The sequence below is a fragment of the Poromitra crassiceps genome, assembly GCF_964638095.1.
Source record: "Poromitra crassiceps genome assembly, chromosome: 3".
NCBI lineage: Eukaryota > Metazoa > Chordata > Actinopteri > Beryciformes > Melamphaidae > Poromitra > Poromitra crassiceps.
In genome coordinates, this window is record NC_139625.1 from 34,986,495 (window position 1) to 35,058,583 (window position 72,089).

General features: G+C 43.7%; 1 protein-coding gene across 1 annotated transcript; it reads left to right on the forward strand.

Annotated features, from left to right (window-relative positions):
* Positions 1-6,210: 6,210 nt before the first annotated feature.
* On the forward strand, positions 6,211-47,059 carry kiz (kizuna centrosomal protein). Its single transcript, XM_083633645.1, has 15 exons — positions 6,211-6,319; positions 6,761-6,823; positions 7,278-7,440; positions 8,899-8,973; positions 10,488-11,049; positions 11,824-12,118; positions 22,056-22,175; positions 23,185-23,349; positions 24,413-24,563; positions 32,085-32,307; positions 32,939-33,001; positions 34,311-34,403; positions 35,267-35,336; positions 46,055-46,101; positions 46,803-47,059. The coding sequence occupies exons 1-15, from the start codon at positions 6,246-6,248 to the stop codon at positions 46,904-46,906; spliced, it is 2,268 nt and encodes a 755-aa protein (XP_083489771.1). The 5' UTR covers positions 6,211-6,245; the 3' UTR covers positions 46,907-47,059.
* The last annotated feature ends 25,030 nt before the right edge of the window (positions 47,060-72,089 follow it).

Consider the following 72,089-nt stretch of genomic DNA (forward strand, 5'->3'; position numbering starts at 1 on the left):
CGCGATGACATCCAGTGGCGGTGTCAACCGCGTGTGACCCTGGCAAGAGATAGGAGAGGATGCCCCTCACGCAAACAAATAAAACACTCCCTAATGCCCTAATGCGGATGTGACAGGTGCCCTGCGGGCCTCTCCTGGAGGAGGGGGTCAAATGGGCCATCCAGGGCTGGATTGGCTCTTTGAATGTGGGGAGAGGTGCTCATATAATGAGCTGTCAGACTGTCTATGTCATCTCTCACAGCCAGTGATAGGCTGCTTGGTTCCTGCAGTGATGACACAAAGTTGCAGATATTTTTAGCGTTTGGGCGCGTGGGTAGTATAGACGTAAAAGCACTCTTTGACGGCACGGTGGCTCAGTGGTTAGCGCTGTTGCCTCACAGCAAAAAGGGCCCGGGTTTGATCCTGCACATGAATCGGAGGAAGCATGTGCTAGTCTACGGCTCTCCCCAGATCACCATAGGGGTTGGAGCAACGACCAGAACAGCATGGGACAATTGGCCAAGTACAATTGGGGAGAAAAACCGGAAAAACTTGATCAAAAAAGAAGATATTTGTAGCATACTTACTATATACTCACTGTGATATAATCACTACATTTCTGTATTGTTATTGCACTTTTACGATGCATGCAGTGTTTTTCCAATGATCTTGTAAGCCGGTGGCTCCCAACCTTCGGGTTGTGACCCCAAGTGGGGTCGCCTGGAATTTTACCTGGAGTTTAAGTCAGGATTCTGAGAATAAAGTCAGAATTCAGAGAAAAAAGTCAACATATTTTTACATGTGACATCACTGATTATGTCACTGATGATATTACCGATGTTGTACCGGAATTTGAATGTCTGGGGTCCCTAGATTTTTGTGACGTCAAAGTGGGGTCACGTGTGTGTGTGTGTGTGTGAGTGTGAGTGTGTGTGAGAGAGAGAGAGAGGTGTAATATTGCTACAACACAAACTCTGAGCATTTTCTCAGTTGATACATCAATTCAACACACAAGCTATTGATGCACAGTGAGACAGGACCAAAACAACAGCAGCTCCTAGTTCAGCCTCAGTAATGGCTTCACGTCAATGCGGTGATGCGCTGCATGACAGCCAGTTCACTAGCCCAGAGCCAGAGGGGGTAAACACAGAGGAACGTGTCTTAACAAGGTTAGGGAACCGTCTAGCCGAGGAAGCCCGCCGAGTGACTGGACATCATGCCCTGGTTGTCACACGCCTGACCCCCACAGCCCTGCCAGTGTGCCTCTCATCTCCCCACAACCACACACACTGCCCGTATCTGCTGCTAGGCGCCACACCGACCCTGCTTTCAGCTGCCGGTCAAACTCCAAGGCTCGCAGAGTCTTGTCAAACTGAGAGATGATCCCCTGCTTCCTGCCTCTCTCACCCAAACACAGGGCTCGTCACATACAGGGCTCGTCACATACAGGGCTCGTCACACACAGGGCTTGTCACATACAGGGCTCGTCACACACAGGGCTTGTCACATACAGGGCTCGTCACGCACAGGGCTCGTCACATACAGGGCTCGTCATACAGGGCTCGTCATGCACAGGGCTCGTCACACACAGGGCTCGTCACGCACAGGGCTCGTCACATACAGGGCTCGTCACACACAGGGCTTGTCACATACAGGGCTCGTCACACACAGGGCTCGTCACGCACAGGGCTCGTCACACACAGGGCTCGTCACGCACAGGGCTCGTCACACACAGGGCTCGTCACGCACAGGGCTCGTCACATACAGGGCTCGTCACACACAGGGCTCGTCACATACAGGGCTCGTCACGCACAGGGCTCGTCACATACAGGGCTCGTCATACAGGGCTCGTCATGCACAGGGCTCGTCACACACAGGGCTCGTCACATACAGGGCTCGTCACACACAGGGCTCGTCACATACAGGGCTCGTCACGCACAGGGCTCGTCACGCACAGGGCTCGTCATACAGGGCTCGTCACGCACAGGGCTCGTCACACACAGGGCTCGTCACACACAGGGCTCGTCACATACAGGGCTTGTCACATACAGGGCTCGTCACATACAGGGCTCGTCACATACAGGGCTCGTCACATACAGGGCTTGTCACATACAGGGCTTGTCACATACAGGGCTCGTCACACACAGGGCTCGTCACACACAGGGCTCGTCACACACAGGGCTCGTCACATACAGGGCTTGTCACATACAGGGCTTGTCACATACAGGGCTTGTCACATACAGGGCTCGTCACACACAGGGCTCATCACACACAGGGCTCGTCACATACAGGGCTTGTCACATACAAGGCTCGTCACATACAGGGATCGTCACACACAGGGCTAACAACGGGCCGACCTGGGAGTCTTTGTTTTAAATCACACTGAAGCATTGTCGCCTCAGACAGCACTCGAGACTGGCCTGATGTTTATTCAAATAACCAGCAAGTGCAGCAACATGGTGAATCTGCTTCCCTCACACATCCATACTGACGGACCACAAAACAACAGTGTATAAGTCAGATCTTTTCTTACAAGCAATTCTGCATTAATGCAATTTTTCATTTTACATAACATGTCTTTATATATTGCATGGTGAGAACATACAGTATGATATAATCTTTTGGGGTTTTCTGGGGAGGTTTAAACAATAACTATCAGAATATTTGAGGGGAACTGCTTTAGATCCCACAGAGCTTGCGGCTTCAGAGCGTGAAACATCCACCATAATTATTTACGATGAGATGCCATACCTACATAAAGCTCAATTTTCAGATTAGCTTAAGGTCACACATCAATTTATACTGCATAGTATTGTTACTCTATGGCAATTATTGTTGCTAGGAGCAATGACACAGCTTCTTCTTGACATCTTTTTTAAACTTTCTGTGTTAAATTTCTTCTTGATCTTCAGCCAAAAAGACAAGCATTGGAAACGTGTTTTCTCCATTCCACTTAATTTCGTCCGCTTTCTTTTCCATGAAATTATAAAGGGGATTTGTTGCACCTTTTTATCCACTTGACAGCACTTAACTAATTGCTGTCCTTTCATAGACAAAAATGTACTGACAAAATGTGCACACATAAGCACAGACACACACATGAACTGTATGCAGGCATGATGTGCACACATAAGCACAGACACACGCATGAACTGTATGCAGGCATGATGTGCACACATAAGCACAGACACACACATGAACTGTATGCAGGCATGATGTGCACACATAAGCACAGACACACACATGAACTGTATGCAGGCATGATGTGCACACATAAGCACAGACACACATGAACTGTATGCAGGCATGCGTGTGCGCACACAGACTATATGCAGTTTCTGTGACATTTTGTATCCTTTTGAAAATGTAATCAGTCGTGGTTTTTCAGATACTACTAATATCATGATCTGGACTAATTTAATATTTTTAATATAACTTTGTGAAAATCAAACTATAGCCGTGCCAACTACAAGTGGCTAGTTTTTGAAACGATTATAAGAGGCCGGTCAAATCTCTTCGGCTGGTGGCATCAGCCAATTACAGAAACAAGTGACCATTGAATTAACACATGGAACTTGAAAGCTTTTACACTCTGATGTTGAATGCACTCTGGGAAAATATGTCATACCTTCATTTACAATTTCAGCGGGCCACACCTGAGCTGGACAAACAATGAATAGGCTTCCACTCAGTGGAACTGCAGCAACATTGTTAATGTTAAAATGTATATTGATAAATGTCCCTATTTTCTGCTCATTTTTGGGGGGTAAATGCTCAACATATGAATGGATAATAAATGCTCAATCATACAGTCTAAGTTCCTTTCAAAATGTGCCACAATAGGCAACCCCCGCCGCCATCTTTCTTTTACTCTGAATCGATGAGAACAGAGGATTTGAATTAACCCCAAACACTGCTTCAGTATCCAAGTGATAGTGAAAGGAGTCAAGGGAGAGCCATGAAAACCAGAGGAATGGAAGAATAGTCACAAAAGAGAGAGGCGAGCCAACTGTTCCAAGTCCCACACAAGGGGGTGGGGGGAGGTTCAGGGTAGATAATTTGGCATTTGTATAAGCTGTTTATCAAATTATTAACTGCACAGATGTTTCTGACTGGCTAGCGGCTGAACATGGGCTCTGCCAGGCAGGGGGAACAAAGGTCTGAAGGATTCAATGGAGATGTGCGCTGAATATCAATTTAATTTACTAGCTGTTAATTCTCATGCAAATTGTGACCTCTGTTAGGGCATATCAATGACCATATATATTGTTATGTCTTCAGAGGAGCAGCAGGGAGGGGGACACAGTGCACTAACACTGTATAAAACCAGAAATAAGGGAAAATAATAATTTGTTCCCATGTGATTTGAAAAATGTATCACGTTTATGCATTATGCATTTACTGATAAATCAGAACTGGCAAAGGCTACTGTAGCTACTTTATCACTACAATAAACCAAACCATTTGTATTTTTCATCATTCAGGTTTAGGCTATTTATTCTAACTAATTAAAAAATATAGAGGAATTTGTTGAATTAGTATCATTGACTTATCTGAAAAAGATGAGAGACTCAACAGCACACGCTGCAGGAGGTAGGAACAAATTGTAGCACTTAACAGTAGTTCAGTTGTTTTTTTCATGTCATGGACCCCTAAACTGACACAAATTAGACCACATTTGATACAATTTTGTCCCAGGGTACCCCATCTGATAAGATTTTTGCTTTTTATGTTTTGTTACAGAACGTGTATGAAAATCATGGCCAAAATATACATTCTGTCATTTTGTTAGTTATAGTGAAATTAGAATTACTGGGGACCCCCTGGAACCCTCTCAAGGACCCCTGGACTTTGAGAACCACTGCTCTAGTTGTCCAATGTGTCTATGTTGAGTGATTGTACTCATACTCACTTAAGACACAAGTTGACTCCAGACTTTGTCCCCTCAAGTGAAGTTTCTTGATTTTTACCTGGATCACACTAGCCGTCCTCAGGCATGCCGCCACTGCATCTTGATGGTGCTCTCTGTCCACGCAGCTAGGAGGAAGTAAAGCAAGCCTTCAGGTCTTCAGGCAGGTTAGTCACGCAAACAGGCATCATAAGCCAACCTATTACACAACGGTTGAGTATGTTGTCCATAATGCCAGCCATCATCTACTGAACATAATCATGAGAACAGAGTACGACATCCAACAAGGTTGCTGATTGGCACCAACCTCATCATAAGCTCAGCCAGAACAGCGCCCATTTTCTTCATCACCTCCAAAGTAGCGCCTTTCAGCTCTCCACCCAGCACAAACAAAACGGCCTGCAACAATATCAATTATACATGCAGGAGGCAAACAAGGGGATTTATTTCACAACAAATAGCCTCACCAAGAGATGCTGAATGGGGGAGATTAGCATGAGAAAGGGACAACAAAACTCCCCAGTTCAACAGCTAAAGAGCAATGATGGGACTGGAATTGGGGAAATTACTTGATCAGGGTCTGCATTTGGAGCAATTTGGAGGGGCTGTCAATTACAGAACTGAGGAAAGGACATGGTGTAGCTTTGACAAAATGCTGCTGCAGTCAAAGCATGCCATTATGAGAACTGTCACTGGTGAACTTTGAAAATGCATAACAAGATAAGGGGGTGATACAGTGGCCATCAGAGTAAATGAATGAGACGTGAACATATCTGATAGAGAGGGAGAAGCTTATCAGCTAAAGACAAAGCAAGCCTTCTGATGGCTGGCATTTAGCCCAAACAGTCAGGTTGTAGACACACAGTAAGAGATTTCTGCCAGCAAATGCTATCATTTTGTACAAACCCACTTTGTGTCGAGTCTGCTTCATCATCTTGGAAACATTATTTCGCCTTCTTTTCCTCAGAGGATTTCTATTTGGTTATATAGACTACTAAGGCTAATGTAAAATAAACAAATATACATTTTCTTACTTATTTACGCTAGAGACGTCACATGCTATTTGAGTATGTTGGCCCTAGGTAGGATGTGCAGCTGTGTGCCCCGCATTTATTGACACAGTTATAGTTCTTACCTTATCTTGTTTTATTTGATAGTAGGCCTAAAATACCGCACTGTTGGGAAAAGCATGTGCGTCTGAGGTCTGAGAGCTGGACTGAGGTGCGCCACGTGGTCGGCGTGTTTACAGCAGGGGTTTCTGGGAAGCGGTGCTCATGGTAACCACAGTAAACACACTTCACCCCGCCTCCTCTTCTCTGGCAGCACAGATAGAGCAGCAGCACCAAGCGAGTGATGGATGGCAAGCATGACTCTCAGCGACGACAAATATTATGAAAAAATAGGATCGATTCAACAGCGCATGCATGAAATGTGAGGTTTTAGAGAACTCGGGGAACACGGCACGGGCTTGAGGTGTCTCTTCTGTCTGGTGGTAGCCTCCTGCTAATGCAAGAAGAAAACAGGCTAACTAGCGAGCTAAGTTAGCTCAGACAGAGCTGCCTAGCTTATCATGCTACACGTTAGCTCTACCCTTAGCTTTAGCTAACAACAGCACTTCGCTTCGCTTTGTCACGGGAGTTTAGCAAGCGGCAAACTTCTTGCATTTAGGTAACAAGCCTAGACGGCGAGAGGGAGATGACCCGACATGACGGTGAAACGTTAGCGTGTGGGTTATGCTAACTTGCAGCTATGCTCGTGTTTTTGTTTGTAACTTGTAAAACCATTTAACAAGGTCAGATTGTGTAATAGCCTAGCAAATTTAGGGCGATGGTGCTACAGTTTGACAGTCCGTCTGCCTGTTTGTGTCTGTAGGGAGAAGCGGAGGCTGGAGTTGGAGAGGGAGCTGTTTGCTTACTCCATGTCTGATAAAAGGATGTAAGTCTATATTACCACTTGTTATCCACTCTATTTCTCATTTCAATTGTCTTTCACATGTTTCCACATCGATAATTTCTTAATTGCTCAGGATAGCAGCAGTTGAGAGCACCCAGAACTTTCTGATCATTTTAAAGTTTAAATTGTCACTGTCATCTATGATGCATAGCATTTTATTTGGGAAAATTATGACAATTCTGCAAATCTTGTAAGAAACATGTAGTAAAATATGCTTAAGCTCACTGTTCATTTCACATTTAAGCATAACAGTGAGTCTAAATCATTATAATGAAGTCATTCACAGTAGTAAAGGTTGATATGAGACTTAAAACATGATTTGACTAAAACGGCCTATATATTGCACACCTCTTCTTTTGAAAAGTCTAGCTCTTATTTTTAACATACTGCTTTTAGATCATGTTTATTTTAAATAATAGTTCTCCACTGCCTTCAGCTCACAGATAAAGCGTACCAAACTGCACAGTTATCTCAAAGAAATCTGTGAGAGGGAAACACGAGCAAAAATGAGAAACCTTGAGCTTCTGAGAGATGTGGAGTGCATAGAAATGAGCATGAAGGAACATGGTCCTGAACATGGCCCCCTGCATCAACAAAAGGTACCCCCCCACACAGACACACAAGCCGCGCATGCACGCACACACACACACACACACACACACACACACACGCACGCAACTTAATTTATTCAGTGGATTATTTTAGATTGATCCAGGTTGGACAGTTTCACTTGAAAAAATTGGTCTGTTTATGTACTTATTTGTTCAGTAGAAAACTGTTCTTGCAGAATGCAGAATGTTCAGAAAGACATATTGTCACAGGTTACCAGTGTACCTCTTGAATGTATATATATATATATATATATATATATACCGGTATATATGTATTCAATGGGGGGGGGGTATTAAGAAACAGACAATGTATAATGACATTTTTATTGTTGATGTGAATATATAAATTAAGCATCTTTATACTCTGCCTAAATATCATGCTCTAATTTTCATACACTGTAGGAATATTTACTAGTAATTGCTTGATGTGACAACAGTAAACACTCCAACAGTGCAATTTATCACGACAAGCAAATGAGCAAGGGAGAAAACAATGAGCCAGTCAGATTATCACTTAAAACTCAACGACAGTGCTTGACAGCTTAATATCAAATTAACAAAATTGGTTAATTATGACTCACTGAGTTAATTGCCCAATATAGAGACTCTGAAGTGCTCCAGAGGTTTACTCTCTCTCTCCCCTCAAGCAGTTGGTTTATTTCCTCTTGATGCTTTATGAGTCCTGCATATTTGTTGTTATTGTTGCTGGTCCTATTTCCTTTTGTGTCCATTGTGGAATCTCATCACAACTTTCTTCTTTTAATATTGACATATTTGATTCACTGAACAACATCAGTTCACAAATGAACAGAGTAGAACGACCTCTCTCTCCCTCAACCCACCTCCACACACATGCTGATATCATCATTATTTTATTGTAATCTAATCATTTGGTGGAAAATCAGTGAAAATAGATAACACGAGTAGGTAATTGAGCAATGTTTAAGGCAGTGCTTTAAAAGGTGTATATTTTTGTATAAACTTGTATTGTTTTGAAGAAAAGTCCTGGGATGCTGGAGCTAATCCGCTCTTAACAGTGCCATTAGATTGTTTAATTGGAGTTGGGATTAAGGCAGTCAGTCTGGTTTGTCAGATAATTGATTAAGAGTTGTAGGCAGCCACATGGAGGCCACTCGCTGGGGAAAACCCATCATGACTGACTGACACTTGACGTGTCGTTGGGCCATTTTGGATTTCATCAGCTCCTTTTTCACTCCACCTGTCTGTGTGTTTGCAGGTCGTGTTCAACACACAGCATTATCATATAGACGAAATCCACATTGTTGGCATGTCTAGTGTCAAATTACATGCAATATGTCACTTAGTGTGAAATATCTTCATTATCGTCTTATATCTGTCAAATTGGTTAAATCCTCAACAAACTATGCACTATGCAAATGTTTTCTGTGATCTCATCTATATATATATATATCTTTTTTTTTACAGGCCGAGTGCTTGAATCAAATTTCCAGATTTATGGCAGCAAGGGGGAAAAAAGCACAAGAGCTTGAAGTGGAAAAGGTAATGGTAAATATGCACCTCACAATTGCAACTACTAGTATTGCTAATAAGAAGAGCACAAGTTATATATTTTGATTTCATTTGTAGTTACAACCTTTGTCAATGTAGTAATGGTTTTGTTTCTTTCTAACTCAAATCATACAGATCAAACAATAAACAGATTTATATTGTGGAAATGAGCAATTGGCAATAGTTGCCTTTTCCCCCCACACATTTCGTTGTATGACTACAAAAGGCTACTAATTTTTCTATGTCAAATCCATTTTTGTAATGTTTACAAGGTTACTGCAAATCTCAAATTCTATCAAGCTGTGTTTTCAGCTTCAGAACAACAAAGAAAAGTAGACATTATGCAGGGTAAATCTGTAGAGAAGTCTACATTTAAACTGTGTATCTGTAATAGCACAGGTGTCTAATCCTAGCTGGTGCATCTGTACAAGCGATGTAGTTCAAGCCCATAGCTGCTTTCTCCCTTCACTTAAAGCAGTTAAAGCTCTTTTAGATGAAATGTCTAAGACATCTCATAATAACTTGGAGCATGCTGTCGAGCAGTCACTTGTAACTGTGTGCAAAACCCCCCTCAGCCTGTCCATATTGTAATGAGCAAAATGCTACCGTCACTCCATTATGCATACAAGCCATTGGCTGGCAGTGTGCATGTCCCTCAGGCTGCAGCATTCATTAAGGGGAGCTTACCGGCCTGAAAGCTGGAGACAGATGATAACGGGATATGATTTTCATATTTAATACATTCCTTGGAAGAGCACACGCGTGCCGCAGATTGATAGAAGAATCAATTGCTACTTTAGTGAAACACTTTCTACTTTGCCCTGCAGCTACCGATGGAATCACTCAGCCAAGAAATTAACTTTTCCTCTTTTTTACCTACTTTGTGGATCTGCTGGGCAGGCTGCATGGTTTACAGTGAATGTTATTAAGCAGCTAACTGTTTGGTATTTAAGACGCTTATCAGAAAAGAAACAGAAGCCATGCTTTTTGTTATTGTGTTTGGAGGGAGGCTTTTTTGCTCCCCCTCACCCCCCCCCCCTTGGTGACATTGCAGACATGAATCAAAACTTGCAGAATGGAATTCTTCTAATAAGATTAAAAGTTAAAACATTGATCCTGAGACGTTCTTCTGAAAGATAGTGTGAAGAGAATTTTGACCTTGGCCCAAAATAAGCTACTCTTATTCAGAATTGAAAAGTGGATAGTTTAACACAGACAAGTTTAATTTCTTTAGATATTAACCCATTTAACTTCATTAACAAGTTTAACATTTCAGGACACTAAAATGTTATGCACATTTTAATTCAGGAGCAAGTTGGAAAATATTTGTTTTGTTTTGTTTTGTTTGGAGAACAGTGTGTGTCTAATCTTGCCCCCCTTCTTGGCTTCTTTATCATGATTGATGATTGTAGCATAAAGGATTTGTAGCTTCTGCTGTGATAATGGAGAGTTTGCTTGCTAACAGTGGACATGGTATTACTGCATTGCTTCTTCTATTTCTGCAGGTTGGTGGTGTACAAAGACAATACCAGGATGACTCCCTGCCTCACCCAGCTAAAGATTTCAAACATCCAGCTGCAGTAGTATTCACAGGCTATCAGACCCCCAGAGGGTCTGCTGCTGAAGCTGCAACCACAAGTGTACACTCACAGCAAGCATTGCGTCATTCACCCAGTCGCAGCATGCACTCCCCTGAACGTCTACCAAGTGGCCTTTTGAAGGACTTCAGAGTTTGCGGAGAGGCTGCCACCGACAACCGAGCACATTTATCAGATGACATTTCAGACTCAAACGATTCCCCCGATGGCTGTCATTTGAGTGACAAACATGAAAGAACTGTGGCGGTGCTCCCATCTGTTCGTGCCTTAGCAGGCCCAGCTGGCGGTGTGCCTTTTGGAGGTGATGATGAACGAGGACCTTCACTGTCAGTGACCTTGACGAGGCCTGAGAAGAATCCCTCACCTCTCAGCAACGTTAGCCCCATGTTGGCCGCGATTTCCCCCGCAGAATACACTGACTCCCGAGACGTTGTCCATCAGCTGCCCATAATGGAGGAAGCAGAGAGAGGTGAAAGACCTTTGATGCCGGAAATTGTTGAAACCAATTTTGGGTTGTATGAGGTACTTGCCGAGAGTCAGTGTACTACATGCAGTAGAATGCCGCCGGCGCTGTCCCAATTTGGAGAAATGGAGACCAGATGCCTCAGGCAAGCTGAGTGTGAACAGGGTCACAAGCAAAAATGTAATGTAACATGTAAATGTAACAAAAAGCAACAACAAAAAACTGAAAATGCTTCCATACTGCTCACCTGGCATAACCCAAGTCTCCCCAAGCTTTGAGATGCCAAGTTGACTTGAAAAGACATAATTTACACCCTGTTTTGAGCTGAAATCTTCACTGTAGCCAGGTGCTCAAATAATATCTGGTGCAGCTCCTGTAGCTTGCAGCTCCTGTAGCCTGCAGCTCCTGTAGCCTGCAGCTCCTGTAGCCTGCAGCTACAGTGAAGATTTCAGTGAAAAACATGGTAGGGTGTAAATGATCTCTTTTCAAGTCAACTTGGCATTTCAGGGTTTGTGGAGACTTGGATTACGCCAGCAGTATGGAAGCAATTTTTGTTTTTTTGCTCAGTCATGACACACTCCGCAGACAGCTCTACTTGCCTGACGCAGTCTCCATTTCTCCAAACTGGGAGTGCGCCGGCATGTAGTACACGTACACTGACTGTACATATTACTGCATGTAGTACTTAGACACATACAGTGTGGAAAATAGGATCCAGGTTGAAAAAAAACGAAATTCTCCTTTAAGTTATCAACCACCTTGCACTGTCTTCACATTCAGGTGGATGTGAGAGTGTCGTCAGCACGCCAAGCTCCAGTGTCAAGTTGTCAGATAGCAGTGCTAGTGACCTGTCCATTTCTCTGACACAATCTGAGCTGGAGGAGCATCTACCTGAGGGTGTGGCACACCTTGACGCCAGCCCCACCGCCCCAGCGCCACCTGAGAGGAGCGTCACTTCTGGAGGGAGTGGTCACCACAGGCAGCACAGTCAAGAATCGTCCTCACACTCTGAAGAGTCCAAGAATGGATCGCAATTAAACCGCCGTTCTGTATCTCCAACAGCGACATTGCCAAGGTATGACATATGACGTATGTTTCAAAGTGACTCAGTGAAGAGATACACTAATATTTTGATTGTTTAATAGTGCAACTCTCACATAATGTGTACAATTCAGCCAGTGTCCAGGGTTCCTATGCAGTATGGAAAATTATGGAATTTGATTTTAGTAATTTCCAAGTCCCTATTCTTTTTTCTAAAATATAAAATTCAGAATTTCTAAAAATAAATTGATCACACAGAGTATTTTTCATGGCGTTTGGAGCAGGCAGCCGCGCAAACAAAATGTTTATCACTGTGTGAGAGAATGCGGGCCAGAGCGCGCTTGACATCATCGAAAGCAAGGCAAGAAGTATGGCGTGTAACTGAACTCACACTCCTACACAGAGCTGCCTCTATGCCTGGCCGTCACAGCCTGCAAAACAACTCTGCCCCAAGTGTCTTATAACTACCAATAATCCAGACATCCGTGACCAAATTAGTTTGAAGAATGAATAATACGAGTGAGATGACTCTCCAGACAAACCTTGCCAAGCGGGCCAGAACAATGCTTATCAGGATAACCTCGCGTCACCAGGCTCTCTCAGAGGGGAGAGAGCCTGGTGTGCGTTACTACAGGCAGGAAGACAGAAGAAGACCCGCCCCCGTCTTCCAGTGGCCTGTGCTGCAGTGTTCTCGTTCCCCCACAGAAATGCAACAGTAGGCAGTCGCTACGAGTTAGAGGAAAAATAAGAAGCATGGACATACCAAACGAATTGTTTGTTTTTAGCTAACGCTAGTTACTTGATTGAGCGGAATATTTTTCCTGGAGCACAGCACGGTCTTCTGCCCATAGCCGGAAAACTCTGAGCGAGGTTTTTCAATCCAGGCTATTATCAGGATGAGGTACCCCTCCTATGCTGCCTGTATATATAGGGGGCCCCGCTCCCCTGGGCAGCGGAGGGATACGAAATTCTCTGACCCCAAATCAGAGATTTGGCACAGTAAATATTGCTTCTGTGATATAAAGAAGAGAGCCCTTCTCATTAGTGAGTCACCTCACTCCTATTATTCATAGAACCGGGCTTATATTCATAACCTTCAGATTAAGCTTGTCTGAACATTTATGAGTTATGCAGTGATGTAGTTATCAGAAGTAAACGACCATATTTTCTGTGCAAGGAAACCACACCTTTGAGTGCATTCATTGTCGTTTCCATGGACAGAGGGAATAAACAAGGCTGCACAGACTCTGAAAAATGAAGCCTGCGTTAGTTCATTCGAGACATGGCAGTCATAGGCTACGCCCCAGCTGTAACCAGCTGACAGCCGCCGATTGGATCATCGTTTAACCATTCGCCAAACAGCCGTTCTCACATCAAGGCGGTTCATTTAGATACAGCCTCCATCTCTCACTTGATCTGCTTGATCCATGCTGCCTCACACCGCTGCTGCTGGCAATGCTTTGCCTCCACCACCCCATTCTCCACCTTTCTAGCTCAGAGTCAGAGAGCATGGCTCAAACTAAGGCTAAACATGTATTCTAGCTCTAGAGTCTGCATGGCTCAAAAAGTGAACATGTTTTCATGTCTTGCTTAGGCTCCCTCTGTTACTCACTATGGCTTTAAATTTATCTGGAATCTTGTATCCCCATGGGGGGATTTTTGCGGGCCTCCCTGCTCGGCGTAGCATGCTGCTGGGCCGGTTCAGGGAGGAGCATCTTCTAGAGCGGAGCCTTCAACGCCAAACATAACTGTATTCCATTTATGCAATAAATGGTTAAATCTATGACGAGAGTGTTCTTGAATGAATTAAATTATTTAACTTTTTTTCAACTCACTCTTTTTCAAATATGGGGGGAACAATAATATATTAGTTATTCCATAATTGTAAGGGAAAATAATAGGAGTATAGGTAGCATTGGTTCGTTTACTTGCTCTTTGGGCAGAGATGTTTGACAGTGGAATGTCGTCCAACTTTCTGCATTCATTGCACTGTTTTAGCATTGCAGCTTGAATAAAATGCTGTGCATTGAACTTGTCTGGGTTTGGTGTTAATCGATTTGATTTGTATGAGCTACAGTGCCTAGCTACGATCTTCTGGCAATTATTTGGCAACTAATTAATTAACACATTGAGTGCCAGCCATTTTTTCATCCTGTAGGTAAGTTGTGCCAGGTTTTTTTTTGAGGATTCTGGCTCATTTTACAAGAGCCGAGGATTATTTTCTGTTAAGAATTCATGAACACCAATCATCTAAAAATAACTAATAGCATGTGTGCTTTCTCTGTCTAAAAGAGTTAGTTTGCAGAGTTAGTAGTTATGTAGATATTAGCCGTTGAGTACAGCATGGTTTCAGCGTCTGGAAATTTATTCAGAGATAAATGGCTTTTTGTGAAATTCGATAGAAGAGTCACTTTAACCATTCATTTTTGGCATCAGTAAGACCGTCAGACATTCTAAACAATAGTTTTGAACAGTAATTTCCTCCATAACAACAGGAAACACCCCTCTCATTCAAACTCCTCCCTCCGTGTGTCTTCTCCTCCTTCCTTCTGGCTCTACAGCGGGCGTGTCAGAAGCGCGTTGCTGCTGCCTGCCTGCCTGCCTGCGTGCCTGCCTGCCTGCTTGCCTGCGTGCGGACGCTCCTTGTGCGAGTCAAGATGGGCCGGGGAATGCGTGGGCGATGGGCAGATGTTGATTCTGGCCTTTCTGAGGTGTTTCAAAGTGTGTTTCACCTATAATCTATTTTGCAAATCGCTCCGCTCTCTGTGTGCTGCTGCCTGCGCCGGCCGCTCTCGGGCAAGACAAGTCTGGATTGAATGGATTACTGTAAAATCGCCTCGCCATTTCCTTGAATGGCTTGCTCCCGCGGCAGTTTTTTCTTTGATTTCGCTCGTCTGGGGGAGCACTGTCAACACTTAGTGGGTCGGTAAAATAGATTATACACATTCTCTTGCTCCAATAGTGATCTCGAAGATGTAAAAGTTGTTGATTGATGTCCCACCGTCAAAAAAAAAAAAATGTTTATGTAAGACGAGATATCTCGGCTCTGGCACTCAAGCGTTGGATTAGGTAAGACGAGCTATCTCGGCTATGGCACTTAACGTGTTAATAATAGCATACATAAGTCAGAATGTAACATACATGTTAACAGTTGGATTTTTAAACTAGATCAAGATCTAGCTATTTGTACTCAGATGTCAAATATGCTCTGAAAAATCTACAGGGAAGTCTAGAAATTTGAGCATTGAAAAGTATATAATTTGGAAATGGGAAATGTGTAGGAATCCTGAGTGTCTTATATTATGAAATACGGTACATAAAGGTGTCCTAAAACCAGCTAAGCAAGTACAGAAAGCAGAATGTTCCTGAGTGGCCAATGGCCATGCTAAATCAAAGGGGGCTGTTAACGATGGGATCGGCCAAAGACACCGCGCAGTCCTGAGTCCTCGCCACGTCGCATCTGAGGCTGCCAGAGAGTCATGCTCCACACCCGGGCTCTGTGCTGCGGCGGTGGCAGTGATGCACCTTATGGGGAGAGCTCAGGACCCATGACCGACAATATTGCCATAATCCAAGATAATGCTGTAACAGAGCAATTTTCTGCTTGAGAGACCTCAGGAAGTCCCCAGTGGAGGAGGAAATTTGTGGCGCCATAGAGTGTTCTGGAGGGTGGGCATGTTGACAGCACTCAGCCACAAATCCTTAGTGGGATGATGGCCTCTGAGGTGGAGGATGGTTTTGGATGGGGTTAGAGCAGGGGTGGGCAACTATTTTTCATGGGGGGCCACATGAGAAACCCAGATTGTTGCCGGGGGCCGAACAAATATTGTCATGCCGTAACCCATGGATGGGCAACTTTGATGATATAGAGGGCCACAAAAAAAATTCCTTGCTACCAGATTTTGCTGAGGGCTGAACGGCGCCAGCGCGAAAAATTTGGGGCATTTGAAGCCAGGTTTAGAGGAATAACTCATTTTAAATTAACAATTGTGATGTCATTATTCAGTCTTAACCACCAATATTTGATCCTTTTCCTCATGCACTCCTATGTCACCACCTGCTCTCCCTGCAGGGCTTGAAATTAACTTTTTTCACCACCTGCTAATATGGCTGCTAGATTTTAAAGTTACCAGCCAATTAGCATTTCCACTAGCCGAAATGTTTTTCTTGAAATAAACCAGAATATGAGTGGGTTAATTTAAGCATAAGTATCAGTAAGTGTCCCGGGATTCTCAAAGCCTGTGTTGAGGGTCACACAAGAACAAAAATGCACTCTTGAAGCTAAATAAATTCAAAACCAACAAGTTACTTATTTAAATTTCTACTTGGTAAATGGCCTGCATTTATATAGCGCTTTTATCCAAAGCGCTTTACAATCAGTAGGTAGTCTACATTCACCCATTCATACACTGATGGCGGCAGGCTGCCACGCAGGGTGCCTACACACCATCGGGAGCAAGGAGGGTTAAGTGTCTTGCCCAAGGACACAATGACAGCAGCTGGGAGGGAGCGGGGATCGAACCGCCAACCCTTGCATCATTGGCCGACCCGCTCTACCTCCTGAGCTAAAGCCGCCTACTTCAATGTAGAACAGTCATTTCTTACACATGAGATTACTTTTAGCCTTTTAGTCATAAATATTATTGAAAGATATTCCATATTCCAGACTGAAATGCTATAACAGAAGAGTATTGCCTAGAATGACATGAACATTTGGACACTTATTCAGCGGGTATATTGCATGTTGCGTTCATTTTTTTTTCAATTCTATCGCAGGCCACACAGGGGGCCGTATGCGGCCCGCGGGCCGTATGTTGCCCATGTATGGGTTAGAGCCACAGAAAAGCACATGTGAATATTCACCTCCACAGACAGCCTATGCATTTTCACTACAAAATATTTTCCAAACATGAGCACTTAGTCGCTTAAAAAGGATAAAGAAAACTTTATTTTGTCAGTTCTCTACCATCTTCTTAGGGACACTCCCAAGTATTTATTTATTGTCAGCTTTGTTGCCCATTTGATGCTTGTTTACTATCGTATCTATTAGTTATTAGACACAGTACCCTTTTACAATAGAATCAGTGCATATTGTCAAGGAAAATGTTCTTCAACCAATGCAAACAAGCTAGTTTACTGTAACCACAGATGCTATGGACCAGAGCATTATCAAGGCTTTATTATGCCTCCGCCGGCGATAGCCAGGCCGGAGGCATTATGGATCCGGGTTGTCCGTCCGTACGATGTTTGTTAACGCGATATCTGAGGAACGCCTTGACGGAATTTCATCAGATTTGCCTCAAACATTGACTTAGACTCAAGGATGATCTGATTAGATTTTGGTGGTCAAAGGTCAAGGTCACTGTGACCTCTCAAACGCCATTTTCCAGCTTGTTAACGCGATATCTCACGAATGCCTTGACGGAATTTAATCAAATTTGCCTCAAACATCGACTTAGACTCAAGGATGATCTGATTAGATTTTGGTGGTCAAAGGTCAAGGTCACTGTGACCTCTCGAATGCCATTTTCAAGCTTGTTAACACGATATCTCAGGAATGCCTTGACGGAATTTAATCAAACTTGTCTCAAACATCGACTTGGACTCAAGGATGAACTGATTAGATTTTGGTGGTCAAAGGTCAAGGTCACCGTGACCTCTCAAATGCCATTTTCCAGCTTGTTAATGCAATATCTCACGAATGCCTTGATGGAATTTCATAAAATTTGCCTCAAACATCAACTTAGACTCTAGGATGATCTGATTCGATTTTGGTGGTCAAAGGTCAAGGTCACTGTGACCTCTTGAACGCCATTTTCAAGCCTGTTAACGCGATATATCAGGAATGCCTTGACAGAATTTAATCAAACTTGTTTTATCGACTTGGACTCAAGGATGAACTGATTAGATTTTGGTGGTCAAAGGTCAAGGTCACTGTGACCTCTCAAACGCCATTTTCCAGCTTGTTAACGCGATATCTCACGAATGCCTTGACGGAATTTCATCAAATTTGCCTCAAACATCGACTTGGACTCAAGGATGAACTGATTAGATTTTGGTGCTCAAAGGTCAAAGGCCAAGGTCACTGTGACCTCTCGAACGCCATTTTCAAGCTTGTTAGCGCAACATCTCAAATGCCTTGACGGAGTTTCATCAAATTTGCCTCAAACATCGACTTGGACTCAAGGATGAACTGATTAGATTTTCGTGGTCAAAGGTCAAGGTCACTGTGACGTCACGAATGCCATTCCCAAGTTCGTTAAAGCGATGTCTCAAGAACAGCTTGATGGAATTTCTGCCAATTTGGCTCAAACGTCGACTTGGGCGCAAGGATGAATGAATTACATTTTGGTGATCAAAGGTCAAGGTCACTGTGACCTCTCCAACGCCATTTTCAAGCTTGTTAATGCCATATCTCAGGAATGCCTTGACAGAATTTCATCAAATTTGCCTCAAACATTAACTTGGCCTCAAGGATGAACTGATTACATTTTGGTGGTCAAACTTCAAGGTCACTGTGACCTCACGAACGCCATTCCCAAGTTGATTAACGCAATATCTCAAGAACGGCTTGATAGAATTTCTTCTGATTTGGCTCAAACATCGACTTGGACGCAAGGATGAACTTATTCCATTTTGGTTATCAAAGGTCAAGGTCACTGTGACCTCTCGAAGGCCATTTTCAAGCTTGTTAACGCGATATCTCAGGAATGTCTTGAGGAATTTCTTCGAATTTGCCTCAAGCGTCCACTTGGACTCAAGGATGAACTGATTACATTTTGGTGGTCAAAGTTCAAGGTCACTGTGACCTCACACACCCAATTTCCAAGCTCTGTAACGCAACATCACAGGAGCGCCTTGACGGAATTTCTTCCAATTTGCCTCAAATGGCGATTTGGACTCAAGAATGAACTAATGGCGGAGGCATAAGTCTGCGTTGCGGTCATTCTAGGTTTAAAACTTAGTTTATTTTGTCTGTATAAGAAACAATGCGGATAAATTTTGTTTTGCTCCTTGAATGTGAAGAAAGCTTGTTTGTAGGGATGTTCATCAATTATCGAAAATCGATAATCGATCGTTAAGGATTGGAATCGATCCTGTGGCATTTGGATCGATTTTTTAATTATTAAAAAAAAAAAAAAAAAAAAAAATTTTTTTTTTTTTTGGACTAGGTTTGGGTGGAATTCGTTCCTCCTCGCCCCACTCCATTGCACAGCCGACTAACGTGAGGTGGAGCTTCATATAGTCTCTAGTTTTCTGGCTGGGCACGGGCCTTTGTGCCAACAAAACTGTTTTAAACATGAGAAATTCAAACCGGCATGCGCCGGGGACAGCAGTGTTGGAGAGGAGACACATTGAAATAAAGAGTTCATTGAGGAGAACATGTTGTCTTTCGTATTTTCTGCCATAGGCATTCATTTTGTTAAAAAAAAAAAAAAAAAAAATTGAAAATATTGAAAATTTTCTAAGTATTAATAAAATCGATAATCGATAATTGATCGTTAATTCTCACCGATTATCGATTTTGGAAATTTTTCAAAATGAACATCCCTAAGTTGTTTGTGCATGACAGTGTTTCTGTGTGGTTTACTCTTGTTATAGTGTGACCTCAAGAGGAGCTGAAGTTAGCCTGTGCTGGGGAGAAGGTGGTGGGGGCTGCGGTGTTCATTGTTAAGTCCACGGAGGGCTTCTGTTTATGAGGAGAAAACCAAAGACTTTGATGTAAAGCTCCAAGAGCATCTAGCCTCTCTCTCTCTCTCTCTCTCTCTCTCTCTCTCTCTCTCTCTCTCTCAAGGTTAGAGTTTATATCGCTCCTTCCATTCAGCTCACAGCCAGGAAGAACAAGCCTGGCCAATTCATTAGATTATCCCATTATATTTCTCCTCCAGCATGGCCAGGGTGAGTGAGTGAAATATCCCCCAGGTTTCTTCTAGATTCATCATAATGGTCTCACTTCGTCCTCCTCTCAAACATGTTACCCCTGAACTGCATGATGGTTCTGCTCTATCGATGACAGCATGTCATACATTGTAAGGTGATTTTTTATTTATTTTTTAATCCCACAGGAGCCTATAAGTACAGTTTAATATGCATTGCCTTAAATGTTAATTATGACATGGAAATGGACCTCTATTGGTTGCTATGTCCTTGTGTCTTGGTGCATTCTAAGGACATTCCTTTATTGTCTCTTTTTTTTAGCGCTGAGTTAATAATGTTATCGATATGAATCAATGTTAATTTGAAGGAGGAACTGATATTGATTCATAAATCCCAATATCAATATTTTAATATTATGCCTTTTCCCATGGATGCTTGACGCTTTAATCCCATTAGACTCGCGTGGGTTTGCTTCTTAGCGCAAGACATCTCGTAAACATCTGTAAACATTAATAGTTTTAATAATGCACCAGGTTAGAGGGTTCCTTGTACAATTTACAGCATTAGTTATTTGAGAATCTCTTTCATATCCAAGCAAAATTGGTATTGTAAGTTAACTGAAATATCGATATCGAATTGGAAATCGAATCGGGATCCATTGTGTATCAGAATCGTAATGAATCGGGAAATCAGTGGCGATATACCCAGCCCTATTTTATTTATTTGTTTATTTAATTTGATCTAATTCTCGTCAATTTACCCTTGTAGTCCCTGCACTCCCTGTGCTATTATTACTCTGTGTATTTTCCCATTCATTTGTGCATTTTATCTTCTGCCTGTGTGAGTGTGGTGAGATTCCCTCTGACACCAATCACTCAGCGATGAGGCCATCGGGCATGGTAAATCACCCCTGAGACGCTACTGTACATGTAGTGCAATGTCAGTGCAGAGAGGCTGACCTCTCTCTCCTGGCTAACAATACACTCGGGATGATGTCGACACGCTGGCAAACAGCAGCATCTAAAGTGAGGTTGGAGACCTCGCCATGAAACCTGGCAACAATGCACACAGAGAGAGGTCTGCAGCAGCACACAACAAATTCAATTCTCCCTCTCTAAAGGTCTCATTTTGAAGAGCATGGACAAATAAAGTGGAAAGAGAAAGATGATGACTATTTCAAGGCCCACGCTGACGAAAAAAAAGACAGAGCTTTTGCCTATGCTACTTCAGCCACAGTGAAGAGGACTTAGTGCAGATGGATTGCACACTACAGAATGTCATGGATATAATTCAAGCTGCCAGCTTAATCAGGATGTTACCAGGAAACAACCTGCAAAAGACAAGGAGCAATTGTTTGCTGACCCCTAACCCGGGAGCCCATTACAGATTGTCATAAATTCTTTTTGGCCCCTTTTATGTCGGGGGGCTCAGGGATCTCTCGGCTCAGGGTTTCTGGGAGAATTCAATGAGGGCCACCCAGAGCTTAATGCTCAAGAAAGACATGGATTCACAATATCCACATGCATTAGGCATCTATTTCTCATTTTGCAGCCTCACACAGGGTCAAATGAAAGTGTCAATCTCCCACCAAATCATCTTGAGTCTTCTTTTTTCTTGGAACTTTTTTTACTCCGCTTACTTTTAATCAAATGTGAGGTTTTATTTTAGTGTTGCATGCATTGCATCAATATTTTCATTTCTAGGATTTTTTCAAAACTCATTACGCATTAATTAATTAATTAACTTTATTTTCACATTCAATTGAATCTAAAGATTTTCTTGAGACGTTCTACTTCTGCACTGGTAATTTAATTCTAGCAGCTTTTATATTGGAACGACTTGAACAACAAGCTTTTATTTAGAGCTTGCCTGTGCAATCTGCCATTCCTTCACAATGGAGGTTATTTGAAATAGTTGAAGGCCTGAACTGTGGCAGTGACACTCGAATGACCACACTCCTCCAGCAGTCCTTGAGTACCACAAGGAAATCACCTGGAGAGAAAAACGTATCACAGAAGTTTTGATCAAAATGCCATCCTCTATTTACAAATAGTGGGACTATCGATCAAATGACCTCTTCCTTTTTATTTCAGACTCTCCTGCGAAGGATTCTTTCATCTGCTGGAGAGCATCGAAGGACGACTCCATGGGGAACAGACAAACGTCTACCAGGACTCTTCGACTGATGGGATAAAACTAAATAAAATTATCAGGTGCACCCTTTCTATATTTCTTTAATAGACCCCCTAAAGTCCTGTTTCAAGATGTATATAAAATAGTCTATTCAATATTCATTTGTGTCTGATATGGTTTTTCCACACACAAAAAGCTAAATTATCTTAAAATGACTTCCCCCTCTTCTCATTAAAAATTCCAGAATCTGTAAATATGCCAATTTTGTTGATTTTTAAGTTTAACTTGAATACTGGACATGGATTGGCTATAAGTATTTGTGGTGTCACAAATCATGCTTGTAGGAACTCTCTACTTTCAGCAGATGATTGTGGATACAGCCTTCTAGTGTCAAACTCTGCACAGACATCATTCTGCACAGTGAAGCAAGAAGAAAAAACAAATTTTTGATTGCAGGGCGCCTTTAAAACCTTTTTTTAATCTCCTCTCTCCAGTAAATACAGTATATATTTATTTTTGTTTTTAATCATCAAGCAGTTTCTGCAGATCCGGAGCAAAACGTATTATCCTGCCGCCAACTGCTCTCACTTTAGATTAAGTGTAATCACTCAGCGCACTGACAACATGCACACATCTTTGTTTCTGAGGGGTTTCCAAACACATGTTATAGTAACCACCCTTTACTGTTGAATTATTGGTCTCGGCTATTGGGAGTCGGAGAGATGGAGGATGGAGTGGCCATGTTTCATTTGACTGGGCTTATTTTTCATAAGCCTTTTATAGTTCATAGCATGATTATTTTTACCATAATTGGAGTTCTCGTTACAAAGTATTTATGGATAAATGTCTTGCAAAGGGAAACTTTCTAACATCTAACTCTTTCTAAGCCCAATGATATACTTATATACTATATACTTATGCCCATCTGGGCAAACATAAAAGTTGCAAATGATGCCAACACTAGCACCAGTAGGACAGAGAGTAGAGCAGCCATCTCCTGCCATGGCCCTTGGTATACCGTTTACTCTTGCTGTGATTGTGTGTGTTTTTTGATGTGTTTGATTACACTCTCTCTATATTATTGGGCAGCCTTTGTAACAGCGGAGTGGTCTTGGATGACGAGGACCTTGGAGCATGTGGAGCAGTCGTCCTTCACGAGCTTCAGACGTTGTCATGGAGCACAGCACAGGGCTGCCTGCTGCCACAGGACCTGGTTAGTGCTCACCAGGGCAGCACCCAGCCCAAGGAGATAAGGTAAGGCTCCTGGCTCCCTGTGACTTTCTATGCATTAATTAATGGGGTTTCTGAGATGCTGAAGTTGATCATATGCCACAAGTTTGGTGCTCTTTAGTATTGTATTGCCTGCTATCATCTTTTGACATTAGCGCTGTGTGTGTGTGTGTGTGTGTGTGTGTTTGTGTTTGTGTGTGTGGACCGAGACATTTCCAACTCCTGCTGCTCCTATAATAAATATGTGCCATAATGGAGTAATTGAGAGCAGAAATAGGCCTCTCTCTTTTCATACAGAAAGTGAACAGAAAGGCGAATACGGCCTTTCATACAAAGAGTGGATACCTGCCTTTGCGTTTGTTTGAGCTGCAGACGGCCAGGAGCACACACTTGGAACAGTAGCTGAGACTGTGCACGGTGCCATTCCATGCAGTCTCTTTTGTCCACAAATGTAAAGGTCATCATTGGTGTCACCCATGGCGGCAACACTGCACGGGTGAATGTCATGAGCAAATTAAAATGCCCTATCTGTGACTTCCAGTCCTTTTGATAATGAGTAGTTATACTCTGAACCAAATCCATGCTCTGCTTCACTACTCTATTGATTTCACTGAGACCTTTCCCCCTAACATATACTCAATCCAAAGAAACACGTCTCAAGGTGTCATTTACACCCCTTCTTTCCTGTGGAGATGCCTATTGGCTGTTTGACCTTTCATCGAGTTTTCAACCTGGACTTTATTGGCTGCCTGCGTCCGTCCAATGTTAACTTGAATTAATTTATGATCTAGGTCTACTACAGTAAGTTATGGTGCTAGAGTAAAGCAGCCTTTTGTGGATGCTACATAATAAAACACATACACGGTGGGTGACAGTGACGACACAAATGTACTATGTTAATTCTTCACATGATGGAAGATTACAAACTTCTCAGCTCCGTCAAATTTCTTGATATCGTTAATCAAAGAATATGTCTCTCTGTAAGGAATTACAATGACTTTTTTCCTTAAAATCTCCTACTGTGTGGAACCAATGAAAAAGCCTCTCCTCTCCACCAACTCCACCCCCACCCGCCTCCCTTCCACAGCTCCAGCCTCCCCCCTGACGCTGCTCGGCTGTGGGATCGCTGGTTCAAGCACGCCCTTCTGCTCAAGGAGCGGCGCGTCCTCAGCACGGAGCGCCTGGTCCAGCTGTTCACGCCGCTGCTGCTGCAGCGCCATGCCGCCTACAGCCACCAGGTAGCGTCGGCAGCACACACACACACAGCCTCTGCACACACACTTAAATAGAAGCACACTGCCAGCATCATGCAAATCTAAAGCGGACACACACTATGCTATGACTAAAGGAGAGAGAAATGGCTCCTTTTTAACACTTTAGTCCAAAAATTACAGTATTGTTTTTCTCAAGATGGCTATGGTTTAGGGCTGGGTATCGCCACTGATTGATTTCCCGATTCAATTTCCAATACGGTATGATTCGATATCGATATTTCAGTTACAATACCAATTTTACTTTGAATATGGAAGAGATTCTCAAAGAACTAATATTGTAAATTGTACAAGGAACCCTCTGGTGCATTATTAAAAATATTAATGTTTACAGATGTTTACTAGATCTCGTTGCGCTAAGAACCAAACCACGCAAGACTAACAGGGTTAAAGCTTCAAGCATCCACGGGAAAAGGCATTATATTAAAAGATCGATATTGGGATTTATGAATCGATATTGGTTCCTTCCAAATGAATCCCCTACTGTCACTCTACTAACAACCAATTTCCAATACGCTAACGCTACAGAGGTGCTATACTATGGAACACTCATATGAATATCACCAATCAAGCATTACTTTTTACTGTTGCTTTTCCTTGTCTTAGACTTTTCCTTGTCTTAGACTTTTCCTTGTCTTAGGCATCTCGCGCGCTATGTGCGCTCGATTCCTAGGCTCACCCACTGAGCGGGCTCGCCCACCCTGCAGCCTATATGTATGTATGTGTGTGTGTATATATATACAGTATGTGTATATATATATATATATATATATATATATATATATATATATATATATACAGATCCTTTCCAAAAAAAATAGAATATCATGGAAATACCATGGATGACCGTGGGCTTCAGCGGATTGTCAAGCAAAGACAATTAAAAAATTTGGCGGAGATTCAGAGGGAGTGGACTGAGGCTGTCATTAGGCTGTCATCAGTCATAACTGAGAAGTAACTGCTGATTTTCTTCACACTATTCTAATTTCTTGAAATACTGTTTTGGGGGTTTTCTGGAGCTGTAGGCCAAAATTATTAAAAATGAAACAAGTAAAGGCTAGCAATATTTCACTTTGTGTGTAATGAATCTATAATCTATGAAAGTTTCACTTTTTGAAAGGAATTATGGAAAAAAACTAACTTTTCCATGATATTGTAATTTTTTGGAAAGGATCTGTATATCACAGAAGCACTATTTACACACACACACACACACACACACACACACACACACACACACACACACATATATATACAGTATATATATATATATCAGTGGCGGCTCCTGAGCTTGAAAGCAAGGGAGGACGGTCTCCCTGGGCGTTTTTTTTTTGATTTAGAGGAATATCTCATTTTAATTTAGCATTAGGATTAGACTGTTGTGATGTCATTATTCAGTTTTAACCATCAATAATTGTTCCTTTTCTCATTATTTCATTTCTCAGAGTAAATACTTGATAAAGTATCAGTAAATACTGACTTATAGTGACAATATCACAGCCTGAAATCACTAAGGCAGTAAGCTCCTTGGGAAGATAGACTACAGTAGCATTCTGCACTGGCCAGACTGGGTGTCCAACTAGCAGCTAGTTGGACACCCAGTCTGGCCAGTGCAGAATGCTACTGTAGTCTATCTTCCCAAGGAGCTTACTTACAGGGGTGGGCAACTATTTTTCATGGGGGGCCACATGAGAAACCCAGACTGTTGCCGGGGGCCGAACAAATATTGTCATGCCGTAACCCATGGATGGGCAACTTTGATGATAGAGAGGGCCACAAAAAAAAATCCTCGCTACCAGATTTTGCTGAGGGCTGAACGGCGCCAGCGTGAAAAATTTGGGGCATTTGAAGCCAGGTTTAGAGGAATAACTCATTTTAAATGAACAATTGTGATGTCATTATTCAGTCTTAACCACCTTTGATCCTTTTCCTCACTCACTCCTATGTCACCACCTGCTCTCCCTGCAGGGCTTGAAATTAACTTTTTTCACCACCTGCCAATATGGCTGCTAGATTTTAAAGTTACCAGCCAATTAGAATTTCCACTAGACGAAATGTTTTTCTTGAAATAAACCAGAATATGAGTGGGTTAATTTAAGCATAAGTATCGGTAAGTGGCCCGGGATTCTCAAAGCCTGTGTTGAGGGTCACACAAGAACAAAAATGCACTCTTGAAGCTAAATAAATCCAAAACCAACAAGTTAATTATTTAAATTTCTACTTCAATGTAGAACAGTCATTTCTTACACATGAGATTACTTTTAGCCTTTTAGTCATAAATATTATTGAGATATTCCATATTCCAGACTGAAATGCTATAACAGAAGAGTATTGCCCAGAATGACATGAACATTTGGACACTTATTCAGCGGGTATATTGCATGTTGCGTTCAAGTGCACTGTAAAAAACAACAACACAGGGGGCGCCCGCGGCCCGCGGGCCGTATGTTGCCCATGTATGAACTAACTGCTAGTTTACAAAAGACAGTTGTTTTTGACAAGTATTGAGATAGCTGCTAGCTTCTGGCTGTCAGGTTGGCTGCCAAGATGCTGTAGCTAGCTAATTGACAGCACAGTAAGATTGTCAACAATACATTTTAGCTCACTTAAATTCCATGCTGGGTAATGCTCCCAGAATCTGGTTTAGCAAAAGCCTTTATGTTAGCTCGCAATGCTAATGTCATTGGAACTGCTAATAACATTAGCATCGCAAGCTAACTAGCATTAGCGCGCTACTTATCAAACCAGGCTTCTTCCTTTTTTAGCACAGTAGGCAGCCAGATCACTTGTCTGCTGCACTTGAAAGTAGCTGTTCTTCCATATACAAACCATTGTCTGACACATTTAATCCCATTTGCATGACTCTTGTCATGGCTTTGGCCAGCTAGCTAGCTGGTCACATTATAACCACTGACCAGAGAGCCAACGCTACTGTAGCTCTGACGACTGGATGCAGCGGCAGTCCTGAACCCTGCCCGCCTGCCTGATGGTGGTTCTCATTGGTCAGGCCTGGTGTCAATCATTGCAGGGAGGCATTCCTACAAGGCCTGCATGCCTCCACTGTTGCACAATCTTATCTGTTTAGCCAATCATAGGTTAGCATGAAAAATACTGAAGCACATACACACACATGACACACAGCATAAGACCCTGCCCATGGACCGTGCCCCTCAGGAGCAGGGGGCGGGGCAGTCCTCCGTCCTCCAGAGACTACCCTTTCCTTCCCTGGCCTGCAGGTGTCACCATTAAAGCATTTTCAATAATGGAATTAGTTCAAAGCGGAGAGAAAATATATTTTGGTTTATTTATTAAAAATAAACTCCCTTTTCTTCTCAAAAAAGAAGGGAGGGGGCTCCTCCCTTGCCTCACTAGAAAAACCTGTCATATCTATCTACTGTATATATCTATCTATATATATATATATATCTATATATATATATATATATCTATATATAGATATATATATCGTATTTCCGCTATTAGTGGCCCCTATTCAATTACAGGCCTCTGCTCTAATATAGGACGGGGGCACGGCCTGCGCGGACAAATAAAGGCCCCTCCCTCAATACAGGCTGGGTAAAAAAAACAAAAACATGAAGGAGCAAAAACTACGGTGAATACGGTACTGTAAATTTCCCATAACACAACGCATCTACCGTGTGACGTAACCGGACGTAACGCAGAGACCAAACGAACCAGACGAAAGTTTGACGTTAAGTTTAAAGAGAGCGTTGTGCAATACGGTATGCAGCGGAACATTTGGTACAGTGTGATGTGGAATCAGCCCTTCAAGCAGAGCCTGCACGATGCCTACGACGAGTGGATAGCTGGGGACGCAGATAAGCAGTACACAGCTGGAGGTGGAAACCTAAAAGTGCCTGCTCGACGCCTGCTTGTGGACTGGGTGATCGCCGCCTGCGACAAGCTGGACAAGGATCTGATCAAAAAGTCCTTCCAATTTTGTGGACAGTCTGTGAAAACTGACGGGAGTCAAGACAACCTCATCCACTGCTTCAAGCAGGGACAGCCCTGCGCCGCTGAGGCTCTCGCCCAGCTGCGTTAGCGGGACCAGGAGAACAGACAGGCAGCCGAGGATGAGGAAGATGAAGAGGAACTGGTCAACAATGAACTTGTTGTTCTGAATGATGAGGACGCGGAGGATACCGACATACTAGATGAGGAGGAGGAGGATACTGAGTGAGTGAGTGAGTGACCACCAATATTTATTTGCGTTGTTTGGTTTTATGCAATATTTTGCAATAAAAGTCATGAAAATAAAGGAGTATGTCCATGAGAGTTTAATATTAAGAAATAAAGGCCTCACTCGAATACAGGCCTCTGCTCTAATATAGGACGGGGGCTCTCTGCGGCTCAGTAAATAAAGGCCCCGGTTACTATTAGCGGAAATACGGTATAAATATATACGGTATATATATATATATATACATACACTTTGTACCGATTACCAATTGAAGAGCCCTGGTGTACTGAGTGCCCTCTTTGTCTCTGGTGTTTGAAACCCAGCCCCGGCTGCCTCTTCATCAGATTGCTCCACACGTTGACCTAGACCAAAGGGAAACCCTGATCCACACGTTGACCTAGACCAAAGGGAAACCCTGACCCACACGTTGATCTAGACCAAAGGGAAACCCTGACCCACACGTTGACCTAGACCAAAGGGAAACCCTGACCCACACGTTGACCTAGACCAAAGGGAAACCCTGACCCACACGTTGATCTAGACCAAAGGGAAACCCTGACCCACACGTTGACCTAGACCAAAGGGAAACCCTGACCCACACGTTGATCTAGACCAAAGGGAAACCCTGACCCACACGTTGATCTAGACCAAAGGGAAACCCTGACCCACACGTTGGCCTAGACCAAAGGGAAACCCTGACCCACACGTTGATCTAGACCAAAGGGAAATCCTGACTCACACGTTGATCTAGACCAAAGGGAAATCCTGACCCACACGTTGACCCACACGTTGATCTAGACCAAAGGGAAACCCTGACCCACACGCTAATCGCAAATAACAGCCTCAGCTTGGGCTTCTTTCACCCCATGTGGCTTATTCTCCTGAAAAACACTGGCCTTTAATTTGTTATTAGCCAAAAGGATCGCCACCGCTTGGGCCCACATGAATGCAGGAGCCATTTAGACCTTCTCCACAATGCACAGGAGTCTTTGAAATGTCCGCTCATTGACCTTGTGCAGATCATGCTCAATTAAACCAGGAAGGAAATGACGGTGAATATTCACACTTAGCACCACTTACGGCTCAAAGATAATGCTAAGAGCACGGAGCCCCGCTGTAACTCATTCCCTGTCCACCTTATCCCCATTTCAATGGCATCCCACTTTGCAAACTATGTACAGTATAGCCATCTTACAAATTCATTCAGGAACAATACCATTCTATTATAATAGAATGATGACAAATACCTGCAGGGTTTTGTTTTATTTACTTGGGAGGAATCTTGTGGTGTGGAGATGTCACTGCGATGTCCCTGACGCAGGTGAGAGGCAGAGAGGGAGACTGTAGAACCTCTTCAAAATATCAACTGTCAAAAGGAAGAGAGGTACTGCCATCCTCATCATCCTGGCTAAAGGGCTTGACATACTTCCGTGTCAAACCCCTCGCCAAATGCACCGAGGGGTGCGCTGTGGTCGGCGAGCCTGCCGGCGCAGCCTGTGTGCAGCTCTTCGAAAATGTGACTCGACGTAGCTGACGCGAACAGCGCAAGTATACCATAATATAGATGGGGAGGTGATGGGGAAATCATTTACTAATTTTTATTTTTATTTGGACTTGTATATAACATGCTCCTTGCTGCTACTGTAATTTTAACTTGTATGTACAGTATATAACCTTGTTTTTATTTTAGCCTCCCACCCCCCTTCCCTCAAAAGGCCATTGCTTTTTGTCAGGCTGCTTTTGTATATGAGAATTTGTTCTTACTTGCTCGCATGGGTAAATAAAGGTTAAAAACAAAAACAAAACAAAAAAATTACACATTTTGCTGGGGACTGACCTGCGACCCCTCGTCAAGCTGACATTGGAGTATACAGAAGAGCAGAGAGTATACAGAAGAGCAGAGAGTATACAGAAGAGCAGAGAGTATACAGGACTAGCTGCCGCCGAAGTATAGTTCAGCCTTAAGTGCGTCAGGAAAAGCCTGAGTGAAAATCTCTCTATCTCTCTCTCTCTCTCTCTCTCTCTCACACACACACACACACACACACACACACGCACACACACACACACACACACAAGTCACACACACTCTCTCTCTCTCTCTCAAGTCACACACACTCTCTTTCTCTCTCTCTCTCTCTCTCTCCAACAGCTTACTCTCCACACACAAGAGCAAACAGAAATTGCCATTCACGTCTTGCCACACAGCCTGGCCACTCTGACAAATGAGAGCATGCAGCTCGCATGCACACACTCAAAGAGGCCCTTTGAATATTCAAGTGCTAACAGTTGCATTCATTGATATTTAAAATGCAGTGGGTCTGCGAGAGCCCTCAACCCCATGGTACATTTGACTCAATCTAAAAAAGAACAAAGATAGATAGACCGTTTTTTATTGTGCGATGGCATCAAATAGCAAGTGGCCAGCTCAGATTGGCATCATGTGTTTTCACGTCTCCTCCACTCTCCGAAAAATTAAAGCGTGTACACATTGTCAATCTCCTCTGTGACCTGCTGATAACAACTCACAATGTGCTTAAAGTTTGTCGCTGTCAAAACCCTCCTGATCATCCCCTTCATATTAGCGCCTCATTAAAAGTTGCACATGGCCGTCTGAGGCTGAGAGGCGGTCTTTGATGACAGAAGCGAGATGATGATGGCAGGGTTTGATAGGAGGGAGGGAGAAAGGAGAGAAAGGAAATCGGCATGTGGCATCTTCCTGCTCCTCATCTCAGCGAATGGCTCCTCTTAATTGTGTATCCTCCTCATCTCCCCGGAGATAAAAAATGAGCTGGAGAGGGAGGAAGAGAGCAGTTTGTCTCAGTCCTCTCAGCCAAGAGCAGAGATATCTGGAACGTGTTGCACATTAACGCCAGGGTGATTGCATTCTTTAGGTGCTTCTCTAATCTCATGGATGAGAGGAGTGTGTGTGTGTGTGTGTGTGTGTGTGTGTGTGTGTGTGTGTGTGTGTGTGTGTGTGTGTGTGTGTGTGTGTGTGTGTGTGTGTGTGTGTGTGTGCGTGCGTGCGTGCGTGCGTGCGTGTGTGTGTGATTGAGAGTGCGTGTGCGAGGGAGAGCGGGAGCTAAAGTGTGCGAGAGAAATCATCTTTTTTGAGTTAAACGGGAGAGAATTTGACGTTTTCAACATCGTGCGCTACAGCTGCACCTCTGTGCTAGCAGCCGTGGCCAAAGTAAATGACTTGCCTAATCGGTGAGAGTTCAATTTGACGCTTCCTTCACATACGGGAGCAATTAGAGTGTGTTTTTAATTTGTGTTGCTGCTCACAGGCCAAAGTGCTGCTGAGGACACTCGTGTCCCGGTCCAGTGAGGAGGGCCCCTCAGCGGAGGAGCAGAGTGACTCGTCGGGCCCCTCAGCGGAGGAGCAGAGTGACTCGTTGGGCCCCTCAGCGGAGGAGCAGAGTGACTCGTCTTTCTGCGGCCTTCCTCCTCTCCGGGTTGACGGCGACTGTGTGAAGCCTGTCAGGGCAGCACAGGAACAACAGACTCAAGGTCACTGAAGATTCTTCTTCTTACAAAATAGGACATTTAGCTGGCTTACTACGCAAAGCAACTCAAAAGGCACTAGCACAGTACAATTGGCACATTACATTCTTGTTAAACTTGAATAATTAGAATTTGAATGCTGGGTTTTGGTTAGTTGCTTACAAAAGAATGCTTGTATTTATTAAAAAACTCTCCCTTCACCAAGTATGTGTGAGGTTCCTATATAATAATGAGAACCCTATAAGGCTACATGTACAAGTGAGACGTGATCTATTATCTTGTTGTTGTGGTTGCCGTTAGGTTTGTTACCATTTAGATCAGTCTGTAGATTGCTACCAGTTTCCACAACGTTCCAAACTGAGAAAAGTCTGTCATTGCAATGTAATATGGAGAGAGACTGAGAATAGGAAGAAATAGACTGCTGCCATTTTTTTTGAGAACCACCTCTGCAGAGAAATAAAACTTCCCGTTTTATGAAAGAAATCAATTTCAGCATAGACCTTTCTTATGAATCCCTCACAGAGCCAGTCTTCATAGAGCTAAAGAAAGCCCCCCCTTCTCCTCCTCCACCCCCAGTCCTCTTTCTATCCCGTCCTCCCTGCATCTGCTTCTCACTATGGGCTTCCCTTTCTTACAGAAATACAAAGTAGTGAAGAGGACAGCCAGGACCAAAGAACTGGGGAAAGTATTCCTATTAGAGGTAAAAAGGCAGTGCCGGAGCCCCGGCATTCACACTGTCCTGTGTCCTTATGTTGTGGTTTGTTTTCTTCCCACTGCGGGGAATAATTGCCTCTTTTACGCAATGGCTGAGGCAGGATGATCAAGGTGAATCCAGGGTCAAAGTCCCACCTGAAGAGCGGCGCCAGTTCTCTCTAATTATCGCCGCGAAAACCCCGGCCGCCTTTCCAGCCCAGTCCGAGACAAAACTGATAATTCGCTGCCACGGCATAATGCGGCTTTAATTGTCAGGATGCCGAGGTGCGAAGCGCAAGAGATCTGTCACGGCTTCTCATTATCTTCTAAACAATGCTCTGGCAAGGCCGGACTTGAAAAAGAGGAGATGTGAGGGCATCCTGGAAGCTGCGCGGTGTGGCCATGCCTCCGCTGAACCTGTGAAATGAAAAGCAATGCTATAATACACTCGGCTATCAGATTTCCTACTGGGCTTTTCATGTGTGTGCATCCCCAAGGTGCACAGCTAGCAAAATGAGAGCAGTTTGGCTACGCCTAATCAAAAGAGAGGGGGAAAAGCCAGTAGAGTTCCATAATAAAACATAACTAAAGATTTTGCTAGGCAAGGCTTTTGCTATAGTGAGAGACATCTATCTTTCACAATCAAATACCTTGACCTTGGAACTGATAAAGACATGCATGTCTGCAGACCTAGTGTAACATGAGCTTTTTCCGACTTCATGTAAAAGCGAGGAAATTGCTCTCTGCTTTGATTTGCTGTGCAGTGTTGTTTTTAACAGCAGCAGCATCTTGAGACAACTGGCCATTTATTATGTACATCTGCTCTGTTGATTTTGCCATCAGCGCAGTCCGTGTGTGCTCCTATCAAATATGATACCTACTCTAGTGGTCGGGAAAGTCATTACGAGTGTTTTTAAAACAGAAAATCAATCATTGCCTTCCTGGTAGGGTACGGCCAGATAATGCCAGAGTGTGATTGCCGTCTCATGGAAACTGCCGATGTATACGCTAGGCTTGAATCAACAGCTTAGCTGATGGCGCACAGTGTTTTCAGCCACAGTGTTTTCAGCCACTCCGTTCAGCACTGAGACCAAAAGCCTCAGCCACTGACGCGTGTTGTCTCATCAAACAGAGAAGCCTCTGAAAGTTGGAAACCTGGGTTTTAAGCAAATATTTAACAGCGTGTGTGTGTGTGTGTGTGTGTGTGTGTGTGTGTGTGTGTGCGTGTGCGTGTGCGTGCGTCCATGTGTGTGCTTGTGTGCGTGTTTCTTTCTGCGTGTTCCTGTGCGCGTCCGTGTGTGTGTGTCCTTGAATAGAGACAAAAGCATATCAGCTGCTTAAACAGTCTGCCATGCAGGAGAGGCTGCAGAGTTCTGGAGAGGAGGAGGACGAGGAGAACGGTCCGTCAGGTAAGAGAAGAGGTCCCACCACTGCTCCGCCCTGTAGCTAGCCACTGGAGCCTAACCATTGGTCAACACTGGCCATATGTTCTGACATCCCATAAAGACACTATACAAAGACCACATGTCCCATGTGGGGTCCCCAACCTGTTTTCGGATAAGAGCTACTTACAAAAAATAAAAGTAGTTGCGAGGTACTTATTTTCTTTATTTTTCCACTTTTTTGCCTCATATTTTGCACATCTTAACTTTATTTAAAGGTGATGTAAGTGGTATTAAAATCAAATAAAAATAACATAAAAAAAAAGAAGTCAAGTAGCTCTACTTTCCGACAGCCATTACTGATAACAGGGTTTAGGATTAGCAGTATACAGAAAATACATTTTCTGGGATCCCATCACACTTTTATCCAATCAGGAGAGAGGATTCAACACATTAATTTTCTGTTTACTGCAGAGCGGAGGGACTGGGAGAGCGACGTTACTGACTCTATATCAGTGATGGCTGTGGGAAAGTAGAGCTATTTAACACTCATTTGAACAACAACAACAATCATTACAGCACCTTTAATAATGTAGATAGAGTTAGCTACAGTATACATAAGTGGGATTTACTTTATGCATGTTTTTTTTTATTGTTATTAGTATTTTTATTTTTTTGGCAAGCTACATATTGATGGCCTACGAGCTACCGGTAGCTCACAAGCTACCTGTTGGATACCCCTGGTGTAGATTCCCTGAACAACAGTCAAAGGCCAGTGCTCTCAGCCTTGCGCCATAGGTTTCCACATTAATGTGCATGTTACTGTAGGTTAGCTTGTGATTAGCTGCCCAAATCAAATGGTTTTATCTGGCCCTGTTTGCTTTTTTAAGGAATAAATGATGACCGTGAAGAGGACCTGGGGAGGGCCAAGCACTCCTCACATCAAGACCCTTACCCTGGGTAAGAACATTGTTATTATTCAACGGGCCACAGGAAATGGGCCACCAGACACCAAAGTGGTTGATGTACATTTGCATGGCGCTCTCATAATTCGCTGTTCATTTCCATAAGATCAAGGGGGCGATACCCATTAACTCACAAAGACAAAAGCCCCCCAAAGCCCCTCTCTCTCACTATTTACAGGGTTCAACCAGGTTTTAGAAACCCAACGCAAAATGTCTAACAGCAACGATGGATGGGAGTTGTAATGGCACTGTCTTGAGGCTTGTTGTCAGAGTGCACACAGATAATGTCAAGAAGAGAATCTGAGACAACTGTTTTGAAAGAAGGGGGACTCAAGTGTTGACAAGGACAAATGTCCTTTTATTTTTCACCCTTGAAACACATTTAGACTGCTCAAATCAGAGCCCTAAGTGGGTTGGAAAAGAACATCAAACGATAAATAGCTTCGGCGGAGGCCAACGCCATCGAGCTTCCATTTGAATATCAACGCGACTTCATCAAATCTGAAATTGCACGTCGGCTCCTCAGAGCACCTCTTCACCGCAAGCCCATTTGGGCTTCAGTAATGGCTGGGTAAACGTTATGAGGAGAAATGGTCCCTGATTTCATGTGATTACCAGGCACCATGCTGACACAAGGGCCTGAAGTCTGGATCTCCCTGGGCTGGCCAGCAGGCTCTCCCAGTCTGTCTATTAGCCCAGGGAAGGGCCTAATGGGCTGGCTTTATTGTGGTCCTCATAGCTGCTGATGTCTGCCAGCGCCAGGCAGCCCCAATGACCGCCCTCTTTAATAAACATGAGCCAATTTCGGGCCCGGACCCTCTCAGATGGTGCCCGTCTCTCCGTCATTAATGCGCATGGGAAGGCCACAGTTTATGTGATAAAACAAAACCCAGAGAACAAAAAAAAAATAGAAGAAGCAGAGAATGACACGAGCGCGAGTGATGAAACACCAGTTGTGTACATGAGTAAAACAGGACTAATGGGTAGTTATGCATGCCTGACACTCTAAGCTCACTGGGGGTAGGAAGGAAGCTGTGCCAAGAGTTACTTGTCACCATCAACCCTGTCTTTGAACTTACAGTGACCCCCCCCCCCCCTTCCCCCGTCTGTCTTTCTGCTTCTCCTGGACGTTTACATTTAAGCATTCTACTTACCACAGTCACTTCTTGCGCTTTATTGCTTCCACAAGTGGTCTGGAAGCCCTGCACTTGAGTGGAACCATAACACTGTAGCATGCTCTCACCCTGCTTCTCTCCTTTTTCTGTCTCTCTCTCTGTCTCTCTCCATCTCTTCGCCCCTCTTCCTCTCTCCATCTCTTCACCCCTCTTCCTCTCTGTTTCTGACTGATCGTCTCTTCCTGTATTTTTTCCCTCTCCATCCTACTTGTTAATTATTTGCTTTATTTTGTCAGTGAGCTGATGGGTGACATCAAAAGGAGGATGGAGCCGGACTCAAAATACAAAAAAATGCCTTCCTCTCTGTTGTCTTAGACAATAATTATGATTTGTCAGTTAAGCCCAGACTACAGCCAAGGGATTGTAGTTTAAAGCAGAGGCTTTGGTGCAAAAACTGCATTTATAGCCCTTTGTATGGCTCCTCATTATGTGTGGGCCTGATTCATTAAGTAATTGGTTTGCAGTTGTTTACATGAGTATTAAGGCGCTCTATTCAGGGGCCTTTGAGAGATACACTGTGCAAATGTTGCATGTTATGAATGCAGAATGAGAGGCGTGGGGCGGGGCCAGTCCTATTGGCCAAACACTGCACTCGGCTGAAAAGCACTGGCTGCTACTTTGCATAGCAATGACTAGTGCCTTAATAAGCTTTACAGATTAAATACATGCAGGCTATACAAGATGCAAAGAGATACTCTTAACACATTTATATGTGTTCATTTCACTATTATGGCGTTGGGGAGAATTGAGGTCTTTCATATTCTCTCTTACTTGCACTCTGCCGCACAGTGTTTTTCAGTCAGATACTTTCATAGAATGTGCCGTTTATTGTATTATAACTCGCGGGGAAGCGACTGATCTGCAACATTTATTAAGGATTTGTCCATTAGAAATCTTTTGCCGTCTTTGTGAGTGGCAAGGCAACATCACTTTGTGGTTGAGTGGGGATGAAAAGAATAATGCACGAAAGAGTGAGTCTTAATAAGCAGCTGCACTCCATGTAAAGACCACTTGTTCGCTTTTGTACGCAAGTGCATGCCACTGCTTCCTCTCGTGCAAAGAATCATTGTGCTGCTTTCTACTGTAGGCATTTCACATGCCTCTCCTTCTTTATTTAGTTTTTCTTTTTCTTACACCTTACTTTGCTTCTGTTTTTGATCTTGACAAAATGCTTGGACACATGTGCACAGATAAACAAAACAGAACCCTCCAGTCATCAGCCGATGATGATTGTTGTGCCTAGTCCCTGCTTGACAAAAACCTTGACTCAACAATTAGTGTTTTTACAGCTTTGCCTTGGACAACAGGATGTGCTCAGGCATTCACCCTCAAATCACTCAAAGTGTCATAATCAGAAGCTCTCTAGCTCGCTCTCTCCTCTCTCTCGCTCTCTTTTATATCTCCTCTCTCTCTCTCTCTCTCTCTCTCTCTCTCTCTCTCTCTCTCTCTCGCTCTCTTTTATATCTCCTCTCTCTCTCTCTCTCTCTCTCTCTCTCTCTCTCTTCTATCTCCTCTCTCTCTCTCTCTCTCTCTTCCTTCTATCTCCTCTCTCTCTCGGAGGCCGAGGCGATGTGTGTGGCATCTGTGACAGCCCACTGGGAGGAGGGGTGAGGGGGACATGAGCCGGGAGGAAGGGAAGGAAGGCAATGCAGAGACAGAGAGCTGGAGGTAGAGGGAGACAGAGAGCTGGAGGTAGAGGGAGACAGAGAGACAGAGAGCTGGAGGTAGAGGGAGACAGAGAGACAGAGAGCTGGAGGTAGAGGGAGACAGAGAGACAGAGAGCTGGAGGTAGAGGGAGACAGAGAGCTGGAGGTAGAGGGAGACAGAGAGACAGAGAGCTGGAGGTAGAGGGAGACAGAGAGCTGGAGGTAGAGGGAGACAGAGAGACAGAGAGCTGGAGGTAGAGGGAGACAGAGAGACAGAGAGCTGGAGGTAGAGGGAGACAGAGAGACAGAGAGCTGGAGGTAGAGGGAGACAGAGAGACAGAGAGCTGGAGGTAGAGGGAGACAGAGAGACAGAGAGACAGTAACAGACAAAGAGGCTGTGAAAGGGGGAGGGTTACTGGTCCAAAATGCAGCATTGAGTGTAGGGAAATGCATGTAAACAGGCAATCTAATCACACACACACACACACACACACACACACACACACACATATATATACATACCTGTACATATATATATAAAACACACACACACACACACACACACACACACACATACACATACATATATATACTGTATATATATAATATTTATTTATTTTGTATTTTTTTAAGGCAGCATTTAGAGGCTCCAGCCAATCAATGCTCCAGCCAGAGGAGGTCAATGTCCTGCACTAGCTACCTCATTTTCACCTCAGCTGTCTACATCAAAATAAACCATGAGAGATCTTTAATGGCCTATAATATATTTTTGTCTTATTTTCTTATCAAATTCAACTTTTGTGCTTAATAGGTTAAAAAAAAGGTAAAAGAAAACAAGCAAAACGACAAAAGAATGCCACTTGCCCCCCCCCCCCCCCCCACACACACAAAAAAACAACAACAACACAACAACAACAAACACTTTTTTAGAATGTATTGTTTGTCTTATGTATATATGCAATGTGTGTGTGTGATTTTCACGAGCCAGCAAATGTTAGGCTATCCTAGTGTAGCTTATGTTAGTCAATAGTGCGGCATTAGGTGAATGATCCATCCTGCAGCCATCCTCTGCACTGGCGGGCTACACTAGAGTGCCACCAGTTTGGAGGAGAGTGCCTGTGTTGAAATCATTGGCAAAATGCCTCTCTAAGCTGCAATAGTCACTCATTGCCAGCAGAGGGCACTCACACTTTAGAGAGTACCCACTCACAGTGCACTCACAGTTGCCTCTCACTGTTAGCCCCCACTGAGGGCTACATCCTGGTACCATTCAGGACCATCTATGCCGAGCCTAAACAATGTTTCTGTGGGGTCATAGCTGGGATGGGAGTAGGAGTTGATGGGAATGATGAGGTGATGGGTCTCCCTTTACCTTTAGCTGAGCGCCGCTGTGCAAGAGTGCTATTGTGCTATTAGCATTCGTGTGTGGGTGTCAGGAGCTTAAAAAAGCCAGGGTAAATAAAAGCAGTTCTATGCCTTTCAGTTTGCACAAGCTAATATTTAATGCTGTGTAAGCATTATTTCCACAGATAGAATTCTCAGCCTCTAAAATTTGACTAAAGATACGTGAAATGCATGGTCCTTTCAAATCGGATAGAAAGGTAGTCTTCCATGCAATTGTTAAGAATTCCAGTTTGCGTGGACAGTGTTGTTTGAACATGTTTTTGGCAATGTATGTACTATTGGATATTTTTTCTTATGAAATAGACGGAGACATAGAGTAAAACCAGCTTTAAGATCAGCCATGTATGGTGTTTTTATGCATAGAGTTCTGCTCTCATTTGACGGTGCGGATGAGAGGCAATTGATGTTGGTATCAACTCAACATTTCTTCATTGATTTCAGTTAATACAGTTAACAGAGCACAGTTGGCTACATTCAAATTTACGAGTGTAGTAGTTGTTGTCTGTTTCTTCCATTATTATTGCTGAGACACTATATATATATACTGTATATATATATATATATATATATATATATATATAAATTGTGTGGGCTTTGCCTCAAGTAATAACAGTAAGGCGCTATAATGTGAAATGGAGCAGGGACACTAAAAAATGAAAAAAATATCAGTACAAAATACTAGTATTCCCGTCAAGCTCTGACTATGTAATGTGTATAGAATGTGTACAATTTTACAGACAACTGTTTAAACATAAGATAAACAACAATATGACACAATTGCAAAGACCAGAGAGAGCGAATGAGAGAGACATTGTAAAAGGGGCATTACAATAGCTGTAATTTGCATCATTTTACACATTCCATTCACCTCTGTCTACCAGAGCCTGCAAAACAGTGGCCAGCCCAGTCTTACATATTCAGATCATTGCCTCAATTAAGGCAAACTCACCAGAAGATGAACTGGCATAAATGTTTATGGAAACGGAATATTAGATCGGAGGGGTCAGTTCCAGACTGGGCTCTCTATGGTAATAGCCCTGTCTTGAAATCAGTCCTGTCCCTAGCTGAAGTGGAACAGCTGATAGACCATTCCCATCCCGGGGGGAAGTTCGAGAAAAGAAAAGCCCAATTTACTCCCTGCAACAGCTATTACTGTGGCAGAGGAGAGGACGTAATCGTATGGATTATTTCTGTATTTTTGCAGGGCCTGTTAGAGATATGTTGCCTAACAGTTGTGAATGGACGCAGTAGTCCCCATGGTTTAGTTGTGCTTCAACCACTTCTGTACTTGATATGTTGTTCATTTTAAAAAGCTGACTGCAGATAGCAGGCAGACATACATTATCTTCTAGTGTAGATGTGCAGATATCTTTCTCCTTGCTACTTCACCTCAAGCCTGCCCGCACAGCTGTCATTCCACAATACTACGACTTGCACAGTAGCATTGAGAGACAAAGCCTTATTCTATTCTTGTCACTTCTTAGCTTAACATGCTACCAAGGATCACTGTATTAAAAAAAACATATGCTAAAGATTAAACATATATTGAAGTAGATAACTTTAATATATCTGCAAATTAGTACTATTAGCCGTGTAACTATTATTCATATACATAATTGTAGATGTTTCTTTAGCATGCATACAAAGAGAAGACTTTTGTGTTGCAGGTCAAAAAGTTAACAAAAATAGTGCCTACTATAAGTTTGGACTCAAAACAGCCCTGACGGAAAAATAACAAAACATTATATCCACTACCCACTATTTAGCATCAGGTGTATGTATAATGTGTATATACTCAAACACAAGTTGTTAAAGGTAGGATGAATTGCCTTGTCTTTGAAATGTGATGTCTCATAAAGACCATACGCTATAAGGCAAACAAATTCATGTAATTCAACAGAACACAACACTCCTATGCAACACTCTTTAGACACTCTCCTATGCAGTTCTCTATGACAGGACCCTATGCAGTGCTCTTTAGAACACAACACAACACACTCCTATCCAGTGCTCTTTAGAACACAACACAGCACACTCCTATCCAGTGCTCTTTAGAATACAACACAACACACTCCTATCCAGTGCTCTTTAGAACACAACACAACACACTCCTATCCAGTGCTCCTTAGAACACAACACAACACAACACACTCCTATCCAGTGCTCTTTAGAACACAACACAACACACTCCTATCCAGTGCTCCTTAGAACACAACACAACACAACACACTCCTATCCAGTGCTCTTTAGAACACAACACAACACACTCCTATCCAGTGCTCTTTAGAACACAACACAACACAACACACTCCTATCCAGTGCTCTTTAGAACACAACACAACACACTCCTATCCAGTGCTCTTTAGAACACAACACAGCACACTCCTATCCAGTGCTCTTTAGAACACAACACAACACACTCCTATCCAGTGCTCTTTAGAATACAACACAACACAACACACTCCTATCCAGTGCTCTTTAGAACACAACACAGCACACTCCTATCCAGTGCTCTTTAGAACACAACACAACACACTCCTATCCAGTGCTCTTTAGAACACAACACAACACAACACACTCCTATCCAGTGCTCTTTAGAACACAACACAGCACACTCCTATCCAGTGCTCTTTAGAACACAACACAACACACTCCTATCCAGTGCTCTTTAGAACACAACACAACACAACACACTCCTATCCAGTGCTCTTTAGAACACAACACAACACACTCCTATCCAGTGCTCTTTAGAACACAACACAGCACACTCCTATCCAGTGCTCTTTAGAACACAACACAACACACTCCTATCCAGTGCTCTTTAGAACACAACACAACACAACACACTCCTATCCAGTGCTCTTTAGAACACAACACAACACAACACACTCCTATCCAGTGCTCTTTAGAACACAACACAACACAACACAACACACTCCTATCCAGTGCTCTTTAGAACACAACACAACACAACACACTCCTATCCAGTGCTCTTTAGAACACAACACAACACAACACAACACACTCCTATCCAGTGCTCCTTAGAACACAACACAACACACTCCTATCCAGTGCTCTTTAGAACACAACACAACACAACACACTCCTATCCAGTGCTCTTTAGAACACAACACAACACTCTCCTATGCAGTGCTCTTTAGAACACAACACAACACAACACTCTCCTATGCAGTGCTCTTTAGAACACAACAGAACACTCTCCTATGCAGTGCTCTATGACAGGACCCTATGCAGTGCTCTTTCAATTGCGAGCAGCTTATTTGTGATTGTGTCCTTGCCTCCGCGTCCCCTTATTTCCATTTTTCTGCCGTTGCTTTTTAAACTGCCTCGGTTTTGATTTAGCAGCTTTCTAAGTGCCAGAGGTCCTTAGAAGTTCAATACACTGTCTGAACAGATGCAAGGGTCATCCATACATCCTGTAGGATGTCCTATCGCCTTGTGAATTTAAAGGTTACCCTGTAATGATGATCCTGGCTATATGGCACAATATCACAAAGCAATCTGCTCACAGTTAAGAATGGGGCTTGCATCGTTTCATTCTTTCTCGAGTGGTGCAAAAGCAGCAATATATAGTTTGGGAGATAGCAATTGGAACGTAGCCAGGGTAATTTGGTCCTTATACTCCATATACAGTCAGATGTGCCAAGACTTGGCAAAGAGAGAGAGAGAGAGAGATGAGGGTGATTGAGAGGATGACAATCAAATAGGTCATGGGTTTGAATTGATGCAGATGGAGGATACAACCCATGATTGTTTATACTGGAGCTCATCTGCTTAAAACTCAGCGTCCCCCCTCCCTCCCCATTTCATGAAAAGCGTCAACACAGCTCCGATATACAAAGTCCAAACAAACCATATGGATATGTATGCTAACCTGGGAGATGATGAGGAGATATTGTGTATGCTAACCTGGGAGATGATGAGGAGATATTGTGGGCCTGCTTTGAATAGGCCCTGTGATGATGTAAATTAAAGAGGAGGCCTTTAAAAGTGGAATGGGGGGGGGGCCTTATTGCATATGCATTGAGGTAGATCAAAGCCTTTTTGGGGGTCACACATTTACATAGCGATATCACCAAAGCTATGGGAACCTGGCAACCCTGTCTGTGGGCCACTTCTGAATAAAGAGGGCCTTGTGGAAGTCCTTCAGCACGATTAGAACAGGAGTCAAGGAAGTTCCCTTCGCTGCTCTGTCTGAGCTTAGCCAGCAAATCTCCCTCTCCCTGAAACGGGTGTCCTCACAATGCGCTTGCCACAAACACATTTTGGTTATGACGGTCATAATAAGATGTGTAGCATTTGTGCTTGTCTGGTAGTACACCTTTCTGTTATGGTTTTATTATGCCTCCGCCGGCGATAGCCAGGCCGGAGGCATTATGGATCCAGGTTGTCCGTCCGTACGGACGTGCGTCCGTACGTATGTCCGTCCGTACGATGTTCGTTAACGCGATATCTGAGGAACACCTTGACGGAATTTCATCAAATTTGCTTCAAACATCGACTTAGACTCAAGGATGATCTGATTAGATTTTGGTGGTCAAAGGTCAAGGTCACTGTGACCTCTCGAATGCCATTTTCAAGCTTGTTAACGCGATATCTCAGGAATGCCTTGACGGAATTTAATCAAATTTGTCTCAAACATCGACTTGGACGCAAGGATGAACTGATTAGATTTTGGTCATCAAAGGTCAAGGTCACTGTGACCTCTCAAACGCCATTTTCCAGCTTGTTAACGCGATATCTCACGAATGCCTTGACGTAATTTCATCAAATTTGCCTCAAACATAAACTTGGACTCAAGGATGAACTGATTAGATTTTGGTGGTCAAAGGTCAAAGGCCAAGGTCACTGTGACCTCTCGAACGCCATTTTCAAGCTTGTTAGCGCAACATCTCAGGAAGGGCTTGACGGAATTTCATCAAATTTGCCTCAAACATCGCCTTGGACTCAAGCATGAACTGATTCGATTTTGGTGGTCAAAGGTCAAGGTCACTGTGACCACTCGGAACGCCATTTTCAAGCTTGTTAACGCGATATCTCAGGAATGCCTTGACGGAGTTTCATCAAATTTGCCTCAAACATCGACTTGCACTCAAGGATGAACTGATTAGATTTTCGTGGTCAAAGGTCAAGGTCACTGTGACCTCACGAATGCCATTCCCAAGTTCGTTGAAGCGATATCTCAAGAACGGCTTGATGGAATTTCTGCCAATTTGGCTCAAACGTCGACTTGGGCACAAGGATGAACGGATTACATTTTGGTGATCAAAGGTCAAGGTCACTGTGACCTCTCCAACGCTATTTTCAAGCTTGTTAACGCGATATCTCAGGAATGCCTTGACGGAATTTCATCAAATTTGCCTCAAACATTAACTTGGCCTCAACGATGAACTGATTACATTTTGGTGGTCAAACTTCAAGGTCACTGTGACCTCACAAACGCCATTCCCAAGTTCTTTAACGCAATATCTCAAAAACGGCTTGATAGAATTTCTTCTGATTTGGCTCAAACATCGACTTGGACGCAAGGATGAACTGATTGCATTTTGGTTATCAAAGGTCAAAGGTCAAGGTCACTGTGACCTCTCGAAGGCCATTTTCAAGCTTGTTAACGCGATATCTCAGGAATGTCTTGATGGAATTTCTTTGAATTTGCCTCAAACGTCCACTTGGACTCAAGGATGAACTGATTACATTTTGGTGGTCAAAGTTCAAGGTCACTGTGACCTCACACACCCAATTTCCAAGCTCTGTAACGCAACATCTCAGGAGCGCCTTGACGGAATTTCTTCCAATTTGCCTCAAATGGTGATTTGGACTCAAGAATGAACTAATGGCGGAGGCATTAGTCCGCGTTGCGGTCGTTCTAGTATCTGTCTGTTCTCTCAGGTGTCTCAGCTCCCCATTTCACTGACCTGCATTTACTCTGCTTGCAGTAGCCACTGTATGTTTTACAACGTTCTGTTAAATCACTGGTTCTCAAAGTGGGGTCCGAGGACCCCCAGGTGTCCTTGAGGGGGTTCCCGGGGGAGGGGGGAGGGGGCTACGCAGCAAAAAAGGGGAATAATTTATTCTCACTATAATTCCATCCATAAGTAACACAATGACAGAATTTATGACTATTTTGGTCATGGCCCGGGTTTCAAACACTTTCTATAATAAAACATCTGAAAGCAAAAATCTTATCAGATGGGGGGCCCTGGGACAAAATCTTATCAAATGGGGGTCCGCGGTCTAATTTGTGTCAGTTTAGGGGGCCTTGACGTAATCAAGTTTGAGAACCACTGTGTTAAATTATTTGTGTATTATATTCATGTTTTATTTGAGATACAGTAAAATGTTTTATGCCTGAGATGAAAATCGTGTTCCAACTTTTAGCGTTAAGTGGCTAGAAATATTTATTCTTTATCAAAGACAATCTACGGTAATAACTTACATAATGCTCCTAACTGTCTTTGTTTTTCTAGGAAAGAGAGGACAAACTCAAAGCCTCATTCCGCTGTACAGTCAAAAGGTGAGTCCAGAGAAGCTTATTTGTTTCAATTGCTCGTAAAGACAATATGTGTCAGAAAAGGTTACATACATTGAACATATTACCATAATGAGGTTAATGTGGAAATATTTACAAAATCACTGTAGATTTAAGCTTCAATATGAGCCTTTTGATTATATTCCTGTGTACATAATTTTTTTAGGTTAAGTGTAAATGAATAATGGCCTTGAAGCCAAATCCTCGATCTAATCCTCTAATAAATTACTAAAATAATCTAAGTTGGGGAACCTGCTGTGGTTCTGTCGTTAATATTTCTAAATGAACCATGAACAACAGCCTTAGGAATCTAAGATCTACTTATGAATCATGCTGAAACACCCTGAAAGACCTTTGTCAGTTCTAATGGTGTACAGCCAGGCGAAGAGACACATTGATCTAACACAGAGCAGACGTTACGTTAACAGGTACGTTGTTGAGGCTTTCATTGTGCAATCAAGGCCACCATAATGTTTAGCTTCAGTGCTTTTAACCCTTGGAATACTTGTAACAAGAGTCAAGGCACACTGACTGGATAAACAATAACCAAATATGTAGATGAAGCATGGTAAGGAAATAGGTCTGCAAAGTGCTTCTTGCATTTTAGCATACATTAAGTAGATACTAAGATAGATAAAAAAATATATATAAATAACAACCCTTTTTTTCTGTACTCTTTAATATAGCTTTCTGGGGGGAAACAGATGACAGCGACTCAGAGATTGAAGCAGCCTTGCGTCCTCAACCTTTCAACACAAACAATGACGACTTTGATGACTTCTATGACTGACATTACCCGGGAGAGATTGCTTTAATATGGCGCATTCAATCACAGCAAAGTTTCAGACAGTTTGGCTCATGGTAATTTACCCCTTGACCATTATTTTAGTAAATGCTGGCTCTACATTGTAAATCATATGCACACTGTATCGTAAAAACAAATAATAAAGTTGATAGCTCTCACACTGGGTAAAGTATGTGAAGAGTTGTCCAACGCTCTGATGTTAACCCTGCTTCAGTCTCTTTATCTGAACAACTCTTGCAGCTCATAATAACAGCTCGAAATAGATTAAACAGATCTTTGAAAGCGATTTGTTTGCACTAGACTGGAAATCATGCATTTTGAATGCTGCAAGCATCTCCGAGTGCTCTACCTCCAGCATGCTCGAGCCTCGAGTGTAGTGATGTGAGTCACCTGTGAAACGACAAAGCACAATGGCCACTCCGGCTGCTGCTGCGCGACCTGTGCACCCGCTGAAGAGGCCCATCTCCCAGGACACTACACTACGTTGTTGTTTTTTAACTGCGTTTAAAAAAATTCATGTTTCTGCTACAGATATGCAGACATAAAGCTGCGGAGAAAGAGGAAAACGACATACAGTAGAAGACATCTATAAAATGGAGTGAAAGTGCTAAAGGAGTCAAGGGTAGTGGCATTGTTGATGTAACTACATGATGGAGCCTATTGCAATTTAGCCTCTTTTTTTAACCACATTGTACATTCTCTATTAATAAGGGAAAGCTACTGTGTGGGAGGCTACATTCTAAAGTTTACATTTATACTTCATTATGCCTGTAGCATACATTTCCAAAGCTGTGCCATGCTGTTATGTGGTAAAAGCCCCTGGCATTCAATGTCAGTAGGATTCCATTAGTCAGCTTTAGGTGACTTTACATGCCTGAACCTTTTAAAGTAGGACTCCACACTCATTACCAGTAATGGCTTCAGCCAGCCCTGACCCACCATGGAAAAGGGACTGTGGCGGAATAATTTGGAGTTTGCTAAAAGGCTCCCTAACATAATATCTATGTTAAGGAGCATGTCAACAGATACTTGTGTGCGACAGATAGCTCATGGTGGAAGTGCAGTTATATCGTGCTAATGTGTAACAACACAATAATATTTTTAGTAGAACTTTTCTGATTCCACACCAGAGAGATAATGATGATATTCAATCCGTTCTTGTCTTTTTTTCAAGTCACATTATTGTCAGACTATCATGTGAGCAGATGGAAGGTTTTATCGGGCAGCTCTCAGGTTTTCCCATGAAGACGAGGAAGTAATCCTCAAAGCCTTAGTTCCTCGAATGGTCACTTGAGGCAGGACTCAGAAGTCCCGTCGTTCCCGTTCACCCCCATGCTAAAATGCCCCACTTTGTAACAATGATTAAGCATTTTTACAGCCTGGACTGAAACACTGTTTTGGTCTATAGCTAATTTAACCATTTCACAACAACTGAATGAATGAATGAAAAAAAGTGAATTTTTTCTTATATAACTCACCCATTTGGAGTAAAATAGACGATATAAAAGGGGGTGATTGACAGGTCGCCTGTCCAGTGATCGCGCAGCTTGCCAATCACGGACCAATAGCAGGCGGAGCTGTGGCTCTGGGAAACGCCCATTTCACGTGAGCTGCGCAAGGACCCCAAGATGGCGACAGACAACACTTTGCTGCAAAACGTGAGAACAAAAAAGAGTGGATGGGTTTGTCCATATTATTTAGGTCAGTGGTTTTATCTTGTAGTAGTGTCATAATTACAGTATTGGCTCTGTGACTTTACCAGCTTTTGTTTTTCAGCTTGACATCAGACAAAGCACCGCATTAACAGCAGCACTGTGTAGTTTGTGAAGGACATCCACTCAGAAAAAGTCTGACTGCATAAATAAAGTGTCTCCAGATGTAGATTGTGGCCCTTGAACACTGTCAGAGACTAGAAAAACAAACATTTAGTAGTGAGAGTTCTACAAGATTTTTTTTATTGGAATTAGAGTTTTCAACGGGCCTGAACATTCAAACCCGAACCCAACCGTGAGTTGAAGCCCGAGCCCGGCTCGCCCAAGATCATCACATGCAATACGAGCCGAGCAGCATTTTGGTAAACAAACCGCGTCACTGGGTGGCAACGGCAATGGAGCCCAAGTGGCGCAAGGCTTGAGTGGCTGACTCTTGCCAGTTAACTCTGTTTACATTTAAAAAACTGCGACAGTTCACACAACTTTAACACGACATGCATATATTATACATCAAACTCTTGAGCTACTTCTGCTCTCACTCAGAATGTCAAAATATAAGCGATGTCATTTATAGTTTTTGAGATATTAATGTTTGTTTGGCACAACTCATACTATTAACTGCCGCGGGGTTCCACATTTCTGGGTGTCAAGTGAGTGACGTCACGCTGATCCCTCGTATTGATTGACTCCAAAATTAGGAATCAGCACCTTGGACAGCGAGTGCTCACTGCTCAATGTAAATGCATTAGCCCACTGAAAATCCCACTACTGTACTATAATAAGGCGGAGGGGTTCCGCCGGGCACGCAATTGCTCAGTTACTCAACTGTGAAGCGTGCGAGACAGGCGAGCACGCGAAGCATGCATGCGAGGTATGCTAGAAATGAGTGTGCGAAACGCCCAATATTTCTAGCACACTTTTAAAGTAAAGACTTTTTCTTTCTTTATTTCTTTATTTCTTTCTTTCTTCTTGCGCAGCCCTACCCTACCCGACCATTTAGCACAAATTGCTACCCGATGGGCTTTTTCAGGCCTTGTGGGGCTGCATCTTCTCTGTTTAGAAATAACTTGATCTTAAATCCAAATTAGTTTTAATTAATTACTGCAATAATATTTCAGTTTTAAATAATGTGTCAATCTCTCAGCCTAAAGCGCCGCTTTGGGATGATTGAGTCCGTATTAGTCAACAGTTACATATCTATAATGTCACACTGATGAGTGGCTCTATCAAAAGTTATTTGCAAAAGACTTGCGACAGAAACAAAGAGAATTTTCTTGTGGTCAGGTTATACTTCCAGAACTGATTGCATAATCAATATATAATTATGTATGTATTTATTTATTTGTGGGGCATTATTCGCCTTATTGGACAGGATAGTAGGTCAGAATCAGAATCAGAAAGACTTTAATGATCCCCGGCGGGAAATTGGGGGGGGGGTTTAACAATGCATGAGGACACTGTAACGGTACCAACTGCCAAGGTTTCATTTTTCAAGATAAGGATACATGGAGTGTAAACGGAGTCCACATTCATTCGCCAATAACACACAAAAGTGTGCTTTCAAGGTGCAGCCAACTCCTCCTAATGCAGTGTTACCAGGTTGTATTTATGCCTGCATTACAAGCACATTCTTGTTGTTTTACAGTCTAATGACAGCAGAGAGGGACAACTGTATGGAAGTCGACATAGCTATGCCTAATTTACACTACAAGACTTTCCCCCCGATTTTACACAGGATTTCCAGTTAGGCTCAGTCTTTGTTGACTTTAGTCTGCAGTTGTTGTGCCAGTCGACAGACAAATCTGTTGGTGTATACTGGGTACAGATTTCTAATCTGTTAGTGTAAACTGCCTCCAGATTTCTAGTCTTCAAGTGTAAACTGCCTCCTGACGCCAGTCGGAGCCACAAAGATTATATCAAACATGTTTGAATTTCAAAGTGAAAGGTCTATAGCAGGGATACTCAACTTGCTTTGCCCGGGGGCCACTTTCGTGAAATGATAGAAGGCCAGGGGCCAGTTAACACATTCAGTGCCACAGCGCTTCAGTAAAATTGTCTGGAGCCTGTGCCAGATTCACTTCCATTCAGTTGAAAACAGCTATAGAATTTTTTCTATTATGGCTATATTAACGGGGCTGGACTTTAATGAAAGATTGAACACTCCTGCTTCTTCCAAAGAAGAAATTTTGTTTCTAGACAGTTCCATTATGAAATTACAGCCTCTCCAAAAAGTGCACTTTCAAGGGTTTTCTGTCGTTTTTTTTTAGTTTCCAAGATACAGGCCCTTTTATGAATACCTTTTGCACTCTAATTTCGACAACATTCACTGACTCTGGCTGGTGTTTTCTGATGTGGTGGCGTGTGGTGTGGTTTCTGTGCAGCCTGTGTGTGTCACACACCCCTCTCCCCCCCCCCCCCCCCCCTCCCCCCTCTCCCCTCTCCACCTCTGAGCTGCGGGCTCCTCCCACACGCACAGTTTGTTTTCTCGTTTTTGCCCCGGACAGATCCCAGCGCCCCGCCGCCCATCAAGGAAATGATGCGCGCTGGCAAACGCGACTGAACGAAAAGGCAGGCATGCTGGCTTTCTAGGAAATCGTGTGGAGATAGATAGAAGCATAAGAGCTCAGTTGTGAGCGCGGATGCAGCCGAGCCCACTCTCCGCTGTAGACAGAGCAATATATACGGCTCTGGCAGAAATGGTCCAGAAAGCATGCATCGGTTTCCACTTTCTCCGCTGTCTCCTGTACAAAGTAAAGGATCTGAGGTGGGTGGAGCAGCTCCTGTGACGATGTTTAAGGTGGCGCCGTGTGATCCCTTGAAGGGATTCATGCTCACTGGCTGGGTACGACCTTAAACAGCAGAATTATGGAATAATATGAATTATGATTTTAGGACGTCCACAGACGTCCTTGGCACTGAACGTTACTTTTTTTTAGGACGTCCACAGACGTCCTTGGCACTGAATGTGTTAATAAACAATATAAATTTTTCTGTAGCGGATTGTAGGTTTTTGGGGTGTCAGCCGGAGTTTAGTCTGACAATGTTGTGCACACCAGATAGTTAGTTAGGTTAAGTTAGTTAGGTTAAGTACCGTAATTTCCGCACTATAAGCCGCACCGGAGTATAAGCCGCAGCAGCAAAATTGCCTGTTTGTTACATATATAAGCCGCACCGGACTATAAGCCGCAGGTGTTTTAATGTTTTCTTTTTTTTTAATTGTGTTTTAATGTTTAATTACCATATGTAAGGGTTCATGCACAGAGGGGACTGTCGGGAAAGAGATGGCTGTTTGAGGAAGCTCCCATTTATTAACATTTCAACAAAACAACATAACACAACACCACCTGTGTTTTTTTTTTACAGTGCACACAGTGTCCGCGGTGTGGTGAAAAGAGGGCAAGAGAGGAAATTAAAACAGAAGTGGATTTATAGTTAGAAAGAGTGCTAAAAAAGAGAGAATTCCGTTTTTTTTTTCTTTTCTTTTTTTCGAAAAAATCCATAGATAAGCCGCACCGTTATATAAGCCGCAGGGCCAAAAAACGGGGAAAAAGCCGCGGCTTATAGTCCGAAATTTACGGTACATACATAAGTGCCTGGGTAGCGAGCAGACGTCAGTATTTGACAATTTAGCAGCTAAATCATAGATTTTTGAAAGATATTCCATATTCCAGTCTGAAATGCTATAACAGAAGTGGAGTATTGGCCAGAATGTCATTTGGACACTTATTCAGCGGGTTTCTTGCATGTTGCGTTCAGGTGCACAGTCATTTTTTATTTTTTTTATTTTTTTGCAATTCCATCGCGGGCCACACAGGGGCAACGCAAGTTGAGTATCACTGGTCTATAGTGTATACTGCCTCGTCTGAGTCAGTTGTGTAGTGTATTTCAGGCCGTTTTTTCAGTCGTGATAAAAAATCTCAATGAACCAGTCTTGTAGTGTAAACGTTAGGGTTGTGCTACAACCCGGGTTTTATGAGTGAGCTGTCACTCTAGTGCCATCTCGCTGCCCACGCAGCCATTGGAAGAATATTATTTTTGCTCCAAAAATTATCTTTATATAAAACCGAACCACCTACCGACAGGTGGCTTGGTAACCCTGGGACTGAGGCGGCCACCCACATTCCTTTCCCCGTGACGTCGTCACGTCCGCCCAGATCCCAGGAGGCCACTCCTTCCAGCCCGCCTGCGCAACGACGCAACGACGCAGCAAGGCTGGGTAGTGAGAGCTCTCGTTCCCACTCGTAAAACCCGGGTTGTAGCACAACCCTAACGTTTTACTTCGTTTCAAACTCAAGCTCTCACTCTAGTGCCAAATTCAACCGCCCTTGCTGCTGGGAGCATCGGTGAACAACGGACGCATGGCGAATCGCCCATGCCCAACCGTGTGGCATTTGGAGAGGCAACGACACTACCTTCTCGCCATTGACAGTACCGCATGCGCGAAATGCGAACCGGACACGTCAAGACTGTAGTACCTAACAAATGTGTGATGAGAGGAGCATGAGACCGCAGCGCACATGTCCTCCACCAATACACTGCGCAATAATGCGGAAGACGTCGCAACGCCTCGCGTAGAATGCGCCTTGATACTAGTGCTGCACGATTTGGGGGGAAAGGTGCGATTAGCGATTATGGTGGACAATATTGCGATTGTGATTGCGATATTAATAAACAAATGGTATAGGGATGTGCCGGCATGAGTTTTTGACGGTATGATAACCTTGGACAAAAATACCACGGTTTCACTTATCACAGAATAAAATACATGAAATATGTTACAATTTCAAATATATTAAAACTAAATAAATAAAACAATTTGAAATAAAATTATCTTTACAAAAAAATAAAACATTTTGAGACATTTTCCTCTCCCAAACATGTAAAAAAAGAAACAAGAAACTGAAAAATAGAAACTGCACTGTGTTACAGCACATGGCTCAGACTGCAAAGTTAGTTTACAGCACATGGCTCAGACTGCAAAGTTGGTTACATGTCTGTCCAGTAGGCTAATACAATGATACACCCCGTTTATTTCTTTTGTAGCGTGCTCATCATCCGCAAAAACCATACAGGACTGCTGCACCGAGAGGGCAATCAGGTCACCAACCCTCTTTCCTGACGACAAGGCCAGCAGCAGCGCGGTCTTCAAAGACAGAAACTTCAAATTGACAGAGTCCAAGGGCTCGAATGGATGACCCGCGAGCCCGTCCAGCACCGTAACCAAGTCCCATTTGGGAAAGACGCACCGCAACGGCGGGCACAACCTATGCGCCCCCTTCATGAAGCGCGAGACTAGAGGGAGCCCCCCCCACGGGCCTACCCTCAATTCTCATGTGGCAAGCAGAAATCGAGGCTACGTACACTTTAAGAGACTGCGGGACTGCTGCGGGGACTGCCCCGCGTCAAGAAGGCTCTGAAGGAAACAGAGAACTGGCCGCACACCACAGTTCACTGGGTCCACACCTTTGGCGCACACGCGTGCGCCAGCGCGTCGTGGCCCAGCGGGGGGCTGTCCTCTTGGCAGGGCCGTAGCCAGGGATTTTGGGCCCCATGAAAGGATATCACATCGGGCCCACGGATGCCGCTGCCCTTCGGACGGCGGCGGAAAATTTTGTCCATTTGAAGCCCAATTTAGAGGAATATCTCATTTTAAATCAGAGAGTTCCCCAAACTTTTGAGTAGCCAGTCAGATTGAAAAAGTAGCCGGATCATGTTCGCGGCGTTTGTTCCAGTGGTCCTTTTCCCAATTAATAAACAAACCTCAAATATGTATCGATGAGTGTGACAATTGAAATAATAGCGAAAAAATATTGTCATGCCGTAACCCAGGAACTTTGATGATAGAGAGGACCACAAAAAAATGTCCTCGCCACCAGAGGGCCAGATTTTGCTGAGGGTTGGGGGCCGAACGGCGCTGGTGCGGAAAAGTTTTGGGCATTTGAAGTCAGGTTTAGAGGAATAACTCATTTTAAATGAACAGTTGTGATGTCATTATTCAGTCTTAAACACCAATATTTGATCCTTTTCTCACTCACTCCTATGTCACCACTTGCTCTCCCTGCAGGGCTTGAAATTAGCTTTGTTGGCCACCTGCCAATATGGCTGCTAGAAGTTACCAGCAAATTAGAATTTCCACTAGCCAAAATGTTTTTCTTGAAATAAACCAGAATATGAGTGGGTTAATTTAACCTAATTTTAAGTATCAGTAAGTGGCCCGGGATTCTCAAAGCCTGTGTTGAGGGTCACACGAACAAAAATGCACTCTTGAAGCTAAATAAATCCAAAACCAACAAGTGAATTATTTACAGTCATTTCTTACACATGAGATTACTTTTAGCCTTTTAGTCATAAAGATTATTCAAAGATATTCCATATTCCAGACTGAAATGTTATAACAGAAGTAGAGTATTGGCCAGAATGACATGAACATTTGGACACCAGCTCAGTGGCCTTGTGGTCTGAGTGTCCGCCCTGAGACTGGGAGGTCATGAGTTCGATCCCCGGCCGAGTCATACCAAAGACTATAAAAATGCGACCCATTTGCCTCCCTGCTTGGCACTCAGCATCAAAGGGTTGGAATTGGGGGGTTAAATCACCATGTGATTCCCGAGCGCAGCGCACGCTTGCGCTCACCGCTCCCCCAGGGGATGGGTCAAATGCGGAGAACAAATTTCACACATTGTGTGACAATCAGTGGGACTTTACCTTTACCTTTACACTTATTCAGCGGGTATCTTGTATGTTGCGTTCAGGTGGGCGATCGCAGCTGTATTGTCCGAGCGGATCAGACATGGCGCCCATGTATGAGCCGCTGGAAGTGAACCAGAGCCAGGCGAATCCCCTCCAGCTCTAACACATTTATGTGGCGAAGCTCCTGAGCTCCCCACCGGCCGTTTGCCGAAAAGCGCCCGCACATTGCACCCTATCCCCAGAGGGCGGCGTCGGTGCAAATGACCAACCTGAGCAGGACAGGGCCCAACCGAGTGCCTCTCGAGAGGTAACGGGGGTCTGCCCATATGGCCCGCGCCCGCCGGGCCAGACACGTCAGAGGAACCCTGCGATGACGGGCCCTGGCCGGGTCCAGGCGATGCCTGAGAAACCAGATCTGGAACGGGCGCATGTGTAGCCTTCCCAGCGGGAGCACATGCACTGCTGAGGCCATCAGCCCCAACATGACTGTGCATTGATCCACTGACCCGGAGGGACGCAGACTTAGCGTCTTTGCCGTCCGCACTGTGCGAGCCTGTCGCTCTGGTAAAAGGCGGGCCAGCATGGCCTGAGAGTCCAGCTCGAGCCCCAGGAAGGTCGGCACCTGCGCTGGGATGAGGCAACTCTTCTGCCAGTTCACCAAAAACCCCAAGGTCTGCAGGTGATCTGTCACCATCTTGGTGTGTTCCATGGCGCGGACCCTCAAGTCCGCCACTATGAGAGCGTCGTCGAGATAGAGGAAGACACGAATCCCACTCGTGCGGAGGGCAGCCAGGGCTGTCTCCACGCACACCGTGAAGGTTCGTGGGCTCAAAGACATGCCAAACGGCAGGACACAGAATTCGTAAGCCTTCCCCAGGAAGGAGAGCCTCAGGTATTTCCTGTGCCTCTGAACCACGGGGACATGGAAGAGTGCATCTTTCAGATCCACTGAAGTAAAGAAATCCCCCGGCCTCAACACATTGAAAGAAAGCATTCGGAAAGGGAACTTCCTCAGCGTCTTATTGAGATGCCGAAGGTCCAGAATCGGACGCATGGAACCGTCCTTCTTGGGCACGGTAAAGTACCTGTGATAGAACCCCGAGTGCTTCTCTGCCTTGTGGACCGAGCGAATCGCCCCCTTGGCGAGCAGCGAAGTAACCCCCTTGCGGAGTATGTCCCCCCCCTCCACCGGCCGAATCGGGGACACCGTTGAATGTGGGTGGAGGTCTGGCAAACGAGAGTGTAGCCCTTCTGAAGGGTGCGCCACAACCATGGGGTCAGAGAACATAGGAGCTCCCAGGCACTGAGCCTGTCGGACAATGATGGTCTCTCGTAGCAAGAAGGAGCGGAAACCGCGCCTTTGGTAATGTGTATATTGAGCACCGGGACCTGATCCGATGCCCCGATGGGTGGAGAAAATTGGGGCAGCAGGGCGTGAGAGGCTGCGCCCACCCGCCACATGGCCAGCTCCGTAGATGCTAGGCATGCCGGGAGGAAATCCCTTACGCAAACCCCGACTACCGACGCACCCCATGGGTGCGCCAGATTGGGGTAACACTTTTGCGGGCTGGGAGGACTGCGGGGACGAAGTCCTCTTTCGAGCCCGACCGCACACGGAAATGGGCCCCGCCAAAGGCGGGCCAATGTCCGGGGGCGTGGTCCACCGGAGAGCTCCTGACCGACAATGGGCATGCGGCGCCATTGATGGTGTGCTTGTCCTGGATGCTACCAACCGAGGCCAGGCCATGGACCAAGGCGAGCCTTGGTGACGGGAATGAGACCCAAGGAGAGCTCCCGACCGAACTTCGGCCCTGGGCACCGAGGACGGTGGGCTTGTCCTTAAAACTACAAGCCGAAGCCTGGCCCTGAGCCCAGACCTTGGCGAGCTGGCAAGGTCTGGGCAGACTGAGCAGGTCCCTGCTGAGCTCCAGGCTGAAGTTGGGCACTGAGCTCCAACCCCCCCCCCCCCCCATGACCCTGGAGGGGGCCCCACCCACTGGCGTGGGGCGGTTCGAGGACCGGCAGGCCCCGAAGGGCGACTCAATGAACGCTCTGCCCCCGGAAACCGGCGGCCGTCTCCTCGTTGCTGTCATGGCATGAGGGACCTGACCGCAGCAGAGTCCCGTTGCTGCCTCTCCAGCTGCTGGGCCATGTTCTCCACTGATGGCCCGAAAAGGCCCTCAGGAGAAATCTTGGCCCCAAGCAGCCTCTTCTTCTCCGGCTCAGACAACTGCGTAAGGTTGAGCCAGAGTTGGCGGTGCATGAGAACAGAGAAGGCCATTACCTTAGCACTGTTCTGAGCCAAGCAGTCCACCATACGGAGGGCATAGTCCGTGGCCATCTGGAGCTCGGTATACATCTCCGGGGATGGGTTACCCTGCAGCTCCCTCAGGAGGATGGCCTGGTAACCCTGTAGGATGGCCAGGTTATTAGTCATGACGGCGGACTGACCCGCCGCCAAGTAAGACTTTTCGGCCAGCTTGGCCGTTAGCTGGCACGCCTTCGAAGGCAGTGTCGGCTTGCCGGAGGTGGAGGCCAGATGAGATACCACCACTTCCTCCAGGGGGCCATTCTGGAGAATGCCAGCCGTTCCTCACCGTCGAGCACAGACCACGGAGCCATGCCAGCGCAATGCGGCTTGGCCTCCTGTGGTTTTTCCCACCCTGTCTGCACGGCGTGGATCACGTCCTCACAGACAGGCATGCTGCGCTGCGGGCGGGATGCCTGGCGTGCCTGAAAAAAGCACCCCTGTAGCACTGAGGCAAGGGGCTGGGGTGGGTCGGCCCAAGCGATGCCCAGCTTAGCTGCGGCCCTGGACATCACCCCGCGAAACTGCTTCAGGTTCACTTCCGAACGAGCTTCCTCCTCCGCATTAGTAGTGACGGTGGTAGCACCGTCCCAGCCCTCCTCCCCGCCGGAAACCTCCTCCTGGGGGGTATCAACTAGGGGGTCAGACCTGGGGAATTCACCCCGCTCTATGAGGCATGGGCTCATTGCCCCACTTAAACTCAGACTGCTCGTCCCGCTCGGACTGGCCCTGAAGGCCCTGAGCAGCAGGGGCTTCACCCACGACAGGGCGGAGAGATTCAACGGACACGCTCCTCTCGAGAGGCGTACCGCTGGGAGGAATGTCCTCCTCAACAAAGAGCTTAGCTCTATGACGCAGCACGGCTATCTTGAAGATAGCATAGAAGATAGCAAGACCGAGGGTTTAAAAGCGCCCGTGCAGCATGCTCGTGCCCAAGGCAAAACACGCACCTATCGTGCCGGTCAAAGTCGGCCAACGTAGCTTTGCACACCGCACACCCCCTCGCTGACTCTCCCTTCTCCATGTTCATAGCACGATAAAACAGGAAGCTAACTAGCAGCAAGCTGCCGCAGGCCGCACCCGCTTAGTGGGAGTACCGTAAGAAAAGTAGTAAACTAGCGTGAAGAAGCTAGGTAGTAAGCTACCCGGAGGCTAGCGAACATGCACGTGCAACGGTAACGAAAGCGGCTAATAGCCTGACCTGAAGGGAAGGCAGCAACACGACCTGCTAAGAGAACAAACGTGAAAACCACTAGCTCAGCTAGCGTAAGCAAGAGAGACAAGCGCGAGCCAAAGCTTACTAGTCACTCTAGGAATAAACTCCTCGGCCGAGGAGAATAACTAGTTGATGCTATTTGCACGGATGCAAGCTAGCTATCTAGTTAAGAACTGAGATAAGCGGCAACACACTTGTGTGAAGCAAGCTGACCTAGCTAGCGTAATCGCTAAGCTAATACTCACGATTCAATCGTTAACCCAGCCGGGGTGAACGCATGCAAGCTACACGGCGGTAGCCTAAGCAAAATGTGCTAACAAACACAATAAAAGGCGAGACACTCTTAGCTTTGATGAGCTGGCCGTCGCCGCTGGTGAAGAGATGCAGGAACGGGTCCCCGAAGCCTGAAGAATCTCGTCCACCGAACGCCTTGTTTAGTCGGGCAATAAGACGGAATTAGCTCGGCTTGAGAGCTCAAACTAAGTTAGCACACGGAGCTTTCAATAATACGTCTAACAGCGGGCTGGAAGAACGAGGAGTGGCCTCCTGGGATCTGGGCGGACGTGACGTTGTCACGGGGAAAGGAATGTGGGTGGCTGCCTCAGTCCCAGGGTTACCAAGCCACCTGTCGGTAGGTGGTTCGGTTTTATATAAAGATCATTTTTGGATCAAAAATAATATTCTTCCAATGGCTGCATGTGCAGCGAGATGGCACTAGAGTGAGAGCTTGAGTTTGAAACTAAGTAAAACTCCCCAGTCTTTTCATAATCTGTTAAGATTTTCAAAGTCTTCTAGTGTATCACAGGCATAACATAACAGACTAACAAATGTGTGAGTGGGTGTTACCAAAGTATCCAATAATCACAAATCTAGACTCAGTAGCCCATGAATACAGTAATAAACATGTCAGAAACATTTTAGTATTTTATTTTATTACTATTAATGTTGTTATTATGTTATTTTTCCCCCACTGGCACAAAGCACATGCAAAATGTGGGGAAAAGTTTGCAGGCACATCCCTTTCGGATGACCGTAAAAGGCTGAATTGTTGCCACAGGGAAGCCCAAAAAGAACAACCGCAAGAAGCTAAGAGTTACAAAATGTTTCTCATTCCCTTTCCTGTAATAGCATTTCTTACTGTGTTGAAAATGGAGATGTTTGGTGAAATCTACTCGATAATAGCAGCTGGATGGGCTTCACCTGGGTGAACCCAGCCTTCAACGTGATGCCTATGTCTGTAGCGTAAGTTTCTTCGTGACTGACAGTACATGGAGGTCACATGGAGGCTGGGTTTACCCAGGCTAGGATGTGCTTGAACAAGAAACCATTACTTGAAAATGGAATCAATCAATAATAAATTTGAGCGGTATGTTTGGCTCATTGATTTGTCATTGTTGAAGTATTATGTGTAGCCATGTAACATTAATGTAGTGGAGGAGAAAGCTCTCGGCATGACAATTCATTTGGCCTTCAACAGCAGTTCAGTGCACTTCCGCAGACTGTAGGCATGGCAATAACATACCCACGACAATCGCCGTGTCCATTGGTAACGATTTGTGTGGATACAGTATATGTTATGCTGACTGTCATTAGTTCTTTCCTATGTTCCTATAGTGCCCTACATCTAGGTCAAGGCCTGTCACTCTGCAATTTTGTTAAGTTTACAGCTAAAGTGGGCGTCCAGGTAGTGCAGCGGTAGATTCTCTGCCCACCAACATGAGGGTCGCAAGCTTGAGCCCCCGTGTTACCCCTGACACAATTGGTCATGTCTGCGGGTGGGTAGCCAGATTTGTTATTTTTTCTCCCCAATTGTACTTGGCCAATTCCCCCCGCTGCCTCGTTCGCCACCCGCTCTGCCGATCTTGGGAGAGCCGTAGACACACACATGCTTCCTCCGATACATGTGCAATTGCCAGCCGCTTCTTTTCACCTGACAGCGGGGAGCTTCACTGGCAAGACGTAGCATCATACCAGGTCTTATGGAGAGGGTCCCTCTCCAGATCCTGCCCTCTTACCACCGGTGTCCCCCAGGGCTCAGTCCTGGGCCCCTTACTTTTCCTTCTCTATATCAGATCTCTTACCCATGTGATCTCATCTCATGGCTTTTCTTATCACTGCTATGCTGATGACACCCAGCTTTTCCTTTCCTTCCCTCCCTCCGACACTCAAATCGAGGCTCGCATCTCTGCATGCCTCAAAGACATTGGCGACTGGATGTCTGCCCACCACCTCAAGCTCAACCTTGGTAAGACAGAGCTACTCTTCCTCCCAGGGAAAGACTGCCCAGGTTCCAAACCTCTCAGCGCTCCCTTCGCTCCTCCACCAGTGCAGGACGCCTCGCCCCTCCTTCGCTACGGGGGCTCAAAAGTCGCTCATCCCGATCTCGACTCTTCTCGTACCTGGCACCTCAATGGTGGAACGAGCTTCCACCTTCGGTCAGGACAGCTGAATCACTGCCGATCTTTTGGAAAAGACTAAAGACACACCTTTTCAGGCTCCATCTGGGCCCTTCTTGATCTAACTTCTTTCTCTATCTTTCTAAAAAAAAAAAAAAAAACTAAACTAAACGTGTACCACTGTTCCTTCAGAGGTTGTAGTTGTCATAGACTGTAAGAAAATAGAAAAAAAGTCCAAGGCAACTCTTCTTATGAATAAAAAGCCTTTATTCTATCTTGGCTAGTTCAAACACTCCAACATGTTTTGGCCTAAGCCTTCATCAGGGACAATCTGAATGAGCCGAACCCCACTCTGGAGTTGCCTTGGACTTTTTTTCTATTTTCTTATGGACTTTCCCCATTTGAGTTCCAAAGAGCACCTTCTTTTTTAAATTTATCAACTTTGATCCAGAGCGTCGTAGCCCTCTCTTATATTATCTTCTTTTGTCATAGACTGTGTTGCATAGTTGATTGCTCTATTGCTGACAAAAATGTGTTAATGTAAGTCGCTTTGGATAAAAGCGTCTGCCAAATGACATAATGTAATGTAAATGTAATGCATGCATGTAGGAGGATCACGCTATTCCCACCAGTTCCCTTCCACCTCAAACAGGTGCCCCGACCGACCAGAGGAGGCGCTAGTGCAGCGACCAGGACACTTTATGAGGGACTGACACCAGAACCTGATGTTTATCATAGATTTTTTTTAGATGGCTGAAAACATTTCTTCCGTCAAACTCCATTGCGGCTGAGCTGGAAAGATCTCAATGAGTCAATGTGACATTACGTCATCTGCATTTGTCCAGTTATCCTGGGAAATAAGAAAAACACTTCCAAATAACAAAATCGGCTCAGAAATCCAGGGTGCAACGCCAGTAGCAATTTGGCCTTATACATATATGGAATATGGACCTACGTACCGTCGTACCTGTAGCACTTGGACCTGCAAAGAATATTGGCTCCAGAGTCTGCTGTTGAAAAGATGAGCTCTTGCTGCTTCTACCAAGCAGTCCAGACTGGGGTTTTCAAAATGTGACAGAAAATGGAAAAGTTACAAAGTATATAAATTACATTAAAATTAGCTTTGATATGACACAATTATGTCATTAGTTACACACACTTTCACGCATCAGGAAATCATATAACTATTTTTCTCATAGACTGCTGTGGGATGAAAGTGCATTACTTGCAGAGTTTTTTTAGTTTTGCCTGCCACGAGCGTCTAACCCATTGGTTCCCAACCTTGGGGTCGCGACCCCTGGAATTCAAATGGGGTCGCCTGAAATACTGTATATGCCTACTGTATATTTTTTAACACCACACACAATTTAAAACTACCGAAGAGAATTAGGGCCACATGTGAAACATTTATTTGTGTTCGGAGTATAAATCAGGATTCTGATAATAAAGTCAGAATGATGGAAAAACATAATTCTGACGAAAAAAATCAGGATTTCTGAGATTAATGTCAGAATTCTCAGATTAAAGTCAGAATTCTCAGATTAAAGTCAGAATTTTGAGAGAAAAAAAGTCAGCATTCTGATTTTAATGTCAGAATTCTCAGATTAAAGTTAGAATTCTGAGGGGAAAAGTCAGCATACATGTGATGATATTAGCCATGTACTGAAATTTGAATGTCTGGGGTGCCTAGATTTTTGTGACGTCAAAGTGGGGTCACAAGCCAAAAAAGGTTGGGAACCCCTGGTCTAACCAGAGGCATGACACCAACCGGTAACACTTTATAATAACATTCAGTCGTGAGACATTTATAAGCCTTTAGTTAATGATGAACTAATCACTTACAAAACATGAATATACATTTGTAGATGATTAATAAATGCTATGTTAACATATCACAAATGTGTTGCAAGTCATCTATAAACTTTTAGTAAATGAAGTGTTCCTCACCTGTTATGAATGATGTGTAAATCATTTACAAATACTTTCTGGACAAATAGGCTTTCTGCATCCCCTAATCTAAAGTGTAAACCATTCATCACACATAAATGTGTTACATACAAGGGGGTAGCTCTGTCAAAATGTTAGCCAATGCGGAAGTGCACTTAAACCTGCATTCTTTCGAATAGCCTGCAGGGGGCGACCCATTGGTCTGTGGACTTCTGTTTTTGCCATCTTGGATCTTGACACGATTCCAGGGGTTCCCCACAGAGCACGGCCTGCTATTGGTCCGTGATCGGCAAGCTGTGTGATCAGTGGACAAGCGACCTGTCAATCACGCCCCAAAACATAGTCTGCAACTTCAACGTAGTCTGAAACTAGCGATTGAGACCATAAACACATTAGGAAAGTGTTTACTGAGGCCATACTTGAGGCTTCAAAACAGAAGTTCACAAACCATTGGCTCAACCCCTGCAGGCAAAGAGGACACTTCTGCATTGGCTTCAATTTTGACAAACATACCCCCTTGTATGTAACACATTTGTGTGTCATGAATGGTTTGCACTTTAGATTAACTCATTCATGGCCAAAGACGTCTTTGACGTGTTATCAGGAATAGCCCAGAGGGCCAATGACGTGTTTGACGTGTTTTTGTTTTTATTAGTGCAGCGCGTAGTTCAAACACTTCCCCAGCCTGTGACATGTTATCAGGTCCCTAGCCACAAAGACAAGCCGACAACACGCGATCAAACACATACCGCAGCTGTTGTTTTGAAATGAGCAGAAGGAAAAACAGAGAAACGCGCTTCCTTGTGAAGTTGTGCAGAGAGGAGAAACGCCATTGAAACACCCCTCGGCGCGCTGCACGAGCTGATCGGCTTGTTGCAGGGCAGCGGACATCGATCGTTCGCGGTAGTCAAACCCGTGACCAACATGATCGATCCTGGTCCCTCGACCCCGTTCCTGTGTCCCAGCCCGAAAGAGACGAGACGGAGTCACAACTGTGTGAGTTGGAGGAGAACAGCAGCCTCGCCACAGAAATGGCTTTCACACAGAGCGAAGCAGCACGGCCACTTTCCTGTCGAGGGCGAGGAAGACTGGATTCCAATGCGACAGGACCCGGATGATCTTGCGGTAAGGAGTGTGTGTGTGTGTGTGTGTGTGTGTGTGTGAGAGAGACTACACTGATCTCTGCATTCTATTCTATGATCACACTCACTCACACTGAGTAAACTGTATTGTTGAATGTAAAAAAAACACTTCATGTATATATATATATATATATATATTTTTTTTTTTTTCATTTGTGTCATAACGAATAATATTTACATGTCTGATGTCAATACAGTTCAAAATAAAAGAATTGAGAGCGAGTTCTGCCTGAGATTGTGTGATTTACAAAAATGCCATTTTCTGCAATTTATCTTCTCAGAGAGACCTTTTTGGTGAAAACAGGGTGTATATAAATGGCTATAAGTAGAGTACAGAACATGCTAAAAGCTCACTTTTTTCCCCTGGTGAACCCAGAGACGTACATCTTCATTTTGAGGTATTGCAAATCACTTTGGTGCTAATAGATAATTTACTGTGGGTCTTGAAAGATGACCAACAATTATGAAAATCTTTGGCCTGTGCTAAATATTGGCAGTCCTAAACTGGCCATGAATGAGTTAAGGGATGCAGAAAGCCTTGTAAATGAATTGTAAATTATTTACACATAATTTACAACAGGTGAGGAACACTTAATTTACTAAAAGTTTATAGATGACTTACAACACATTTGTATATGTTAACATAGCATTTATTAATCATCTACAAATGTATATTTGTTTTTTAAATGGTTAGTTCATCATTAACTAAAGGCTTATAAATGACTTACAAATTAACATTATTATAAAGTGTTACCCACCAACCTGCTCACAACCAGTGACAGACAGGGAAACCTGCCCTGCTACGACTGAAATGTCTGACAAACTGCAGAATTCACCATTGTCCATAATCTTGAGTTAATTAAATTTTGATTTCACAATGAAGTTGAATGAGTCACTCATTCACTACAGCACTGTTGAGTTTACTTTCTTTGTTGCAGTCCTTACATCTTCACTAGACGGTTAGTGTTTGGAATGCAGCTTGACCTCCAACCGGATACGACCCACGACGTCATTTGTACAAGCAGATGAAAGTTTGTGTGAATAACAGCCCAGTCTCAGAGTTTGGTGAAAATATAACCTCGAGTCGTGCGAGATTTGAACCCGGGGCCGCTGGCTTGACAGCCGCCTGTCGTAACCACTTGGCTACCAGTTCGTTGCTGTCTGTACCCCTAACCCACACTTTAATCCTAAAGTTTTTTGAAGAAAAGTCGCTTTTTCAACTTACTTGGGCCAATGTCGCATAGTACTTTTTCTCTGCCACTGAGGAGTGCTAGTCTAGCGTGGTATATGGTTGTATTGCAAGTATTGCAGTATTATGAGTTGTGGACATGTTGTTGGAATGTAATGGCCAGCAGGGGCGTAGCCAGAAATGACATTCCAGGTGGGCCTGAATAAAAGTGGGTGGGCCACACAATTCATTCCATATTTGATGTAATTGACAATACTAAAGTCAAATGCACGTGTTCACATGATGACATTTTACTCTCATCCCTCCCTACCAGACACTTTTTTATTAGGGGGAGGGGGCAGGGTATATTAGGGTGAGAGAGCAGGTCAATAGTATATGCCACATGGAAGTGGTATACATCATCTGAAAGCTGGGAACCTGAAGATTAATTTGAGATACAGCTCAGCACTGTTAAGTTTTTTTTCTAGTCATAGTTTTCTTCTTCTAGTCTAGTTTTAATAGTCATGTAATAAACATTGTGTTTTGGTTTTTCCCTCACCACAATTTAGCCTAAATTTGAGGTGTTATTTAGCCTGACAAGCTAGCATGATGACATGGTTGGTCTTCTAGTTTCATATGATACCAGTACCTTCATTGAAGCTGAGTCTGCTCTGGGAAATACATTTTATCATTTTTTTATCTTGATTTTTTCTTTTGATCAAACAGCATCTCTATATACAGTAGGTGTCCGTGGTAATTGCCCTTAACATTGGAACCTTGGACATAATTTTTTAAAATTAATACACAGGACAAGATGTTACTATCCCTTGTGCCAAAATCCGAGGAAAAACACATTTAGAAGCCCAATCCAGAATAAAACAAGCTAACAGGCTAACAAACTAATAAACAAGACACAAATCACCAGTTACCTACCCTAGCCAACAGCAGTATGAAGCATGTCATTGGGGTTTTCAAGTGGGCACCTTCCTTCACCGATGTTTCATTAAATTAGGCCCACGACACCTCAAGAAGGCTTAGCGGTGTAATCCAGCGTCCTGGAAACACCCCCCTCCATGCTACCACCGCACAACTGCATATTACCTCACTATCTAAGCCTAGCTATCCAGGTTGGTTCGGTATGACATTCCTAACTACACCACCACTGTCAATGATTCAGCCCTGTTGATGCGGACCGTCAATCATGACCAACAACAAACAATCAATCTTACCTTAGCGAGCTCCCCAGCTAGCATGTTTCCTCCTTAGCCACAGCCATTCACTTGCTCGTTCTGCTGCCTGAGACATGTTGCTAACCGCAAGTTTCAGGCTCTGTCCCCGAATGCCCAACTCAGTAGGGCAATAACGGACTTTGCCACAAAACCACGGCAGCCCACCTCTACAGGCCGCACTCGAGCCCTCCAACCTCGCTGCTCTGCCTCTGCTGCCATTTCAGCATACCTAGCTTTCTTGCGCTCATAAGCCTCCTCAACTCGATCTTCCCACGGGACTGTGAGTTCGATAAAATAAACTATCTTCTCTACCTCAGACCACAGTAACAAGTCCGGACGTAGCCGGGTAATATCAAATATAATCTGTTATAATACACTAGCTACAGTTTGGCTTTATATATTAACAGGGTATCCGGGGGGGCTTGAAAAGTATTAAAAGTTGATAAATTAATTTAGGAAAAATGAATGCCCTTAAAAAGTAATAAAATGTGTTAATTGCTGATTCACCATTTGATGAGGTATTACATTTTGTAGCTGATTGTGTTAAATGGGCATATATCGTCTCATATCGATCGCAGACCCCTGAATTGAATCAAAACCGTATCGTCGTGGCAGACTTCGTGATAATCTATGTATTATCGTATCGTAATTGTGATTTACACACCTATCGCTGATGTGATGGAAGTGGCGTTGAGGTCTATTGAATTTAACTTCAGGATTCCTGCATATACCCTGGGACATCAAAGAAAACCGATGACAGAATACAGAAGAATTAAACGAATGCTACTTGTTTCCAGCAGGGGAAACTCACTTTGGTTTCATTCGCAGAACGAAACACAAATGTGAGTTCACGTGACCGGGTGGTTTACCAGGCTAACTTGTTTCTTCATCTTTGCATGTAAGCTTTCCAGAAATCCTCTCCCTTTCAAAGTGGTTGCCGAGTCTAAATCCGATCATAATTAATAATCATACCGATCATAATTCTGCAATTTGTTTTAGTATGGCCGTTGGCTGCCAGGAGTGTCTGGGAGGTTTCGAGGAGGGTCTTGCTCTCTCACAGTCCATTGACCTGCTTTTTGTTCAAATGTCTTTCAATAGGAACGGCTCATTTGGACACTATGTCCTGTGATTGCTGTCTTGCGATTGAGACTCGTGCTTGTGTCTAAACTGTGGAATCGTTCAGGAAAAACACGACTACTGCTATTAAAGTGCATTTTGCAGGAAAACAGTAGATTCACCTCCGCCATAACAGTAGATTTGAGACGTACTATGCATAAATAACCATTTAAGATCAGGTTTCACTATGCGCATTTCCCTCACAATTTTGGAACAATGGTTTCTTGTTGAAAGCCTGTCAGTTGTTCCTCCCTCGGTGGGTTGTCTGGTTTTATGAGTACTATGTATTTCTCTCTTTTGTTCTCAGAAGAATTTAGTGTTGGGAGTATGTGGGAGAAGACAGATGAAAGCAAGTGGCAAAGTTAAACACTCATCAACAATGATAAGGTTTTGGTCTGCTATTTGAATACTGCATGTTTGTGTAATGTATTCCAGCTTGCTGGACAAACCAAGGCTCTCAAGCACTTCCATTCTCCCCTTCCCCACTTTTATTTATTCATTTTGATCAGAGAATAATGATTTAAAGCAAGGTCATTTTGATCCTCTGCCTCAATAGGCCTCAATTAAATATTCATTCATTCTGATGTGGCCTCTTCGCCAGCTTCTTTGGGTATGTGTGTTAAAGAGACAAAAGGCTGTGATTTTGATTATACAAGCTTGGACCTTTTGAAAGACATCAGGCACCATTATAGAGAATTATAGATTATTATTTTCTGATCAGCAGATTGTGTAAAATGTTTACTTTGGCTATCATAAAATGTTCTCCTTGAATGCTGAAACAAAAGCAATTAAGTCAGTGTGCAAAGCTTAATCTGTATCTCCAAGGCAAGTGTGCTGTGTGCTCTCACCACTATTCATATGAATGGCTGTACGTCTACATCTATCCAATTTCAGCAATACATCTGCAGCTACTCCCCACATTAGTTACAGTGTTATAGCTTACAGCATTTGCAAATTATATACACAACACATGCAAATACCATAATCAGTGGGTCTCAAACTTTTTTGGCTTCAATACCCCCTTGCCCTGATTTCTGATTCCAAGTAGCCTACCCCCTTTTCCCGACTACAATATTTAGCTTAGAAAATGGCAAGAGAAAACCATAGCATATAATCTAATTCATTCACACATCATGAATCTTACAAGTAAGCAGACAGGTACAATCGAGAGATGTGTGATTGTTTATTGTTTATTTAGATCCCCATTAGCTGCCACACATGGAAGCGGCTATTCTTCCTGGGGTCCACAACATAAAAGTAAAAAAAAAAAAAAGACATACATTTGATGGATACAATTATTCAAATACAGTTTGTACAACTTAAATCATGAAAAAATGAGGTAATGCTATGTAAGATTTCTTAAAATATAACCACAACCCAACTATGGTTGTTTTTGATTAAAACAGTTTACAGATGCACATAAAAAAATTAATAAAAAATTAACGAACACCGACACCAAATTCAGATTCACATGAACCAATGTTCAATCAATAGACTCTTTTTAAGATCTTTTTTGAACAGACTTAAAGACTGGGTGTGTCTCATACTATCAGACAGCTTGTTCCATAATGCAGTGGCTCTATACATAACAGATTTTTGAGTAGATATTAAATTTGTGGAAGGCAATACAAGTAATCTCCTAGACACTTGTCTTGTTGAATAATCATGAATATCTTCAATATGACAGATCCTAGAGTATAAAGATGTAGGCTTGGCCTGTATACAAATTTTATGAAAAAAGGAGAGGAGATTATAAGAAAGCCTATCCCCAACCTTTAACCACTGAAGCTTACTATGCATAACATTAACATTAGCTTTGTAAGGGCATTTCAGAACAAGGCGAGCAGCTCTGTTTTGAACAATTTGTAACTTATGAATGTCTTCCTTAGTTGCACTAGACCATACCATTGAACAGTAGTCTAAGTGAGATAGCACCAATGCTTGAATTACCTGTGCTCTAGAGGGATCATTCAATAAGTAGGCACCATCTTTTGATGGGCACCAAAAGAAGCCAACTAGAGCTTGTAGGCCCAAACAAATAACAAAAACAACTAACAGGCTTTACAGCCACACACACAACACAAAGACAAAAACCTAAGTAAAAAGCAACTAAAGAGGACGATATGATGCAATGAATGATAACCCACCTTTTGAAGAATATAACATTACAAAGTAAGAAATGGAGTGAAAGATTTGCAATTAGTGCCTCTTGAGCAGACTTATTTTAACATTAAATTTATTTTCATGATTTATTCATACATTTTTACATTTTACCCTTTCTCTCAAGTACCCCCTGTAGTACCTCCACATACCCCTAGGGGTATGCATACCAGTTTGGGAACAACAATACATTATTCAATAATGTTGATTTTAACTATAACATATTTACCAATGTTAAACATTACTTTTAATGCTGATTCATTAATTATTATTGTTTGACCACCATCAAGACTTAAAACATAGATAACATTAGCATTAATGTTAAGTTAATTAATGCAAGTATGTTCCTGTTTTCTTATACCAGACTGTCAAGTCAGTGCAAATCCAGATGTTGAAAGAATACAGAAATACCATATTGAGGTACAGTACATTAACTCAATTGATTTCATGATGTAGAAAGTAACTAGTTATAACTACTCTTGGTGCTTTTACTTCTACCTCAATTAAAAAAGAACTGCCGCTTTTGCACTAGTATGTTTTTATTTTACTAGTTCTGATTAAAAGTTTTATTTTTACATAAGACACGACAGTGAGAATATAGGGAGATCTGGCATTTTCAGTTAAAGTCTGGACTCTGCCTCCTAATGAGTGCTACTTTGTTATGACCAAAATGGAAACCACTTCCAATATTTGGGCTGATAGACACATCAAATTATTTTCAGAGAACATGCCAAAATGGGTAATACTTTGACTGTTGAGGGCAAGATTTTTGAACATAGTTTTGCCTGTCAAGTATTGAGTAGTGTGTATTTTAGGTTAATACTGTTACTTGAGTCATTTTCTAGAGAAGTACACTGACTTGGGTAAAATTTAACTGGACTTGTAGTAAGTAGCCTAGTAGCCTGGGAACCTGATACTAACTACCAGCTAGCCCATTTTCATTTGCTGTGGAAGCTGCTTTTCGCATTTGCAAATGCAATGCAGTGCAATGTGAATTGGTCTGGCAATGCCAGGCTAGTAGCCTAGTTCTATTTGAATAAAATATACATGTGTAAGCATCATATAACTTAGTGCAGAAAATAAAAGTAAAAGCCTCCAACCAAACATTTCTTGCACTTTTTGTAAATCGTCATTTTATTTTCTCATATCAGCAAAGGTCTAGTCAGAGTTGTGGCAAGGAAAGACTCACTATAAAGACTAAATGCGCCAAACAAAAATCAAGTCAAAAACTGTCAACTTTCATGTTAAAGTACAGAAAAATGAGTGTCACTCAAAAATTTAAGTTGATTGTAGTTGCTGCTACAACAGTTAGCATCCACCTCTGGACAAATAAGAGCTCTGCACTATATGGAACATATCTTGAGCCCTGCCATTACATTTGATTCAGCAAGTATCTGAAAGCGCAGTGGGGTGAACAATAGGCCCATGTGTGATTTGCACATGAATGATGTCTGTGAATGAGAGAGTGGGTTACAGAGGAAGGCTGTCTCTCCATAGCCGGGGCAGCAAGGTTTGGTCCCCTCTGCCCCTCACTCCAAAGACCAGGTGAGATTCTCTGACACAAAGGGCCAAATGAAAATCTGTTCAGTCGCCTAAAAACCTTATGGTGATGCTTTAGGGAGGATTTCAATGGACATATAACAGTGCAGAGTTGCTCCTGTGTACTGCTGGATACCTTTTTTTAAGACCATTTGTATTGGTGAAGTAGCCTACAAACTTCTGCACAAAGGTTCGAAATCTGTACAGGTCACCTTTTTTCTTTTTTTTACAATTTTTAACAACAAGCAGGAAAAGTATAACAGAAACTGACAGATGAAAAAGTAACAAGTAAGAAATACATCTATGAGATGAATAACTAATAATACAAAACAGAAAACACACACACAAAACAATGTTCTGGTTCAGGTTCAAGACTGGAGCTGCAACAATTAATCGATGAACAGATAGTTGACAAATAAGTGAGAGAGAAAAAGTCAACGGTCTCTGATTCCAGCATCCAAAATGAAAACATCTGGTTTTCCCATACCTCCATGACAGTAAACTGAGCAGACCCTTTTTACAAGAGACCTGAGGATATCCAGGGC

What these genes read in the sequence shown, in the direction of transcription:
- kiz (XM_083633645.1), top strand. Translation starts at nt 6,246, where the DNA reads ATGGCAAGCATGACTCTCAGCGACGACAAATATTATGAAAAAATAGGA. An exon ending in AAGAGCTTGAAGTGGAAAAG is followed by an intron (nt 8,974 to 10,487) that starts GTAATGGTAAAT and finishes CTATTTCTGCAG; the next exon opens with GTTGGTGGTGTACAAAGACA. An exon ending in ATGCCGCCTACAGCCACCAG is followed by an intron (nt 24,564 to 32,084) that starts GTAGCGTCGGCA and finishes TGCTGCTCACAG; the next exon opens with GCCAAAGTGCTGCTGAGGAC.